The 71,541-nt window shown below is 48.4% G+C and overlaps 1 protein-coding gene across 4 annotated transcripts; it reads left to right on the top strand.

Annotated features, from left to right (window-relative positions):
• Nucleotides 1-26,242: 26,242 nt before the first annotated feature.
• Nucleotides 26,243-62,598, top strand: LOC144168907 (uncharacterized). Of its 4 annotated transcripts, XM_077697901.1 has the most exons (10): nt 26,243-26,501; nt 26,599-26,646; nt 26,711-26,887; nt 34,215-34,339; nt 35,677-35,769; nt 38,883-38,983; nt 45,933-46,039; nt 49,251-49,367; nt 55,708-55,780; nt 62,380-62,598. In XM_077697901.1, exons 3-10 carry the CDS (start codon nt 26,866-26,868, stop codon nt 62,501-62,503), a joined length of 762 nt encoding a protein of 253 aa, XP_077554027.1. In that variant the 5' UTR covers nt 26,243-26,501; nt 26,599-26,646; nt 26,711-26,865; the 3' UTR covers nt 62,504-62,598. The 4 variants fall into 4 exon arrangements, with proteins under 4 accessions (XP_077554027.1, XP_077554028.1, XP_077554029.1 ...); XM_077697902.1 differs by lacking the exon at nt 26,599-26,646; XM_077697903.1 differs by lacking the exon at nt 26,599-26,646 and having other exon boundaries at nt 26,243-26,551.
• Nucleotides 62,599-71,541: the final 8,943 nt, after the last annotated feature.

Here is a 71,541-nt window from a genome sequence, read left to right as displayed (position 1 = left end):
AGGCAGCATATTAGGCCCATTTTTATTTAATATTTTTGTTCACGATATCCCACAGATGATAACCAAGCGAATTTTGTCATTTATGCAGATGACACCACTCTATTTTCCGCTTCATCGGCAAATGAACTAGAATTGAAAGCAAATAAAATCCTTGTAGAATTAGGAAAATGGGCAGATTTCAATGAACTGAAAATAAATACTAATAAAACTAGAGCTATTGTGTTTCGCACTAAGAATACACAACTTAACCGCGTTATGAATTTTGAGCTATGTGGCGCGAACATAGAAATAGTCAGATCATTTAAAACACTGGGTGTAATTTTCTCAGAGAGCATGAAATGGAACGAGCATGTAGAGTGTGTCGAATCGAAGTTATCTCGCATTACTGGCCTTACTTTCGTTAACAAACAGATCCCCCTACTCGAGTAAAGCCTATTATTTATAACTTCCTGTTTGCTTCGCACCTAAATTACTGCTGCTTAATTTGGGGACATACGGGGGCTGTCAATCTACGCAAATTACATGTCTTACAGAAAAAAATGCTAAGAAACGTAGCAAACGTCTCGTATGATTATCCTTCGCATTTGTTATTTCGAAAATACGAAATAATGACTGTCTATAATATTTATGCCTACCCTATGTGCATGAGCTATAAAATGGCAATAAAAAGCCCAAGTAATTTCTTTCACAGTTTAGCCGCTTTACAGAAACGACCCGCGATACACGCAACACGCAGCCGTGGTGTTTGAAACATTCCCGCGTTTAGAACAAACTACGGACAAGAAATGTTGAGACATAAAATTCCGGAGATGTTAAACTTCTGCATAAATTCAAATATAAATTTGAATACTGTGAAGAAAAGGGATTTACGAGTGTTTATTTGCAGCAGTAACGAAAGCTAATCGTGGCTGTTCTTTTTTTCTGTTTTTGTATTGAGTGCAATCGATGGTTTGTTCCTTTTCGCTATCTCACTGTCAAAAGTAGTTTTCTGTGTAAAAAGCGTTTAAAAACGCTTTTTACACAGAAAACTACTTTTGCTGCAAATGTTGTTTGTATATTTCTCAACCGCGCGCTGGTCTACTATCAACGCTGCGTTGCCAAGCAAAAAGTGTTTTCTTATTTATGTTTAGTTCTAGTTTTGAACTGTTCGTGTCAGCCCTACGTTGCGGTGTGAAATGGAGAAGTTTCTTTCTGAAGGTGTTTTTTGTTGTTTGTTTCTTTTTATATTTTGATTTGCTGTTTTACTAGCCTGCTAGTTCTTCCAGTGTTAAAGAAAGCGTTTGTGAAATTTGCGGCCGATTCCCATTTTCCTTTTCTTTTCTGTTTCTTTTTTTTCTGAACGCCTGTAAGTGCACCGCCATTGCTTTTTTTTTGTTACTTCCTTTTTTGGCGCTTTGCGCTGTGCTGCGTGCCTCTTGAATTATCTATGTATTATTCGAGGAGGAGGGAGCGCCGTCAAGCTAACCAGATTAGCTTTTTTCCCCTCTCTTCCTACATCATTGTGGATGGAAAATAAAGGCGTTATTATTAGTTTCATCCAGAACTCAGTACTTTGACTCGTACTTTGAGCGCTTCGAACTTTTCATAATTGCTAATAAAAAAACAGGAAAAAGTTTTCCTGTGTTTCTGACTTCAATTGGCGCAGAAATGTAGGAAGTGCTCAAAAGTTTGGTTGTGCCGGACGCGCCTGTGAACAAAACATTCGCCGAGGTGAAACAGAATTGCGTCAGGGGCATTGCAGCCCTTCGAGTTCAGTGGTAGCTGAACGGTGCAAATTCAATAGGTGTGTTCAACACGAACAAGAAAATGTCGCAGATTTTATTGTAGAACTGATGCACCTCGCCAGGAAATGCGACTTTGGCGAGTTTTTGAATGATGCTTTGCAGGACAGGCTCGTGGCAGGGGTAAGAAATGAGGACACCCAGCGTGCGCCATTCGCAGAGGAAAACTTGAAGTTCGATAATGCACGCAAAATTGCTTTGGGCGGAGAGCTAGCAGTCTGAGATTCGGCATTAATGAAGGCTACGAATGGCAACATACATTCTCTTAAAAGTCGGTAAAGGGAGAAACGGGAGGGCTGCGACACGTCTAGTCAGTCTCGTTCGAACATTCAATGCGAGTGATGTGGCAAGAGCCACTCTGCAAGTAAGTGCTGGTACAGAGAGTTTAGGTGCCGCCGGTGCGACAGGCTAGGGCATTTGCAGAAAATGTGTCGAAATGAGCCTAGACGAAGCAACCGAACTAACGCGGTAGAATTTTCGGAGGAAAAAAGTGAGCAGGAAGTATATAATTTTGTCAACATGACACATTCCTCTTACGAGGTCAGCGTGGTGGTAGAAGGAAGACCGCTGCAGATGCAGATTGACACAGCCGCAGCTGTGACGATAGTCCCAGAGAGCGTGTACACAGCACCAGGCGACTTTCCCGCACGTCAGGTGCACGCCGTCTCAAGTATCGTTGCTCACGTGTACGGGGGAGCAGCTGCAGCTGAAGGGACAGTGCGAAGTAGTCGTCCACCACACTTCGGCGATGACAAAGGTCAAGGCACGGAGTGTATATAGGATTATTAAATACATATTACAACATCCAGAGAGTGACATTGCCAGTTGTTGCAGTTAAAGACGAAGGCCGACGACTTCCCGTGTTGCTGGGCCGCAATTGGCTAGAAAGTATCAAGCTGGACTGGCGAGGAATCGGAAAAATGCTGATGATAAACTCTTTTATTGGGAAGTGGAGGACCGAAGGTTGCCGGAGGGGGAAGAGGGGTTGTAGGGAGGGACGTAGACGCCCACTAAATCGCGCTCTCCAGGCCATTGGCAACGCCAAACTGGGCTAAGGTCACCAGGTGTTAAGGATGTTCGAGAATGTCCCTATGTAATGCTTCCATATCTGAATTCTGAAAAACATTATGGTTCAGTCTATGAATATGAAAAGCGGATCAGTGCAGAACAAGATGATACCTGTTTGCATCACACACAGTATGACAAACGGTACATGTGCAGGGCAGCGGTGCCAATGCCCTCCTTCCGGTCAGCAAGTGTCTGCCATTTATGGATGATATGAGTTGTAGTCGCCGTGTTGACAAGTACTTTGCTGATAAATATTTCTTGTGATCGGCTGAGGGGTAAATTCTTAAAGCTTTGTGAAAGGTTGATGCTTTTTAATCTCTCGCGGTGAAGAAAACGGAGGTAGCGTCGTACTGGCGTCATTTCGAAGTGGCCGCCTGGCAGTGAGTCGGCGTAGGGGTGGTCGCGGAGGTCGGGAGATCCGAGCAGGAGAGGCTGGAGATGAACAGGGTTAACTCCAGATGGTGAGATGGCAAGACCATGTGCTATTTCGTTACCAACCCCGCAATCCCCGACGTGTCCAGGTGACCCTAGCGTCAACGTCGTTCCTCTGCTTGTGCTAAAGTATCTGTCGGATGCGTTGAGCAGTGGCGTCGTCTGTTTTTGGGTCCTCAATGCTACGTAGTGCCTCAAATGAGTCTGTATATATGACGGAAGGCCCGGTGTTGTCCCTCAGAGGTGTCCAGGTAGCCAAAAGTTCTGCTTGTGCAGCTGTTGTGTGGTCCAGCGTGTAGACGTAACGTCTGGCTTCTCTGGTCGAGGGTCTGTACCAGGCCAAGGCCAGAAGAAATCCATCGAGAGCGGCGTCCGTAAATATTGCATTGCGTTAACTTGCGAAGACAGGGTCTAGGCACTGAAAAAAAAAACCTCCTTCTTTTTTCTCGAGTGAACTTGGCGAGATACGAGGGTTTGAAGCGAAGGTTCTTCTCCAGAAAGGTTCCACACCTGTGTTTTGCCGCGCAAGGCCTGTTCCTTTTGCAATACGACAGCCCACAGAAAAACAGCTAAGGAGGATGCTAGATAAGGGCACAATAAACCAAGTTCCACGCAGTGATTGGGCAACTCCAATCGTGCATGTTCAGAAAATGATGATTGTTACAGAATATGCGGGGATTACAAAATAACGATCGGCTCGGTGGTAAAAACCGATCATTATCCCCTGCCCAGACCAGAGGGTTTGTACTGGAGCATTGCAAATGGCAAAGTATTCTGCACTCTAGATTTGTCGTCTGCGTATCAACAAGTGCCTCTCAGTCCGGAATCCAGACCACTATTGACAATTAACACAAGCTTGGGTCTGTTCGAGTTCCAGCGCCTGCCGTACGTGATGGCCAGTGCGGCCGCAATTTTTCAGGCCCTAATGAATGGAGTATTGCCTGGCATACCGAATGTCGGATGTTACATAGACTACGTGATAGTGGCGGGTTCGGACTCCGATGATTGCCAAAAGACACTCGAACGTGTCTTGGAAAGGATCCGCGTTTACAATATCACGTTAAATGGAGGCAAGCGGCGATTTTTCCAGGATTCCGTAACGTACTTGGGTCACAACGTAAACGCAGAGGGAATCTACCCTACCGACACAAAGAAAAAGGCAATCTTGCAAGCCCCTGAGCCCAGGGCCGTACCCAGAAATTTTTTTCGGGGGGTGTTATGAATTTTGGGAAGGGGGTAATTTGGCTGAAAGCAACAGTAAGTATTGTTTACGTGCTGCCTGGAAAAGATTTCGGGAGGGGTTCGAACCCCCAAACCCCCACTCTGGGTACGGCCCTGCCTGAGCCTACCACGAAGACGGAACTAAAGGGCACGAATCGCAGAGCCACTCTACAGGCTCCTAAAAAAATGCGGGCCAATCCACCCTGTGAATGTACTTCGAAAGCAAGGCTGCAAGCGGCACGCACAACGATTACCCATGCGACATCACTCAAATTCACTCACGTGGCTCTACAAATAGTGCAACCAGAGACAAGTGAAATGCACTCAATTACCCCCTTTATTACTTCAAAAAGATATTCTTTGCTATGGTTAAATCAATGCATGATTCATGAACGGTGTTTGGTTGAGTTGTATTGGGGGAGCACATGAGTGGAAACTCTTTTTTTATGAAATAAAGGAAGCCCAAACCCAGTGTTAGACGATCTCCTTTCTCCGTCTCTGCCACCGCCGACAGAGGCGACGAAATCGGTGAGATGGAGGAGGAGGAAATACTTTTATTCAAATTTCTGAACGGCCCAGGGGGCGGGGCAGGGGAGTGGTTCCTTCTTTACTGGAACCCATATGCATTCCGCACCCCCTGTGCTCTGTCCACCAGCTGAAGCTGGGTAGGCAGAGAGCTGGACAGCAACATCTCCCATTCCTGTTGTTGGGTACTTGACGGGAAAAGGGGAGAGTGCTCAGGGCTAAAGTCGCACAACCTGATTATGTGGCAGAGTGTTCCTACTTCTGAGCAAAATTTACATTTAGCGTCGTAGCGATTCGGGTGCATTGAGTGAAGACGCGTCCGGTGGTATGAGCCGCAGAGTAGTTGTTCCGTGGAAAGTTCAGGGTGCGTTGAAGGTATACGGTCTGTCTATGAAGGCGATAATGCTGGGTTATGTCCCTGAACGTCACAAGCGGGTGGCTGTCCTTGTGCAGCTCCATAGCACGGGGGGGGGGGGGGGGTATAAGCCCAGGCCTGTTGGTTGGCGTATTCATTGCCCTCTTGGAAGCGTGAGCAGGCGTCTAGATGAGCTGAATAGAACCGGTTGGACAGTGTTTCTTTAGCACACGCAGTGCAGCTTGGGACACCCACCCTGACTGGTACTTCTGCTAGGCTTGTTGGGAATCCGTGACTACCTTCCGAACCCATCCATGGTTGAGCGAGAGCCAAGGCGATGGCTGCCTCTTCTGCTGCCGTCATGTCTTGGGTCTGAGTAAGGCACACGCAAGACGGTTCGTTCTCGTGGTAACCACGATGATGGCGTACTGCTGCCCTCGATGTTTAGAGGCGTCTGTGTAGATAACTACATGATCCACGCCGGGGGTGGTGCTGAGCGTATCGAGCCCGTGCTTGTCGGCGACCGTCGGGGTGTGAGGGGTTCATATTTCTAGGTAGGGGGAGCATCGTAGTTCTTGTCGCCAAGAGACGGGGAGTACATCACGCGGAGTGACAATTTGTGCTGCCCAGCCAATCTTTTGAAGGATGCGGCGACCCAGTACAATTGAGCTCAATCGGAGCTTCTGGTTAGAAAGATGGCCCTCTATCAGCTCTTCCACCGTGTAGTGGAGCCCCATCCTAAACAGCATCTGCGTGGACGCACTCATGGGAAGACCAATGGTCCGCTTACCCACATTTAAATTGATTATATCAAGCATCTTTATGTCCTCCTTGCGAGAAAATAAGGGGTGACGTAAGGGATTCCCTTGATGACAAAAGCTTGAATTAATCGAAGGGTATTGGCTTCCTTGAGGCCTCGCTTCTTGGTGGCAACTCGCCTGATCATGTTTATGATTTGATTGATGCTGTGTTTGAGGCACTGCAAGGATGGTCCCTCTTGGTGTTGGACTGGAGATGTAGGCCCAGGATCTTGATGATGGGGCTTGAGGTGATGGCCTGGCCATCAAGGAGTATTTGGGTGTCTTCGTTCATATGTCGTTTGGCGTGAGGGCGGACGAGAAGGAGCTCTGATTTTTTAGGTGAACACTGCAAGCCACAGGCATTAGCATATTGGCGTACTAGAAGTGAGATTGCATGCGTTGGTGTGAGCTTCCTTTAATTTTTGTAAGTCCTAGCGCATGCTCAAGGTACGGACACGGCCGCTACACGTGCCGTGGGTGGAGCGCACAGCGGCGCGAGAGGTCGCGTGACGCTATCACGTGGCATTCAGCGATGAAGAAGGGGGTAAACCCGCAGATGTGCTTGGTGAGTGCACCGCTGCTCTGACCCGTTTCCAGATGGGGTCGTAGCTCAATCGGTAAGACAGCGGGCTCACGCTCTGTTACTATATTAGTTCCAGGTTCGATTCCTGGCAGTGCCAGTAACTTTAATTCGTTCGCCGGATTTTTCTGTTGACACCAACCGTCGCGAAAAATTCCTTGGTGGGTAGAGGTAAAAAGCTTAGATTTAAAAAGCATGAAAACTGGTCTCGGACGAAGGAATGCAGAGAGGCTTTCGCAGCGACGAAGAGGCTGCTCACAAGTTCCCGCGTCTTAACTTTCTACTCTGTAGGAAAACCGATAGGCATGTTGTGTGACGCGTCAGCACATGGGCTCGGGGCAGTTATCTTTCACGAGACGGCGGAAGGCGAACGGCCGATCTCGTATGCTTCGCGAACGCTAAGGCAGAGAAGAACTATGCGCAGTGTGAACGCGAGGCGCTTGCCTTGATTTTCGGTCTGAAAAAAATTTCACCGATACATATACGGAAGGTCGTTCCCTCTGTACATATACCACCAGCTACTATTGGGCATTCTAGGGCGAGATGAACCAGTGCCTAGCATAGCAGCAGCCCGCCTGCAACGATGGGATATGATGCTTGCGGCTTGCAAGTATGTGCTGAAGTATCGACGCGGAAAAAATGTCGAAGTGGCGGACACTCTGTCGAGGTTCCCACGAGCAGATGACAGCAGAGAAGAGCCATCCTAATGTTTGGCAGTTTTTGAGCGCCTTCCCTTAACCGCGGAAGCAAAGGCCTCAAAGAGGAACCTAAGCTTGTCTCACGCGACCGAGTTCACCTTGAATGGCTGGCCCAGCGAATACGCAGACGATCTGAAGCCTTAAGGCTTCAGATCGTCTGCGTATTCGCTGGGCCTTGCTACGTCAGGTGGTGGGAACTGTCGCTTGAACAAGGCTGTGTAACATGGGGTTCGAGAGTTATTATTCCCGACGCCCTGCGCGATCGTCTGCTAGACTTGTTACACGAAAAGCACCCGGGAGCCAGCCGCGTGAAAATGCTCGCAAGAAGTTTTGCTTGGTGGCCGGGAATGGACCAGGCCATCGAAAAGTATGTCCAGCGATGTAAGATTTGTCAGGCAATTCAGCCCTCCGCGCAACCGGTATCGTTGCACCCGTGGTTGTACCCAGCAAAATGTTGGTCGCGAGTGCATGTGGATTTTGCGGCAAAGGATGCGAACGTGTTTTTGGTAGTCGACGCGTGCTCAGAATGGGTGGAAGTGTGGCCTACGACTTCCACGACTGCCTCTAAGACCATTAAAAAATTCGAGGTGCATTCGCCGCATACGGACTCCAAGAAACGTTAGTAAGCGATAACGGACCGCAGTTCACATCCACTGAATTTGCGGACTTCTTGGCAGCTAATGGTGTGAAAGACGTTCGCATTCTTCCTTATCATGCTGCATCGAATGGGGCAGCCGAAGGCATGGTGCAGACTATCAAGCGAGCCTTGCTTAAACAAGTGCTGGAAGAGGACGCTTTGGATAGCCGTAGTTAATTCCAAGAACGCGTTGACAAATTTCTTTGTGCTTATCGCAACACTCGTAGCAGTGTCACAGGACAGTCGCCGGCTCGGTTGTTTTTGAAAAGGCAACCGCGCGCAAAAGTTCCTCTGTTGAAACCTGATTTTGGTCATGCAGGATAAGCAAGTCGAGAATGTCGAGAGCAGCTGTTGTCCAAGATGCTGTAGTTACGAGCATGGTGGGGTCATTGATGGTCGGTCCGGCCAGGCAGCTAAGGAGCTGCGTGAAAGATAAGAAGAACCTGAGCATGCTGCTGTTTCTGCTGCCGCAATGCCCACTCGCGGAGTGGGCGGAGGGGTGCAGCCCCAAAACCAATCGCGCCTTCGGGTAAGCTCAGGGCGCGGGGCGCCAAAGGCGTGCGTTGTGTCTCTTTGTGCGCGACATGTCGCCACACGGCCGGCTGAGTCGTTCTCAGCTGAGGAGGTTAACTCGTCATGGTATTCGACGAGGAAGTAAGGAGTGGTCCGCACTAACTCGCGACGGAAAAAAAGAGGGACCGCCGGCTATGGACGGGTCAAGACTGGCACGATGAAGACAATCATTGTATGTTAAGCAGAATAACATCCATGCGGTAATGGCAGGCCCCGGCCGATCCATTCCTTAAAAAGGGGGAGATCGAGCGGCCGTGGGCAGACATTCAAGACTCCTGCAAGGTAATGGAGGAATGCGATGCAGGGGCTGCGTATTGGGCGAAATGTGGGGTTTACCTGAATGAATGTCGTGCGTGGTCAGAGGGTCTTTGTGAGTGAGGGCGCACAGCAAAGTATGCCCCTCATCCGCGCGTCACCCCTTCATTCTTCCTTTTTCACGTTTCTGTCGAGCCCGCGAGGGTGTTGTTGGTGTGGTCTGAGATTGAGCGCACTGCGTGTCCCCTTCTGAAAGCTGTGTTGCGACAGTCATTTTCAGCCCCTTGATTAGGCAGATTTCTTCGGCGGTATTTTTCCTTAACCTAGGAAATTGGAGAACAGCGGTTCAACAAAAAGGGCGCGGTGCGGCTCGCCGAGCCAGTTCCAGATTTTATCCTAAACGTGAGGGCACGGCGGCCACTAGCCCTGCCACAGGCAGACGGCAGTCGGGGCAGTAACAAAGAACCGACTGCCATCTTCAACCTCGCTCACAACTAAAGCCCCTTCCATTGCATCCACGGCCGCTTTTTACGTGGGCGGCGGCTGCCCGGAGCAGTGTATACTCAGGGGCTTAATTTAGCCACAACAACAGCTATATGCTGCAAGGACAGAAGCGCCCATGCCTTTGAGAAGCTCATGTTCCAAGTGCCAACACACAATCGTCATCATCATCATCATAATCACAGCCTATCTACGCCCACTGCAGGGTAAAGGCCATCTTTCATTATTATCCAACATTATTGTGCCAACACACAAAAGAGGCCTCAAATTGATTTTTGATTCCACACGAGCACCCCGCCCCCATGGTCTCTGTCTAGACAGAGGAAAGGGGAGGGCAGAGTTCCCTTTTTTGAAAATCTGAAGGAGACGTAGTTAAACTATGATCCATTGATTTTTCCTTCCATGATCACTGATGTCTTTTGACGATGGAGGTTGCTGCGCCTTAAGCTGTGCGGTGTAGATCAGTTGATCCCTTCCTAAATTTACACTATGTTACAGTCCCTTTCTGTCTGTGAGATAAAAAATGTGTATCTCGTTTTATTCCGAATGCAGTAGACCTCGTTCAAAAGTGCCGCCATCTACGGGAAGAAAAACGAAACGAGCACGCGACGACATGTTGGGGGCCGGTGGTCGCGGGATTGGTTGGTACGGAGCGTGTGAGGGGCTTTCTCGACTTAGCGATCTTTTGATATTCAGATTTAAGCACATCTGTAGACCTTTCTCTGTTGCCCACATTTGTGGGCGACTTCGTAAATACACATTATGCATCGAAAAAGAAGTCGGGGAGGCACCGGCAGGGAAGCAATTGGAGGCTGTCGCGTTTCTCCTCCTTTGTTTTTTTTTTTTTTTTTTTTTTTTTTTTTTGCTTTGAGAACGCAAACATTGAAAGTACACCCGTGTTGGTTCGCATCCTTCGGGTTTCTCAGGAGGTATTATATAATTCCTGAAACGCTTCGAAACTTGCGTTGCGGGCTGTCCTGAGGTTGAAATGAGGGAGGCGTAATGTGTAGCGCATAACGTGTGTGGCGTGTAAACGTTAAACATTCCCAATAAATTATCAATAAATTGCCAAGGAATAATTAAATTATTAATAAATTGCCGAGCGCTGGTGAGCGCGTGCCTCGCGGTGACCGCCGAGCGTCCCCAGCACACGCAAAGGATTTATCAAAAAAAAACTGCGAGAACCTTAAAGAGCGAGAAAATGCCGAGCGCTCGTGAACGCGTGCCTCGCGGCGACCGCTGAGCGTCCTTTGCTCGCGCCGATGACAACAAAACTGGGCGCACACTACCGCTTAAAAAATTCCGCTCGAAAAATTTGATCTTGGGAAAATAGGTTACGGTCGAACAGGAGGCGACGAGCGGTAAATGACCGATACACAGAATTACTACATACTTGCACTACTCGAGCCGCTACTTGAAAGTTGCAACTCTCGCGGATCCCTTATTTCCTGGAACGTTTGGCAAACGAAAGAATGCGTAGTACTTCTATAAAAGCCTACCGAACGTCCAAAATAAAAAGAAAACGCGGGCGCGCAAATCACGAACGGAAGGCTCAAGACTCTACCCGCACGATAAAGTACGAGCTCACCGATGCAGTGCGCCTAAACTACCAGCAGGGAGGAGTGCTCCGCGACAAATACAGGGATAGAAAATAGCTCACTTTAGGACCTTTTTAGTCCTGCACATATTATTCGTTTCATGACTATGCATGCAATCTAGCTATAATATTACTGCGCGAAAGGAAGTCGACACCCGCAAGCGACTTCACGCAGCGCTCGAGTCATGTTTCCGTTGAGAAGTAAAAAAAGAGATGTGTACGCTATTTCCGTGGTCGTCCTCGTATCATCTTTGTGCACAGCAAGCTACACGGCAGTATTTGGGCATCTTGGACAACGATAAATGCCGATGTGCGCGTCGCTATAGCGACGCGCACATCGGTTATAACGCACATCGGTTATAACGCAACACGCACATCGGCGCCCAAGGTTATAACCCCGGGCTGCATGTGCACAGCTCGGTATCCGGAGATCCGGGAACCCCCCAACATGGCTGAAGCGCACGCGGTTCCCGCAAGAGGGCGCCAGTTTTTGCATAAGGTCTATATTTGCGTTTGAATTGGTCGTTGAAAGAAGTGCCCACGGTGAAGCGGATAGGTTACTTTTGCTGAATGAATACGTAAATTCAACTCGTATAAAGGGCTAATTTTTTGTTATGCGCAATCTTGGAGAGAGATACAGTCAAACGCCGCTACAACGAACGCTTCTACTACGAAATGGCCTGTACAACGAAGCATGCCATATGGCCTGGCCAGATTCCGGTGTTTACTATGTATTGTGAACGCCACTACAGCTAATACCACTACAGCGAATTTGCCTGCTTAACGAAGAAAATCATGCGTTCCCAATCGCTGAATTGTTGTTTGATAACGAATACGGCTAGCCGCACACATGGGAACGCGCAGCAGCGAATCGAATCCGAGCAACCGGGCTGCTCGGTATAGGCTCGGGGCTGCGTCACCGCGGCCCGCTCCTGCTGCCGATGGCACTCGCTAATGCAAACGGCCAGACCAAGGTCACCCCGGGCTATCTTTTAAAGAACTACAAAAATAAAAAAGGGCGATAATGCCGCTGCACTGCTGCTCAGGGATGTAGCCAGCGGGAGGAGGGAGTTCGACCCTCCGCCTTTCCCCCTCCTTCCGAAATATTTTCCAGGCAGCGCGCGTAAGCGAGGGCTAGTGTTTCCTCCCACAAAACTCCTCCCCGGGAAGCCCACATGTTTCCTTTTACGCAGTCAGAGAGGGGACGGTTCGCCTAATTGCGCCTTTGGCCCTCGGGGCGAAGAACGCAATCACTGCGGGGGCGCAAACACCTGCACAGAAAGGCGGCGTGGCCTGACTGCGGTTACTCGCGCTTTTTAAGGCGTTGTCCTGAAGCTGAACCAGCTGTACCTTAGGCCTTTCTTGTGTCGACAGACGCCGAATAGACAAAATAGGAGCGCGGAAGGCATCGACAAACAATTTACATGTCGCCTCTTAACTTCCAGGCTTGGTGGCCTTCCTTTTCTTCCGCTCCCTTCACTGTTTTCCTGCCGGCGGAAAAGCAGTATGGACCGAGTTTCGTCGTCGCAGCAGGGTCTACAGTGAAATAAATACAATGAGAAATGGCACAAAACAGGCACGGTACGTCGGCGTGGTCCCAAGTCCTGACTGGCTGTTCTGCTGTTCCCGGAGCACATGCACTTTTTGAGCGAGAAAAAAGAAAGAAAAGGGCGATCGGTGTGCAAATTTGGGATGAAACGTGTATTTGAGAAGTTTCTTAGAATGACAGTGCGGTTGCGAGAAGGAAGGCACAAAGGGCAATAACGATTTGGAGGAGACTTTTCGGGCTAGTCTTGGGGAGGCGGCAACAGAAAAACGGCGTAAGAAGAGTCAGCTAAGTGTCCGCATGCGCGCACTGCCTGACTGCGGAGAGCAGCGAGTCTGTTCCTGATCTGGTCTGTAGCGTGGTTGTTCGACTGCGCCGTGTTCATGTTGCAACGTCTTGGAATCGCGATGAGTGCAGGTGAAGGTGCAGGGACTAAAAAGCGGCGGCAATTCAGCCTCGATGAGAAGATGAAGATCATCAGTGCCGTGCAGAGCGGCAGGAAGAAAAAGGACGTAGCCGAGGAGCGCGGTATCACCGCATCGACCTTGTCGACGTTCCTTAAGGACAAAGAAAAGATACAGGAGCAAGTGGCACAACATAAAACGGACCCGTCAAGGAAGCTAATCCGTGCAGCCACCTTTCAGGATGTTGACGCCGCCGTCTACACGTAGTTTGCCGATGTACGTGTAAGGAAGATTCCTGTCAGAGGGCCGTTGCTGTGTCAGAAGGCCAAACAGTTTGCCTTCGCCCTCGGCGTGGATGAAGCGGACTTCAAAGCGACGAGCGGCTGGCTGAGAAGCTTTAAACAACGACATGGCATTGTTTTCAAGACTGTGGCTGGCGAAGAGGCCGACGCACCGCACGATCTCGCCGACAATTGGCGTGAGTCCGAACAGCTGAGAGTGCTGCACGAGTACAGGCCGGAAGACACATTTAATGCCGACGAAACTGCTCTTTTTTATGAGTTGCTACCTCAGGACTGAAAAGCTGAAGCCGCTAGTGATTGGGAGGTCGGCAAAGCCACGATGCTTTAATTAAGGGCGTGGGTAGCCTTCCAGCAGATTACGTTGCGAACAAAAAGGCCTGGATGACGGCGGACTTTTTCCAAACGTGGCTTTTGCAACTGGAGAAAACAAAGCGCCTTCAGAATCGCAAGATTGCTCTTCTCATCGACAACTGCGCCGCACACAACAAGATCCCGGTGCTAAATCATGTGGAAGTAATTTTTCTGCCGCCGAGTTGCACGTCGGTGCTGCAGCGATTGGACCAAGGGATCATACGGTCCGTTAAAGCTCGCTACCGGATTATGATGCTGCAGCGAATTCTGCTCAACCTCCAACACACCATTGAAGGGCCAACTATAACGTCCGCCAGGCCATTGAAATGGTTACCGGCGCATGGTGGAAGATACCCGCCGACGTTGTGCGCAATTGCTGGCGCAGTGCTGGCTTCACTGAAGCTGACGACACAGTCGATAGATGTGCCGACGATCGTGAGTCACCCATTTCGGCCACGGAGCTGCAGGAGTCCATAAACACGTACAGTGCGTGTGGCGACGCCGCATTGGTTGTGACGGCCGACGACTACGTCTCGGTGGACGACCAGGTCCTAATTTGCTCTCACCTTACAACTGACAACATCGTGGAGGCCATCATAGAGAAAAGGGACGCCACAAATGACCAGGCTAATAGCGATGAAGAGCTTGCAGAGGAGCCAAGCGTTATGACTACACGCGAAGCGATAGCGGCATTTGACGCGCTACAGATATATATCTCCTCACTCCCTGACCTCGCTCCGCAGCATGCCGTGAACCTCGATAGCATCAGGTGGGTGGTGGTTGCGCATTCAGTACGTCGTACTACTGTGCAGAAGAAAATTGTTGACTTTTTTTCGCCCATCGGAGTTTAAATCTGATGTAAACAAACATACAGGTTCGCCGCTAATTCTAATTATTTGCTTACTCTATTCCACTAACTACGGTAAAATGCATTCTCATTTTTCAGTTATTGCAAACTACAACAGCTTGCCCGATGAAATTGAAGCTCTATCATCTTTATCATCATTTAAAAGGCTTCTTAAAAAGTTTCTTCTAGAATGCTGAATGGTACATAACAGTAATAGTGAAATTATTTGTGTATTTTTGAGTATTATTCGTTGCACTTTTGCGTATTGTTTTTTCTCGCTGAATGTATGTTTGTAGTGCTGCAGAGCGTTTTTATTAATTTATGTTACATTTCACTTTAATTCCTTCTTTTCCTTTTCGCTTCATCGTGTTTTCTCACACTGAGTGATTGTAAATATGCCTGCTTTTGTTTCTTGTGGCATAGCGTGTTTAGAAATTTCACCTAGATGCGCGGTTTAGTGTTTTCTATCTCGTGAAAATTCCTTAGTGTTCTTTTGAATATTCCTATAGTTTTACATGTATAATATTGCGTTTCCTGTTATTCTAGTTGTCCTTTTTTTTTCTCCCCCTTCGAGTCCGCACTAAATATTCTACTTATTTTGTATTGCTATATTGTCAATATTTTTTTATAATTTATATTACTACTCTGCAATGCATATAGCTCTTTAATATGCCACTGTATAATATGATTCTAGCTGTGTGTTCTCCCTCGTCCTTCGTTTTTTCGCGCTGTTTTGCTTCAGTTCATGATTCTAGCGGCTGTCACTGTGTTTTATTCTTCTATGTAATATTTAACCGAGGGTCTTGGTGCAGTCTCGACTATGGGACCCTCGTCTGTATAATTTTGCTTTGTAACCTGCATCTTCTTGTAAGATTGAATAAACTTCTGCTTCTTAAAAATGCTTATCTGCTTTATAGGGTGTCAATTTAGTGCGCGACGCATATAGCGAAGTGACGTGTATAACGAACAATTATCACGGTCCCGCACGCTTCGTTATACGAGCTGACGTGTATAACGAACAATTATCACGGTCCCGCACGCTTCGTTATACAAGCGTTTGACTGTACTCAGAGTGCACCGGGACAGCGTTAGTATCGGTACGCGAAGAGTTAAAAATATTTTACTTCTCGCTGCAGTTTTAGTTGTGTGCTTTTACAGGGACACATGTGAAGTAGGCGCTGTCGCACTGATCCCCGTTATCGAGGCTTTTGTCTCCGCGTTTCACACCAACGCGTGCATCCACTGCTGCACCCAACTTTAAAATCATCATGCAGCGTGCGCAAGTGAAGTACATTCGCAATCGTGGCTCAGAAACGAACGGGCCGTTGCGGTAGAATTTTTCGTTAGCGCTTCCTGGCCTTTAAAGTTCTGTGTGCGTAGACGTATCGTTATTTCTATGCTCAATCGGACTGCCATGATAACAGAATTTCGAAATTAAACAAACAGGCTACAGACCACAGGCCCTATCAAGAGCACCAGCACACCTCCGCCACGTGGCAACACATCCGTAACCTCGACGAGCCTCAGCTAGAACAACTTCTTGGCCTTATAAATCATTCCTGGAACACAGGAGAAATTCCTGACACCTTGAAGCTTTCCCTGGTTAACCTCATTCCAAAGCCTGGAAAAGACCCTTCTGTCATCTCCAACCTTAGACCCATATCTCTTACACCCACGTTATGCAAACTGATCGAACGCCTGATTAACAACCGGCTACAATATCATTTGGAATATGTGAACCCATGGTTTCACCCGTCCCAAACTGGCTTTCGTCCGTACCTAGGGACACACGATTGCCTCTGGCTCTTACGACGGGTAATCAACAGATCCCCGTACGACCGCGGACTTCCCGACTACGTCCTTACTGTAGACCTTCGGAAAGCATTCGACAGAGTAGATCAAACGACGATTTTGACTGAACTCGCCCAAGCCTTCCCCAGCAAAAAAGCACAAGTTTGGGTTCGTAACTTTCTCCATAACCGGCCCATTCAACTCAGCAGCACGCACCCTGGATGGACACCCAATACCTACTACAACGACAAAGGTGTTCCACAGGGATCTATACTCGGACCCGTGCTCTTCAACATCGTCATGGCCAAGTTAGCCAAAACTCTAGAACAGGAAACGTCAGCCCGTTTCGCAATATACGCTGACGATATTACGATATGGACGGAAGGTAGAGACTACTCGTCAACATCCGACATGCTGGTCGAACTGCAGGCGGCGGTGAACAGCCTCGAAGCATGCATACCGAAACTTGGCCTAGAACTCGCCCCAGAAAAGACAGAACTTCTAACGGTATCAAGCGATACCAAAACGCACCCCGTGGACCCTGCTCTGCTGTACATTGGAGACACAACTATCCAAGCGACACGTGGCCACGTACGCCTCCTTGGTCTCCCACTTGGCAGTAACAATAGTGCTAAGATATGGTTAAAACAACTACGACAGAAATGGAAACCCATGCTCAAATTAATCGCGAGGCTGTCTAACAAATATGGTGGCGCAAGTCAACAGGCATGCCTCTCCATGGCCCGGACAGTTGCAATCGGCACTCTCGCATATGGAGCGCCAGTATACAACCTGAACAAAACGAACACAAAACACCTTCGGGTGCTCCATAGAGCCACATTGCGTACCATCACAGGCCTCCCAAAACATACAAAAACAGAAGCTCTTGAGCGAGCGGTTGCGCTCCCTCCTATAGACGTAATCATGAAAGAAACTCGTGAACAGGCAGACACCAAACGTGGGCTCACCCGACAAGGGCTCCTTCTCACAGCATGGGACGAGCAGAAGCCTATACCGGTCATCGACCTTCCCATCCCTTTAGCACCCTGGACAATCTCGGAAAACATCACCGGCAATCTCACCAAACCTATTCCCCGCTCTAGAACGGCAACAAGATCTAAACGTAGCCTTCACTTGGAGAAGTCCAAACTTCCCAATGAGATCGACATCTATACCGACGCCAGTGTGGCAACTTCACATATTGGCGTAGCATGGACCTGTCCTGAAAACCCATCCCTTGGAGGTCAACTCTCCCTCAGACACGATGGTGCAACTGCACTGGAAGGTGAACTCCATGCCATCAATGGTGCCCTTAATCATATCTGCTATGACCTCAATACCCGACCACCAGCCAAAATACGGATTCTAACGGACTCGTTCGAAGCAATTCAAGAACTTCGCAAGCCACTCTCCCTCAACCCGCTCGGCAACTCTATAATCTTACTCAAAGAACTCCTCAAAAGCCACAACGTGCACATCAGAATTAACTGGACTCCAGGCCACGAGGAAACCAGCCCAGGGAACCAGTCCGCCCACGAGGCGGCACAGGAGTGTTTGAACTTTACGCCTCCACTGGTTCCCCTTTCAGCATCCACACCCACTCCTCCAGCCCTCCTACTTCTCCGGCTAAAGAAACGTAAAAGACAACGTTACCAACAGGTTACACCCCCTGGGTATCTTGCCAACATTGTCTCCTGCAGTAGATCCGAGGAAGTATTCATTAACAAGTTATGCGCGGATGCCGCCTACACTCCTCACATTACCCAGAAATGGACAAGATGCCCCAACACACACCCACGATGCCCCTACTGCAACACTGATGTCAAATCAAATCTCCACCACCTAGTGTGGACATGCCCACACTTTGCCAAACATCGCCCAGAAAGTTTAACAAACATTAATCCCGATACCCTACCATATGCAGCACATACTGGATTAGACGCATCTTTATTACGAACAATTGCCGCTTTTGCAGTTAAGAGTGGTCTGGCGCGAGTAGTCTAACTGGGGCCGACCCCGGTGAAGACTTCCAGGCCCCCATAACACGAATCCCCTCTTCGAATACGGACCTTGATTAGTAATCCCCTTCCTTCCATCCCTCTCCCCACTCTACGGCAAACGCCCTCCTTGCTCCAATAAAAAGACTCAATCAATCAATCAACCCCCCCTCCCCCTCCATCACCCACATACGGGTGCGCTCTAATGTGATTCTTTCTGCCCGGAACCGTAACTGTTACGTATACATTCTAAAATGTCGAATGAAGGTAATTTTTAGCAATCGTCAGCATTGCTTAATAACCAATATGACCGAGAAAATATCACTAAAAAACTTCGCAATTTTTAGCAAATCTGTCCATGTCGTAGCCTGAAAGGTGAACATCACGGTCCCTGTCAACCAAGACAATACTGTAACTATGGCATTACTGTCTGTTTCGCGCTGAAAAACGGCAGTCTGTAGCATTTATGTACGCGGGGCCAGGCCATTACGCATGTTTTCTTGGTGGACTCCGGGAAACAAAAGCATCGCACCACGCGCGAAGGTGATGCTGGCTCCCTACAACTGCCCAATGGTCCTCTGGTGGACCAAGGAGCTACCCCACATAATTTGCGTTTCCCGCGTCTCTAACGAAAACTACAAAATTCCTGTACGCCCTATACATTCCAGAGCCGACCATGCTCACACTGCAAAGACTGTTTTATCGTTTAGCTTTAAAACCAGCACTGTGTACTTGGCTGAACAATGGCAGCGCACGAGTCAGCCAAAAAGTATGTCCTTCCATTGAAGTTTGAAATCAAAATGGTAGGACCTCATTATAACTCCTTCCTCAGATGTCAAAAAAATTCCGAGCAGAGCAATATTTTGCTCACCTTGCACAGAACATGTTTAACCACAGAGCATGGCCAGACACCGCCTCTTTGCGTTATTATTTTGTGTTGCTAAATTTAAAGTTCGGTACAGCATTGAATGGTCAACTTTGCAGTGACTTACCCTACCTTATCCAGGAGTGGTACCTACACCTAAAGGGAATGGCCTCCCCAGAAAAGTTACTGGATAGTGCACGTCTTCAGACAGACTTTAGGACATTTATGCCGAAGCATTGAATACTCGACGGAGAATAATGCAACTATTTTAGAACAAAATATGGGAGCTCATTACAGCAGACTGGACATTTGGGCTGTGCCGATTTTGAAATGTCAATGTCAACCAGATTCACCATGTTACAAAGCACCAGCTTATCATGTATGCCCGGAGTCCTGATAGAAGCGATTAGATGGATTGCGTTGAGATCAAAAACATAAGCGGAAATTTTAACTGGCATGGCTTAACAAATACCGATGGCGGAATTATTCCGCTTTACGTGAGGGCTAATCCTGCTATGTTCGTGCAATTTCCGCCGTAAACAGCGCTGTTCTTGAGCGAGATGTCTGTGTGTGTATATAGGGTTAGTATTAGCTGAAATTTTTGTTAGTGATATAACGCTTATTGTAGGCATAATTAATAGCCTGTCGTTTTTCTTAAAGATAATATCTGCGCTACACATAACCCAAGGGCATGAATTCGATGTAGACTGCACAGAATGAGCTTCAGTGGCCTTGCACTGATAGCTGCTGTGCGAGCGCGGAATGCGTGTTTGCAAAAAAAAAAATTCTTCTGCATTTGGACAAGAAGAACTAAATAAAAAAACCTCATTCTTACGGCCCACGTCTTTTTATTGCGGATCTCACACTCATCAATAGGCCTCCTGCGCTGGAGTTTTGGCGACATGCAGCGCCCCTAGCGGCCGAAGCCTCTGGGTAGTACAAAAGCAGACGACCCTCGCCGCCCTCCATGTGTTTTCAATTACAAGCCAGAGTGAAAGTTGGTTGTGGCGCTTTGTGGCGTGTTTAAATGACTGCATACTGATGAAATAGCCCTTAAAGCAGCTGCAGAGGATAAACAAAATAATATCCGCTAAAAGAAGCTGATTTGTCTGCTTTCTTTTGAGCGAGCTGTTGCGGTGGTCGCGGCGTGGGACAGTATCGCCAAGTCGGGTGGTTTAACTGTTTGACGACAGTTACAGTTTTTTCTCCTTGCGTGCGGTCGACAAAGGAAAGTTCACGAGTAGCATAAACACGGAACGCTGCTCATCTAACATCCTGAGGTAACTGCAAAAGGTTGCTTCATCGGGAGCATGCAAGCGAACGCAAGAACTGCGCAGCCGACTCAGCTGACACTGCTGGCCTGGCACCGCCTTTGAAACGAGTGGAAATTTTGTTTCGTATTTTCGCGAACTAAATGATTCTTGCGTAACGTTTTACGCCGCCCGATTTACGAACGGCAGGGTACTTGTATACTAGCGAGTAGGTGGGGCAATGGCGCCAATTAAATAAACAAAAATTAAACGCTATTAAAGGACACAAAACACGCACCAAATCACACGCCCGCTGTCTGCAAAGATGTGTACTTCTATAACATCACATAACACAGCCGCATACATGGCGCGGGGCCCCGAATATTTATATACGATCATCACTGACTGTGTTGGTTTTCTAGGGCAGGGGTCGTCGAATCTGAACGCCGACACGCCAGTTTTGACTTCAAATGGAGTTAGACAGCGAGACAAGAACAGAGAATTGGCGTCCTCCAGTTGAATTGCCCCCCCCCCACCCCCCTTATCTTCACACTTCGCCAGATTATTGTCAAATATTATTAGAAACTCGCTGAATTTTTTCTCTGTGCATACAAAGCCCCCCCCCCCCCCTCCTCCTCCCCCCCCCTTCCCGATTTGCCGTCCAGCCCTCCGCCGTGTCGGCTGCATGGAACTCGGCCGTTGCTCACCCTCATTCTAGGCTATTAAGTGCGAACTGGGAATGTATGCTGCAAGAGCGTAATTAAGTAAAGTGAGAGCAAACAAGGAAGGTGAGCGGCCTCTTAGTTCGCCCGACCAATTGTTTTACGGCCACTAATTTCGGAATCGCCAAACAGATTTCACGCTTCTGACGGTCGCGCATTTTGTCACTGAGACACGCAACAAAACGGCAAGCTAACACTGCACCATGTATTCGTAACGGTGACGCAAACGAGAACTGTTTAATGAAAGTGCACGCATATATGTGCAGGTACGCAAAAGAGCAGCGCACCGCAGCAGGCGAGCCTGCGGTCCGCCGGACTCGCTGGCTTTTTAAAGCGCGATCATCGCCGATTGCGTCATGCTTCTTTTTTGATGGGCTGTTTTTGAGAAGTCTTTGTCACCTAGAGTATTAGTTTAAAACTAGAAATTTTACTTAAACTCTAACTTCGAACGACCGTCGATCGGTGAACCTGCGAGTAGCAGACGCCGTCACGGTCCCGGCACTTTCGTCGGCGCTGTAAACGTGTTTAGCGCTGCAAAGCTTTTCCCCTAATGCCAAGTTGATCGCCAGAAGATATCGGACTCGTCGGGGATGGGCTGGTGTCTATGTCGCAAAACAATCGGGAGCATCGAGCTCATTTTGCTTCTGTTAACACGGGATCCTATAGGGACCGGGCAGCTGGACGTGTGGCGCCACCACTCGGCGCTCCCCTCGTCAGTGGAATGAGCCGGTGCATTGGACTACACAGCCTCCCGTTGTTTTTGTCGTGTTTGCTTCGGTGCTTTGTATGTTTTGGTGGCGTTGTGAGCAGACATGTGAGATGAAACGAAGTCTAAACAGATGTGTTGGGTTCTTAGATGCAGTAATGACTACGTAAACTTGTCGGACGCGTCTAAAGTTGGGTATCGGCTGCAATGGCATGAGCGCTTTTTGCAGCGATCTGCGCTTGGTTCCACCCGTTATGAGTACGAATAAAACTACTATTATTAGTATTATTTTCTTCTTAAATGCACTCACGGATACGCAAACTTATTGGATGCTTGTAAGGTTGGGGAAGGGCTACATTGATACGAGCGCTTTTTGCAGCGCTCTGCGCCTGGCTGCGCGCGATATGAGTAGGAATAAAAATATTAGCAATATTAGAATTCTTTTCTACCACTTTAATTTATCTTCACTGGGTTCAATGACTACGGTTTCCACGCCAGCCTCAGCGCTGGGATACCTCAATACGTGTGCTTTAAATAGAAAGGCACCTGCATATGAGATGGATTTCCGTGTAGCCGTAGAAATGTTGCAGTAGTTTACACTTTCTGTAACCGTGATCTTTGTACCTTCGGTTTTGGTGGGCGACACTGTGACAGCATGGGAGCCTGAAAGCCGAAGTGGAAATCCCACGTTTGTGGTGGTCATTTTATCAAGAGCCAAAGTTATTCACCAACTCAACAGCCCAAGCTACAAACCATCCCTCCTCCCCTTCCCGTTTTACCCCCTGCGTAGAATAAAGGCTGGCACCGATAGTTAAAAAATGTGGCAGTGTTAACGTCAGTCGGTGTTTTTTAATGCTTAAGTATTCTTTACAGAGTACCTATAAAAACCGTGTAATGCCTGGTGAAGACACCAAAAACGCGCGATTAGTTGCCTAAAATATAGGTGCATGAGCCCCCGAGTCCTCCACCACAGACAAATTTCCGACACGCTGGAAAAAGTTTAGATTTGGAGAGGGGGCATGGAAGTTCAAAATTTAACAGCAAACTCATCTAGCCCTCGGTCTAATGATTATGGTGGTTGAACACAAAGCTTTCTTCGTGCGAAATCGAATGGGAAATGGTCAAAGTCAAAGACGCTGCGATCAAAAGACCAAACTGCGTGCTGGTCAAATTCGACGCTTAACTAGTCAAAGTTTAAATCCAGAAGGCAACCAAGGAAACCCATACGATAGAGCTTTGCCATAAACAATCATCGTCGTTAGACGGAGGTGTGCATGATTTTTCAAGCGTAGGTAGCAGCTTGTAAACCGACCGCAGCATTCAGTTGTGAAGCTGAGTACAGGTTTCGGGCACCCTCCTGTCTTGCGTCCTTCAGCCACGCAGGAATTGGTTTTTGAAAAACCATTTACCAACTAGCCAGCGACCATTGCAATTCTTGTAAAGCAATGCTTCTCCACGACAAGCAATAACATTCTACTATCATGCGGTATTTATTCTATCAATGATTCCCGATGACTGTAGTAAGAGCATTTCTGTGAAATTAAACACGTTTCAGCCGTATGTAAAGAAGATACGGAAGCGTCGTCCGTCACAATTTCTGTTTTGAGGTAAATCTTCGAAGACACCCTCCAACTTTGTCTTTCGCTTGTGCACGACGTCGGCGCCGTTTCGTCATCAACTGTCTAAGGCCAGCGCCGCAGCATTCCTAGATCGGTTGCACACACCGGCTTTGTGGGAGCATTTAGCGGCAATATACTCCTCGATTCGCGAAACTGCATGCAGTCATGAAAAAATTACAGGAAGCAACGAACTAGCTTTCACTTCCAGCTTGACTTTCAGCTTGGCGCATTGAGCGTCGTCTGCTATTTGTAAATACTGAGTATGGGCGTAAATAACACACATGGCATGCCTCGTAAACATCACGTCCACACTCAAGATTTACCGATCTGAAAAATGCACGTGGGGTTACGTTCGCTTTGCAAGCCGCACCGCAAAAAAAACGAAAGAAAGCCATGCACAACTACGCTGCGCTGACCGCCACCGGCATTCCACTGACGAGCGGTTCGCCACGGGCGGCGCTGTTCGCTGAAACGACGGTGGTGCCATACAACGGCCGCCCGGTCCCTATGGGACCCGCGCAGCTTTGTACTACCCGGAAGTACTGTCCGGAAGCCGCTGGCGCAGCGCCCTGACATGAAACTATGGCCATTTAATGCAATGCCTGAACAAGATGCCCGTGCGTGCGGAATACGTCCCGTATCACGGGCACATATTTGCACCACGCGGTCTGCGGATTTTCACCCAGTTTACGACTTCACCTGGCGCAAATACCATCATAACCAACACCAATGTCACGAGAGAGACCCTAACGGGGCCGTGTGAAGACAACATACAACCTCGTTCACTTTGGTAGAACTAGCTTCGGCAACTCGCACGCTCCCTTCCAGTCACAGACATTTTTTAACCGAAGCAATAAATATCAAAAGCTCATATTTAGCGCTGCAGTGACGCCATAGGGACAGAAGTGATGTATATAGGCCAGCACTAAAAAGTAGTTATGAGTGCGTTAACTGCACGGGAGAATTCAAATGATAGCTAGGATGAATGGAGACAATCGCGCGATCATGCGCCAATCGTACAAACAAGATCCTGTGATGTCACAGAGAAATCGCGGAAAAGTGGGCGGGGATTCGCCACGGCTTCATATGTTCTATTTAATATCTCGATCATTCCTTTGAAGTTCGCCATAAAACTGGTATCATTGTTATCAGAGCAATGCCGTCTTTTTAATGAACCAAACATGTAAACTATATACCGCGCTCTGTTTCATTGGGGCGGGGGGTAAGGGGCTTGAGAACAACTTAGCCCCCTCCTGAAAAAAAAAAAAAATCCTGGCTACGCGCCTGTTGAGGAACACCAGTTCGCTACAATAAACGTTCATTTCACTCGCTTTTTTCTTCACGGCGTGGCAGTAGTGTAAGTTAACCTTGTAAATAAGCTCTGCATGATAAACCCTTGCAGTTCTACCGTACGTATCACTGGCCTGGATTGTTTTGCGCTGGGGGCCTGTAGCTACAACGGACCCTTCAGCTTTCAGTGGCTAAGGCGTTGCGCTGCTGAGCACGAGGTCGCGGGTTCGATTACCGGCCGCGGCGGCCGCTTTTCTGATGGCGGCGAAAAGCAAAAACGCCCGTGTGTACGAGATTTCAGCGCACGTTAAAGATCCCCAGGTGGTCAAAATTAATCCGGAGCCCTCCACTACGGCGCGCCTCATCGCCTGCGTTGCGTCGGCGCGTTAAACCCTACGATCAATGAATCGAGACCATTCAGCTTCCCAAGTACCGCCTCTTGCGTATCTGGGAGACCACTGGCCGCCTCCTCGCAGACGTCTCGTCTGAACCCTTCAACCGAGCGGTTCCAAAGGACCACCTTAGTGATGGGGAAGAAACTGCGCGGTCATCTTTACGACCTTTTGTGCCTACTGACGCCTAAGACGTCCGCCCCGCCCCCCTCTCCCATCCCGCGACGATGTCCTAGGGCAAATATGCTAAATAAATAAATAAATAAATAAATAACACGCATTCACTGTGCAGCGTGGCCTTGGTTTTTATCAATACCTTATAAGTTGTAGTGATTTCCCAGTATACTTTTCTGTTCGTTTGATGGAAGTTATTGTCGACATTCGACGGAACCTTTAATATTACCTTCAATCTATACGCCATTTATACCTACCCTGCGGGGACAGAGCGATTACTAGTATACGCCATGAGGTGCGGCCTTCGGAAATACCTTGCTGAGAAAAGGGTATACAGATAGCAAAAAAAAAAAAAAAAAGAGGGAAAGCAATATCGATAACTCAGGGCGCACCTGGCAAGCGCGGCAGTCATGTTCAGTTCAGCGACCCTTTTTGTAAACCGGCGAAGATTTATTTTGCCCATCATGTTCGCAGTTACTTACATCAAAGAGCTCTGCATCACGTTAGCAGTAAGTTGCGTGGAACGAACACAGGATGGAAAGTCTCTGTTCTTTTTTCTTGAGTTTTTTTATTTAAACGTACGGAAGTATTAAAGCGCACCTCCCAGAAGCAGGATATCGCAGGTACTTGTAAGCAGAAGTCTCGTGAACGAGTGAAACGCAATGCAAGGCATCGCCTTCTCACAACGGCTTCTTGTCAAGTAGGTGTTTCGAACGCTCGTCGTCTGCTTCGCCGCAGCTCTCGAGCAGACGACACACGCGCGACTTGCAGCGCCCCTGAGCGATTTCATAGCAGATGGTCGAGATTGTTCGAAAAAAAAAATCTTTCTATGAGCTAACGTTATTATACAAAAAAACGTCGCTATTGATTGTAGCGCTATGGGTGTTCTGTGAGTTAATATTTTTTCTAGAAACATTTAGTAGAAGTATTTTAGCGCTGGTTAGAACCCTTCTTCGGCGTCCGCGGACTGTCAGATGGTAAAATGTAGAGATGGCTACTTTATTGTTTGTGTGGAATAAAGTGTCCCATTTCTCCCTTTATTTTTGGTTTAAACGTGCGATTGCACACGCATAGCCGACCACAAAGTTTATTTAATTATCATCATCAATCACCTGTCCATGTGTTGTGTTTTCTTCAGTTATGTGTGTTGGCGCGTTTTCGGATGTTCTGCATGGTACAGCAGTACAACGTTGATGTTGTCGTCCCTAGAACACCACTCTAGGTAATGTGCTGTCTCCGGTTTGGTCGGCTGGTATGAGCCCCTTGCACGAGGTGGGTGAGGTGGGCATGTTCAAGTCTTCGCATTGTTCGTTCGTAAGGACGCACGCGCGGACCACCGTGCGCTCGGTTAGCGCGGCAGCCCAAAGGTGAGCGCGAGTGCGACGATGCGCTCGCACGCGCTGAGGTGCTTAGCTTTTCTCTTGTTTGCAGGGCGGTTCACGGGATCGAGGACGCCGCCACCCCTGCCGCCTCGGTGCCTCCCCGCTAGCCGGCCGCGAAGCAGGGCCAGCTGCTCCGAGCAGCCGACGACGAGCGAGAGAAGGCCGAGGCCCGCCGTCTGAAGCTGCGCGACAAGTACCGCGCCGATGACGACAACAAATACGACAAGTGAGGCACAGTGCTCTTAGGGATCGCCGAGGCCCAGGTGCGCTCACTCGAAAAATTGGTTTCAAAAGGGGTGTAATCAAATGCCAGGGCCTTCTACTGGCCTTATGCTCCTGTCCATGGCAGTTTCGAGCAGTTCCTGGCCAGTCCAAAACTCCTCTCGCGATAGAAATTGCACGGCGAAGTAAAATATGAAACGGCTTTCGGGCAGTTTTGAGCATTCCGAAAGGACTAATAAAAGAGGCCTCACGAATCCTATATCAGATGTTGCAGAGTTGTCGAAAGGGTAAAAAAAAAAAAAAAAACAATCTTAACCTCATTTCTGGGAACTGACTAACAGCCACCGTTTCCAGCATCGTTAGATCAAGGGGACAAACGCTAAGCACCGTCAACAGTAGAGTCGAAGCCAATAAAGTGTTTTCGGGAAAAGCACAAGCCACGTAAAATGTTGCTGTGGGTGTCGGCCACATACTGCAGGGTTTTGACATGCTGTGCTGATGTTTCCAGGCCATCTCTAATATACTTAAAAATTATGAACGCACAAAAAATGAGCCAGCTCGCTTCTCTTCCCCCTCTTGGCCTAGCGCCAGGGTCCTTTTCAAGGGTTTCTATTAACACGGGCTCCTCAGGCCCCTCCTGTATCCCTGGATGCCTTTGTCAATGCACCCCGCTCTCCGGTTGCACTGTTCTTGAGCAGGTATCTCATTAAGTTAGAAGAGAGTGCTGTGCTTCTAACAGGGAGAACTCGTTAACAACTTGGAAGCAGTAACAGATGTGACAGTGGCCTGACGCAAAGCAAGGCCAGTCGTGGGCAGTGATAATTACTAGTAATGTGTTACCAGTAACTAGTTACATTTTTTAGCAGCATGTAATTTTAACTGGGTACTTTTAAGTTAGAGGTACTTGCAACTGTAACACTGTCACTTTTTCACAGAGTAACTGCTACAGGAAGTACCGTTACACTTACTTCCTTTTTTATAGAAAACTACCTGATAGCAACACTCGTAAAGGCCTGCGTGCAGTTTGCACTTCCTACTTTTCCAGACATCTTTCTATACACCATTCACCTTTCCACAGCACGGCTCCCCTCACAGTTTAGGCGAGGAGGTCGCTTAGAGGACGGATTATCTTCATGCAGAAGACCCAGGTTGCTCGTCTTTCTTAGAGGTGGCGTCTTAAAGTATTCTGTCATCTTGAGCGGACAGATGACAGTGGCCTGAACCCCCCCCCCCAAAAAAAATGCCTTCTCGACATGAGTGGCTTTTCTGAGAAAACTCAGTTTTTGTGAACAGTTTACGGACAAGTCTAAAGTTTTGCGAATGGACAGCACTGCTTGGCAATTTATTTCAATAAGAAATGGCTGGGAACAGAAGACAAATATCAGTGCTGGCTCAAAAACAACTTTGCTATAATTTGCATAGGGCTTTCGAACTAACTGAGTAAAACTTGTGTTAGCTGAGAGTTTGGCAGCACAGTACTGTAGCTTGATGGTGTTCTGCAAGCTTATGGTACCAAAGCTTACGTAAAACTCAATACGTGTTTATTTTGGGTAAATATTGTACACTTGGTTTTGGACGCTTTGAGTGCCGCGCCCCTTTGAGTGCCGCGTGGTATTGTACATAAATAACTAATGGAATTGCAGGTCTCATTTTAGATTTACAACACAGTCATCTTCTAAAGGCCTCATCTGAAATGGGGATTGGGTTCAGCATGGAGTATTGCTAATATAAATCAGAAAGGTGACCCGTGGGGCACTCCTGCTTATGCCTCCGAATGATCAGGATTGTACGTACTATCACAGCATAACACTGTCATGCAAACAATTGAATCCGTGACTGCTAAGTGCATGCTGTGTGGCGTAGTGATGGGAGGCGCGTGAGGATCTCTGTGCAACCCCGAGTAGTAGGCCTTGACACTCGTTCAAAAAGACACTGGCCGGCCTAGCTTATCAAAGTGGCCATCTTAAGCAAAGAGTAACAATTCGGTTGGGGTGACGCCAATGTTCTCCCCAGCCATTGTGCGGACGGCCTGGGAAGTTGTGCCGATCAGTGTGTTGTGTGCCCTGACATTGTTGCGTCCGTGTTGTTGCAGGTTGGCCGTGGTGGTGACACCGCTATGGAAGTACCCCTGCAATGAGCAGCTTTTGGTGAGTGGCCCTGTTTTGGGGGTTATATGTTGCGGTTGTAAGATCCCGGGGACATTCTTTTTTTCTAGGTGTAAACGCCTTTGGCAGTGCCCTGATTATGGGCACATGTGGATAGCTATTAAGACAGAATCGAAAAATAAATGACATTCTCAAGCTGTCAGTACTGGGCGTTGAATTTGGCCATACTGATTTCACCAAAGTGGAAATTGTAATCAATTGACTGAAAACCTTCGCCGATTAAAGAAGAGCTCCGCTTTTAAAATATGGTTCAGAAAAAGAAGCTTGTGACAAAATTGCAAATCACGGGAATAAAGAACTGTACGGACGTTGTCGTCAAAAAGGTGAGCACTTGCTGAGCCTTGAGGCAACTGGTGTCATGTTGCAAGCGTAGTGAACAGACACTTAGTTGTGGCATTTTACTCATGCTACAAATTGAAATTAAACTTTCTTTCTGCTACAAATTACATGTTACGTCCCTTGGGTAATGCACCCCAGAGTTTAGCACGTGTGTGGTCTGCGCGAGGCTCACATTGGGTAGGCTTTCCTGCACAGCTGTGGCGTCGTGTGGTGCAGGAAAGCCTACCACACGACGCCACAGGAAAGGTTGTGGTGCGTACGGCAACGCTTGAGGAGACACTGACGGCTCTGCAACTGTAAGGTGAAGTTCCATAGCCCTTTCAGCTTTTCTTTAACAACCAACGATGCCTCGTTTGCTGAGAAAGAAATAGTTAGAGCTGACATTTCTTTCTGCCGTTGCCCTTCCATTTTTTTCGTGATGTTTCCGAGCCCATTACAAAGCGGGCGGAGTCGGCCGAGTCTGGCATTACTCGACCTGTGCCATTTTCCTGAAAGCCTGTCCTCATTGGTTCTTGCTTTCGTCGTGGCCAATCAGGAAGGGTCTGTTTATTGCCATCTTGGTGTAGTGGCATACAGCAAAATTGGCCAACAAGTTCCCACTCTTCATTGGCGGGAGTGGGGATGTCGGCAACGATTTCACAGGAACGTCTAAGGTCCCTAAAATTACTAAGGTAGCGCCATCTTTAGATCTCGCCGCCTTTCGCCCTCGCCCGCGCTCCTCTCTTGCTTCGTTTTTTGCCATTTTCTTTTTCGCCGGCGAACGCCGCGCGCCATTGGCCCAGGGAAAAGTCACGTGGTTTTGTTTTTTTTGCTCCGCCGCCGGGTCGCCTCGCCGATGCCTCGCCGGCTGGGACATTGCGCAACGCCGCCGCTGCGACGCCATTGCTGGCTTCCGAGCCACCGTCGCCACCGTGCTTCAGTACCGGAATTAGCTGCTCGCTTCGAAAAAATGTCGCACCGGTGTCGTTTTAGGTTGCTTCTCGGTGTCGGTGTGTTGTGCCTTAGGCAGCGCGAATATCGTCAGCCAGGCCACAAGACTTCGTTATTCCGTCCGGGAAACGCGACGCAGAAAGGAGAAAAGTTTGGTTGCATAGATTTGAACGGGCATACTTCAGGCCGACGCTACCATCACTCTTTTGCGGGGTAAGTTTCTGAATGCTTGTTCTTACTCTGTTAAATTCTGCGCGAGCTTGAGCGGTCACTTACGAAGAAATGCGTATTCCCTTCGCGACCGTCGTCCACGCTTTGTTCTGAGTAGGCATTGCGCGCAGCGCCGAGTTCGTCCCGTCGTAAGCTTTGGTTTGGATAAGAGGCCGTGTATTTGTCATGTGCGCGCTTAACTTCCAGCATCAATATCAGCGGCGTAGCATGTTCAGTCAGTTGTCGTAAGGGTTTCGTGACGCGAGAATTGTTCACCTGAATTCATGCTTGTTTTGGCCGACGGCAGCTTGCGTCTGACCATGTATCGTGTGCGTTCCGAGTGCGTGTACGCTCTTTTTGGCGTGAAGTCATGTTTTGTGTGTTAGCTACCCGGGTGGTATTATAATCCCGATGTTATGACATCGGAGTGATTTGCTGCGTAATATGGGCTTGGTCGGTGCGGCGCAAATTGAGGCTGTTGCGAGAAAAAAAAAATTGCGGCTAGGTAAAACAATTTAAGGTCATCTAATATAGTGACCGCGCCGTTGATGTACGTTTGATGCGCAATTTCTGTTATCGCTTTATTAAATTCGCGCACGTTTGAATGAGCACTTCAAATGCATATTCGCACCGTAACGGCTGTACGCCCTTTCTTCCGTGTATGCACAGAGGAACGTTAATTACGACTTACGTTTGCATTACACGTGATGCCGTACATTTGTGGTGTGCGCGCTTACTTCATCTTAGTAGTCAATGGCGCAGCGTATCCAGTCATTGTGATTTGAACCAAAACACACTGGGCGACTATATTATTTTCAGCAGACGTATTTTTGTCCAGCAAAGCGCTTGCTAAACGGGTTTAGTGTAGCGAGTTGAGCGGACGCGGCACTGAGCAGATGCGCGAACACGAATTTGACCATGCTACGGTAGAACAGTCACTAACTCCCTTCTGCAATGCATTATTGCCTATATTTGCGGAGTGTTTGTGGCGCATCTCAAACTCGGTGGCGACATTTCTTTTCCCTTCTCAATAGGATTATTTCACGGATCAATTTGAGCAACGGATATTGGAGAAGCTTGGCGTTAAAAAAACTAAACCCAAATGCCACTCCCAACATTTTTTCTCACGGGAAGCCACGTCAGCAGCACAAGCCACCTGCACGACGTCATTACGGACGTTTGTTCCAATAAAATATCTATTTGCTGGCACCAATTCATTTTTGTGATTTATTGTTTTCTCTTGATAATCATCGTGACATTGGTCCTCTTTCGAATTTCTTTCGGGTGTATCCCTGTGTTAGTGCAATGTACAAATCTGCCAGAATATATCCCAGCACAAAACAATTCTGTCCAGGCGCCTCCATTAATAACGGCTGTAAACGACCGCGCCCGGTGAAAAAACGTATTGCATGATTAATTAACTGCAGTAACTAGTTACATAATTTGTACCTAGAGGGACTGTAATTTCAGTTTACCCGATCGATTGATCGCAGTCTTCTCTGGCGCGTATTCCCAGAATTACAAGTCTGCGTTTTTCACTAGGTTCGCACATGAACGTACGGCCACGAGTGTAGTTAAGTGTATCCGGCTGCGAAGTCGGGGAAGCAGGGGCTTTTCACGTCGCTGTACGTGCACACACGCGCAACAGCATGTGTATGTTTTTAGTCTACTCACAGCAGCCTATAACGACATGAAGGTGAAGGAAACATTTCTACAAAAACGGCAAAGCACTCTAAACTGCGCGTAATTAAGCTAGGCTGTAGGTCGTTAGTAAAAGCGGGCGCAGAGTGAACGCCGCTGAGGATACACAATTATCGCAAGAAAGGCGAGTGCAAGGACGCCAGCGCAGCGCTCGAACTACGGCATTTGCGAATGAAGCGCACTGTATACTGCCGCGAACCGTGCGCAAGACCTCTGTGCAGTGATTGCACGACCACAGTCACGCGAATGCAAGAACGGAACTACCGTAACAGAGCAGTTTGAAATGTCCACGCTCGATCCTTTCGCATTCACGAGCTATCCTGAGGTGTTACAGAATGCCGCACACGTAAACAAAAACCGCGCTGTGCGTATGTGCCAGCGGCATCCGCCCCGCATATATCCCCTTGTAGACAAAAATATAAAACAAAACACTATCACTCAGTGCCTGTTGGTAAAACGGGGCTCTAGAAATCCTATAAATGCTACCAAAGAGCGATTTCGGCGCGAAAACAAGAGCAAACTGCAGCGAGCGCCCTGAAGCGTAGCGAGGGCGTCTGCTCTCAAGTGGCCAACAAATATGGCGGCCCCGCCGCGGAGTTAAAGGGACGGCGGCGCCGCGGGTGAGGGGAGAGAAAAAAGAGGAGGGCAGCGGAGAAGGAGGGAGCAGTTGGCGCTACCTTAGTTCTTTCAGGGACCTTAGGAACGTCCAGGATGTGGGGCCACCTGGGAGCAGTTGCTGAAACTGCGTTTGCTGTTGATTGAACAATTTCACGGCCGTCTCATCTCTGCTCGATCGCTTCATTATAATCTGCTTTTTCTGACACTGGCTGTTTCATGCATACATGCGCTAGTGGATGGTAGGTGCAGTGGACTCTGGCATCCACCCACATGCATGCATCTTGTGACTGCGTTTGCACACAGAGCGAAACCGTTCAATGAAATCCAAACTGAGACGCAGACTACCGCCTGGGCTGTGGCATCATATTTTACCGTGCGTGCTTGCTGTGGTTCGTGTGTTTTGAAAAGCACGCGACCATCAGATGTCTCCGCATGCATTTTACATTTGCTCATCTGGGCTGCCTCCATGCTTGTTCCACAGAACGCTCAAGCAAGCCCTACTGATCCCGTTTCACCATGCCTTCGCACTGTGGAATGTCACAAGGTGTAGTGTGGGAAAGTCGACACCTGTTTTCAGGCTTTTGGTATTTCCTGTGTTAACTGCGGCAAGGGGTGTATTTGTAATCGAAACAATTTAATCTAGTGATATGAGGCAACTTGATCCCACACTTTAAGGTCCCTTTAAAAATACACTTGTCAAGCAGCAGCAAAATCAACTTCTGTTTGTTTAATACTCGTATATTTTGAGTGATGAAAAAAGAGCAAGCAACAAGTGAAATACTTTAACCTGTGAAACTTTGCTTGAAATTGAGTCAAATAGCATGCACTATTCACGATCTCTCTGAAATTCCCAGTATTTAGTTGGCTGTATTTTCTTCTGCGGTTCGTTTGAGCTTCTGGCATATACCTGGCACCAAAGCAGCCAAAACAACCCCTCCAAGTGTAATGCTGTGACCTGAAGGGTCAAGTGAGGGAAGCCAGTGAACAGGAAGTCCTCCTTGTTCCAGAGGTCAAGGGAAGGTCACCTTCGTGGCATTGTGCCTACAGCTGTGCCTTTTGTTTCAGTGGACGCAGCACGGTTGCTTAGTGTTGGGCTGCCAAGTCCAAGAATGTGGGTTCGATTCCGGCCGCAGCGGCTGCTTTTCTGATGGAGGTGAAAAGTGGAAATGCCCGCTTGTCAAGATTTCGGTCGAAATTAATCCTCAGCCCAGCCCTCCACTACAGCGAACCTTGTAGCCATGTATAGCTTCGGTGCGTTCAACCCCCCACATTTGAATTTCCTGTTCTGCTGGGCCGATTCCGCCACTCAATGCACAGGAAGTACTAGTGCGGGACTTGACCCTTGACCTTTCACCTCAGTGTGTGCAGGTCAAATACGAGGACCTGCAGAGGTGCCTGCAGAGGCTGGGCAAGCGGCTGCGCCAGGCCAACGCGACCTTCACCCCCGACCCCCAGAGGCTGCCCTCGATGAGTGCACCCCACGACCACCCCAGGTGAAAATATTCGAGGGAGCAGCCTACCCTTTGGCCTCAGTTGTTTAGCAGACAGGGTGTCAGGTCTCCAGGATTCCTTTACTCTGGACACGCGTGCGCTTGAGGCCTGTGAAGTCAGTAGAGCACTTGGGGGTGCGGATTCATGCACTTGGGCCGGTAGCTCCACCACTCTGCTCTGGCACGGAAACCTGTTGAGCAGCAGTGCTTAGATGGGGGCTGGCGTGTCAAAATGGAAGAGATCACTGCTGTGCATGCAAGCAATCGCAAGCCCTGGGAGTACTCGTGCAGAGCACTGCAAACAAAGCAAGTCTGTCCTTCGGTTTGGTAATGCATACATGTTGGCAGAGAGTACAGAGAGCACGGAGAGGGAGATTACCAAAGCTTGCTACGTTTGCAGCGAAACTGATGATTGCATCGGTGCACCCGCTACTGTATTGTTCCAGGGGGAGATGAAGCTTATATGTAATGAATCATATGTAAGAATAAAATTTATTTAGATGTTGTCTTTTCACTCCCACACCCACGTTGTAATCATCCATGTTTTGTGGAAATACCATATTTATTCGATATAAGGCTAGGTCTTTTTTTTTTTTTTTCAAAATCTGTTTTGTCAAAGTCATACCCTGCTTTATATTCGAAGCTCAGAAGTATACTTTTTTTTTTGCTTTTTTTTACTCTCCAAACTGCACCCTCGCTATATAATTGTGACCACCTTATAATCGAATAAATACAGTAGATCAGTTGATAGTGTCCGCTTGTCTTGTGGATGTCCGCGTGTTTTCTTTGTTGCATGTAAGCAGTCAATGCACTCTAACATGAGCAGCAGAGAATCCTGGTCGGCAGATGTGTTTGCACTGCATTCAAGTGCATCACATGTGTGAAGCATTCAGTGTTTCAGGACTTGTCCAAAACATCTACATGTTATTCCGCGGGAATCTGTACTGGTCATTTCGGGTGAAGCCAGTGTGCGATAGGGGGAAAGCTAATCTGCCACGTCCTTCTTGGCTGTGGCAGCTTAGGGGCTTGCGGCTGTGTCTTTTGTGCTGCCTTTCTAGACATGGCTTCACCTGACGGGAAAGTGTGGTACTTTTTGGGCCATTTTTCTGAGACGTCCCCTTTCAAGATACTGAGGACAGTCAGTAGTGTCGACCGATAGCTAGGAACTCTGGTGGTTTGCCTCTGTCACCACCTTGAGCTGCACGTGTGCGCATGCCTGAAGGCTTCAAATTGCAAGGCCTGAACACAGTGTGCATTGAGAAGCGTCTGGCATGCTTTTTTGCTGGCTGTAATGTTTGGTGGTCTGCGCTCTCACAAACGACGGTGACCGCTCTGTGCAGCCCGCGGTGAAAGGGTACCGCAACGAGGACGAGTTCTCTGTCTGCCGCATGGGGAGCCCAAGACCGTTGGCTTCTGGGCGGGTAGCCGCGCCGGTAAGTGGTGTCCTCTGCAATGGAGCCACGTCTATATATATGTAGAGGGGCCATGAAAACAAAATGCAAGGTTGGCTCGTTAAAAGGACTGCCTTGTCTCGATGACAGCGGTACCTGTTTTTACTGCAAACTTCAGACAAGTAATTGACGTTTTAAGGAATACATACAAAGCAGTGGCGACTCCCTAGCAGCTTGCGTGTGATTTCTCTATGATGTCACGGAGTCCTGTTTGTGGGACTGGCGACTGCCCACAGCAAAGCCACCGGCAGGAAGCGTGAAGGGGCGATTGCAGTGGGGCTTCCAGTTTGTTTGACCGTATCACTTGGATGCTAGCAGGCAGTGAACACAATGAATGATACATATGGTTTTAGTGTGGGCCCATGTTAAGTCACTCCTGCGTACCGTTGTAGCGTAAACTGCAAAAGTTTTTCAATATTTCTTGTTTTTTTTTCACTTAAGAAACCGTCTTGCGTGGCTGTAGTTGAGCTGAGTGAGTTACCAAAGGCTGGCTCTTGCAGATTGAAGAAAGTTGTGTTTTGTCTTCATGGCCCCCTTAAGGGGGAGACAAAACAAGTTGTTTTAATTTTCAAGTAAACTTTGTGAAACTGGTCAATCTTGCCGCTCCCCTCCCACTGTTTTCAAATATGCCGTTATTTCTTTCAGTTGGTCAATTAGTTCTCAAGGTAATTTGAGTTAATTAACCATTTTTGGTCAAACGAGAGAGAAAACAGGGTTGTTCATAAAACAAATTTTATAGTTTCGAATGCTATGAACCCTGGTGTATGCAGTCATTGAAGCAGTTTTTTGATGGATCGCTTGGAACTAATTTCACAGCTCATTAAACTTTGGTGGCACCAGTGGCAAGGAGCCATTTTGAGCGCCCATTCCAAACACTGAAGTTTAATGAGCTAAAGTAGTTCCAAGCGGTGCATAAAAAAACTGCTTGTCTTGTTGCGTTCACCAGGATTCATCGTAGGGGAAAATATAGAGATTACAGTTACATGGTTTGACCTGTTTTCTCTTGTTCCTGCAAAAATGGGTAATCATCTCTAATTATCTTGGAAACTAATTGACTTATTAAAAAAATATTGGCATATTTGAAGTTAGTGGGGGAAAAGCAGCAAGCCTACTGGCAAGCTTAACAAAGCTTACTTAAAAATTAAACAAAGTTCTTTTGAGACCTACGTCCCCCCCTTAACTCTCGCTACCGCCGGAAAATTGACCAATTTTTAGGGGTCCAAGAAAACATTTTTTTCCTGCTAAAAAATTGGTTAGGCACTAATTACAGGAACACAAAATGCAGAATATTTAACGGCCTTCCCAATAACACCAGTTTTAAATGTTTGCACACATCATAGTTGGAAAAAAATGTCAAAATCAAAATTTTTGTCTAGTTGTCAAAGAAAATAATAATAAGGAGTTGTGCACAACAAACCGCCGACAGTAGAAAAAATTTTGCATATACATTTTGTAGGGAACATTTCAAAAACACGTCCTAGAAAAAATGTTGGCTTGCGTGGAAAAGTTTGCAGAGATAAAAAAAATGTTAGCACGCGTGGTGCCCGTGCCATGTGCTGAAGCCCAACCTGCGTTTCAAAATGTGCAATTTCGGGTGGTTCCCTGGAATAAATGTGGCAATTTGACATTATCACAGGCACCAATTTGCCCCCACATAACGAAAAAACATCTTGTCAATGAGTGACTTTGCATTTACAGCGAGCACAATATTTGGGACAAGCATGCGATGCGGAAAAAACCATGCATGAAGTTGAAAACAGAACGCCGTGGTTGATGCTTGTTGACGTTCACGGTCAGTTATCTCTGAAAACAGAAAGCTGAGCTTTATTATCATCTTTTTACTCGCAATTGTAGCCTTGCTCGTAGAAATGAGGTACGATGCGCTAGAATCGTGCCCTGCGATCTTTGGCCGAGTAGCAGTTGCACGAAAAAAAAGATCAGCACAACGAGCCTCCTCTATTGCAGCGCCACCTAACAGTTTTCGAATGAAACAGTACAAAAACTTATTGGAGATTCCTTCCGAATAGACAGTTCAACTAAGCAGCACCATTAGACACCCGGATATACCCTCGCATGGAAATGAAACTGGAAGGCGAACAGCTGGCAGTGTAAGGCCGATTTGAAGCGCTGTCCTCGGCGGAACAGATATCTGGCGACTGGGTGTGATCTTTTGACTTGCATCTGAAGTTCTTATCGCAGAAATCGGGTTAGGGTGGGGGAAATCAGGAGCGGCGTGCTTTGTTCGAGGATCAGTCGCGGGCGCTCCAGGCGCCATGGCAGGTAGCCTTGAAGTTGGGTAACTGCGTAGTAGCGCTAAATATGAATTTCGCGATGCAGAAACGAAACCAAAACTGTTGTAAACTGTTTGCGAATGGTCCTGCGGTAAGTAGAACTACCACAGAACTTAGAACAATGTGCGCAAAGGCAATAAAACTGCCTAAAATCATAAAATAGCTTTGCAACCAGGCAGTGCTTGACATTTTCAGCCGATTTCTGGGATTATTACTGTCAGAGCGTGAACCTGACGATTGAAAATCGTTTGCTGGTTTACCCTTCACGCCCTGATAGCAAAAAACAAACGCTGGTGCAAAGTAATTACGAGTGGCATGCATTCTTCGTTGGTAGCAGTGACGCGCGATGACCATGCCCCTTTTCCACACCCAGGTGATTCAAAAGTGTGTCAAAAATCACGTTTCCGTTGCAAAAATGAAAACAAAACTGATTTTGAAAGGCCATTTTCTGATCTAACTTCGAACAGCTTTTCTTGTTCGAGCAACGCCTGGAGCGCTATGAAAAGGCGCTCCTAAAGTATCGATCAAATTGATCGGTTTTGATAGGCGCGGTAGCGAAAGAGTTAAAGCGCAGCAGTTGTGATGAAAATGTGAAAAGATTAGTATGTCCTCCTGTTTGTCAAAGGTGTTGCTCTTCGCTCCATGATTTCACATCAACAGCTACTCGGTTTTTGAGGAAGCTCTTCCAACTTTGTCACAGTCAGACACAATCTCTAGAGCATAGTAAAAGTAAAGCCCTCCTTCCCAGTGCAACAGTCTGGTCAGGTTGAATGTGGTCCGTGCACTGCCTACGATGGGATGCAGGAGGAGAGCTGTGGAGGGAGAAGGCGGGCCTGCTGGAGCACTCTAGAGGTCCACGGCCCAGGGAGTGCCTGCAACCTCTCCTCCCTGTTCTTCCAGGCATGGTGAGATCGGGGGGGCATCCTCCCCTTGTCCTTTGTTTGTTCTGTAGAACTGCTTTTCTGTACGTGTCAGTGGCAACTCCTTTTATTTGTAAGGACTGGATGAAAAAAAAAATACAAAAAATAAGGGCGACATTCCAACACTGTTGCTTTGATATTCCACAGTGCTTGCACTAGTGTTGGAAGAAGCTGTCAAGTCGCGGGAGATTCTGGCCAATGCGGAGGGACTGCCAGTATAAAAGATCTGCCAGCTCCAGTAAGATTGACTGGGTGGCAGCCTAACCTCCTTGGCAGGCTATTTCGGGGGGTCTAAACTTCCCTAGGCTACTAGACGCTTTCTAGAAACATACAGGGCAGCGAATGAGACTCCGAATAAGAGTGTGCTAAGACTTCAAACTAGCAGGCTCCGAGCAGTCTGGTTCGCAGACCTACGATCCATGCTTATGATGACTTGATCGGCCATTTCATTGAAAGTCGGGGCCTCTCTCGCCATTTCGTGCGGCATGGGAGAGTTGGCCCTCCACTCCTTTCCAAAAGGGGCGCGTTGTGCTGGAGGGAGTGGGAGTTTGTCTGCTGCATGAGCTGTCGGTGCAGCAGCTACAAAAAGGTGGCACGGAAAGGGCGGAGCAAAAGTTTATCATAAAATCCCGCTCATTACCTCAGAGATAAGAATTACACATTCAGAATGAAGCTCATTGTGATAACGAAAATATACGTTACACCCTAAAGTTAAGCCTGCAATCCCTCTACCTGTGAGCGTTAAAAAAGCCTCATTTTCGATGAGAAAGCAGCTTTCCTGGCTTTCCTTCACTATTCTCGAGGGTGGCGGTTACGTCACTTAGCTGTTGGTGTTTTTGCTGTAGTTGTGCATTTGGCTTGAGCAGGGAGGGTGTTTCGCTCGTACAAGCAGGTGTGATATCAACAGCTGCCAAGCTGGCAGTGGGAATTATATGCTGTTCCACGCTTTATGCACGTCGTGGGTGCAGTGCAGTCGATGGAATTCGTGGCGCAGTACTTCTGCCAGTAGGTTAGCAGGGTGTCTAGCGACCGGGAAAACCGGGAAAACAGGGAAAAGTCAGGGAATTTTGAGCCACCGGGAAAAGTCAGGAAATTATCAGGGAATTTTTCAATCAAGTAGTACCGGTCAGGGAAAACCACTTCGGGGCCTGCCCACACAGTTTTAGAATAGGGTAAACCAGTGTTGGAGTCCCCCGAGAAGTTACCGAACGCAACACGTTCGCGCGCGACGAAAGCGTGAACAGCGTGAAACGTTTTCAGGTTTTTTTGCTAGCGAAAACGCGCTGCGCACGCCTGAGGCGCGCTGACGCCGCCGCGGAAACCACCCGCGGCCGAGCGGCAGGCGCCGGCAACATGGCGGCAGAACCGGCCGCGGAGTAGTGCGATAGCTCCAACGACCGCTTTTAACCGCTTTTTAAAATGCTACTTAAGGGTCACACGCACTTGCTTGTGCAGAAAAGGAGCCACCTCAGGCACGAAATTGTCGAAGCGGCCGTGAAAATACCGCGCACGAATCGCGTGCAGAAACTCGCCGTGCGGTTCACGCAGCTCGCAGGTGGCAGGTTGCTGGGTGCACTTGCGCAGAGGGACGATGTAGTGGTGCCCAAATCGCACGCACAACGCGCTTTTTTTTTTTCAACGAATTTTAAAAGGCAGCGCTTTTTGGGAGCTAATCTTGCAAGAACTTCTTTCTTGTGACATCAGGAGCCAGACTTACATAATCAAAAAGGAACATGACATGGTTTAGCGTGAACCGCATGAGGCGTTTTCTGCTCGCGAAAACGCGCCGCGCACGTCACAGGCGCGCTGACGCTGGCGCAGAACCACCAGCACCACCCGCACCAGTATGCTTTCCTCCATGACCCGCACGCTGCGCGCGGTGCTGCCGGCGGCGGCAACATGGCGGCGGCTTCGACCGCAAAGTGGTGAAGGGAGTTCGAGCGACCGCTTCTAAACGCTCTCTAAAATGCCGCACAAGACACGCACGAAGTTACTTGTGAGGTAAAGGAGCTTATAATGTGGGCGAAAAACGGTACTATAAAACATCATCCGCGCCGCTAGTGAAAGCGCCCTTGCAATACCTGCGGGGGTGTTAAGCCTAAACATCTCTGGCGGAGCCAGCCGGCTGTCTCGAGAGTAGAGTGGACTAGAATTATTCTAGTTCACTCTACTCGAGAGCTTCGAAACTGCCGCCATGAGGCGCGCGGCTCCCCATTGGCGGAAGTCGTCAGGCTCCTCCCACTGCCGCGCGCGACGCGCGTCATTTTCTGAGCGCGGCAGAATTCGCTGCCGCGTGCGCGAATCGTCGACGCGGGCGTGAAAAAATCGCACGCGCAACGCCGACGCGCCCGAATCGCGTGCAAAAACGCACCATGCGGTTCACGTTGCATGTCGAGCCAGGACAATCAAGAAAAAAAGCAAAAAGTGCTCGCTGAAGCGCAACTTGAAGCTTCTATCCCGCAAGATGAAATAAACTCTGAAGCCGTAACTGAAGGCGAGCAAACCTCAAACTGAACAAACAAACTGGAGTTAATCAAAGTGCATTTTGAGAGTTGGGGCACTTGCAAATGTGTTTTTCCCAATGATAGAATGTGTTTTCCTACGCTTTTTATATGCTTCACGGACCATTTCCACAGAATGGCGCCTTTTGTATGGGTCAGGGAATTTCGTTTAAAATTGTCATGGAAAAGTCAGGGAAATTGAATTAGGCAATTTGCTAGACACCCTGGTTAGAAAGAGCAGGTCCTTGCGACCACATTGTAACGTAGCTGGCGGCCAGCGGCTGGAGTGCTCATTGCAATTGAGCCTATGACGATGAACCCGACGCCAATTCACAACTGTCTACTTCACGGCGAGATGAACACAACGATAAGTTTGCGACATTGCGACATCTTGCTCCGACGGCAGAGCATTATTCTGGCCTCCTCGGGAGCAACTGTACACACACCCCAGCTCCTTTTCCTGTCAGTCCAGCGGGCTTCGCAGGCGCACGCCACATAGCAGGCAATCTTTGTTTGTGACTCGCAACAGCGTCTGTCGCAAACGAAACCTTGTGGCTCGGCTGGAGGAGGTGGCCTACAAAGGGTGGTGGGTCATCGTAACGTATTCGTGGCAGGGCCCCAATACGCAGCCATTATGGGCAACGTTCCTTGAACTGTTCCAATCATGCTTCGAAACAAATGCTTGGGGGACGCCGGCGACACCCACAGCCAGTCTTGCCGCACATTCCCTGCTTTTTTCTAGAGGCACCTGCCGTGCACAGCTAGGTACACTGTGTCCCTGTAGTCTTCATTGGGACTGCTCGGAAGCCTAGCCTGTGCACCTTTGGGATAGCGTACTAGTCTGAATCTAACTCGCAGACTTACTGTAGTCCGTAAAGTAAACGGGACTTCCAGTGAGACTACCAGTAAGCTGTTTGTTTGAGCGGGGGGGGCCCAGCTGTTTGACAGTGCCTCTTTGAATCGCTAGCTGTGAGCATAGATGCACCAAGAGGCTCACGTCCGTGGTGCGTGTTGGCGCTGACTGACAATCATCGAGGCTTTGCTTTGGATTGCCAGTCCGTCCTCACCGACTGGCCCCAGCCATTGCGAGCGGAAAAGCATCCCTGGAAGACGTTGTGGATTCTAAAGCATGGTAGCTAGTGCAGGCTAAGCTTACTATCTGGGCCACTCAGTGAGAACGAAGAGTGCTAGAAACACACTTTGCGTCCTCGTAGGGAATCACTGGCGTAAAGCGAGGAGCCTCCTGCTTTGCTGGCCACCAGTGCCACCATGCAAAGTGTACACCATACACTTCGGCATGGACTGAACGAAGCCTTCCTTCAATAAAAAATGCTTCAAGAGTGAACAAACACTGAACCAGTTCGACTAAGTTCCCTCAGCTGGAAAATAAAAAGGAAAATTTAATAGAATGGATCTCTTCGGCAGAATTAACAAGGGTCATCCTGCTTTCAAGTTGTAGGATGCTTTAAAAAAGGATTTATCATTTCTCTTTTTTTTTTTTGGCACATTTGGCACATGGCTGAATTGAGGGGGATGTCAAATTTTCCTTCACAGAAACTTACTCCACCTGGGCTATTTGCCCAAAAATCTGGTCGATATTTGGCTTCTCCGCATAGCTGCGATGTCATGCAAGAAAGCCACCATACTGTTCAAGGAACCTGAGAGGTTGCTGGTGGACTACCTGGTGTGAAATGTTTTATATATACGAGTACTGGAAGCAAATGCCAAATGGGGAAGTACTCAGATACCTGAGATAACTGATTACACAGCTATCAATAATGCATGCCCAACACTGTTCCAAAGCCTTTCACGTAAAATAAAAATTGATGTGCTGGAATAATTAACTGAAATAACCGATTTTATGCAAACCATGATACATGCCCAATGTTTTTCCCCAGCCTAACACTGAACAGCAACACAGTTTTTTCACCCATTGCTTGACCATATTTGTGCATTCTGTCTACATAGTTGGCAACAATGTGTGTTATCACGCTTTGTTTCTTTGAACAATCTTCCTTATGGATAACGACCCTCTTACGCAGCCAGCTGGCCAGTTCCTGCAGGAGCCAGCATGCCGAGGAGTTAGGGATGGCGTGTGCCATCAAAAAAGGGCGGAAAATTTAAACCTCAAGTTTGCCAGCTCTGTTTTGCTCAAAGTGTGAGCTGTGACTACTGGCATGAAATGTAGCAATCGTGCCATTCAGTGCCGATTGGTATGGTACGTAGAACGTACTGGTCAGTTCAGTTCCGGTGCTTAGCCATGCAAACACAAATGTGCGCAAATAAACTGCACCGCTGGTATATCCCTGGCATACTTTATTTTTGAAAATTTCTATTTAGTAAATCTTTTGGAATCTTTCTTGTCTTCGGCTTTATGTGTACAAATTTTCATTTTGCGTGCAACTCCTTCGGTCCACCTGTGAAGTTTGTCAAGAAGTGCCACGGGAAATTTGTTTACAAGGAGCTCCATCCAGGCCGTTTTGTGTGTGGAGCCCCGTAATGTTGCATGAAAATGGAGGTTTTTCATTAGGGAAGGTGGCATTAGAGATGTGAACCTCTTTAATGGCTTTGGCTCTTTCAGGGGCACGTGAGCCACACTTGTAATAGCGTTTCGAGGTGGCCGCAAGATTAACAAGGGGAAAGCGGGGTGTCAGAGCCCCTCCCCCTGTCTATGCCTCAATGAGAGGTGTAGTCATCTTCAAGATGGACCTTTTTCAGCCACTGCCCCCGTACCAAAGTGACGGGTAACTTGTGGAAAGGAAATTCCGTATTGCCATCCACCGGCTTGTCTTGCACAGCGGTGCCCAACCACAAGCCATCGCGTACAGTGACGTGCTCACGGATAGTGTGTTGCAAAAGAATAAACGCTTTTCCAACTTAAGGGGGCCATGAAAACAAGATACAGCTTCATTCAGCTTGAAAGAATGAGCCTCTGGAAACTCACTCAGCTCCACCCGAGTTATGGCAAGAGTTTTTTTTTTTCTTTTTATGGAAGAGACACGAGAAATATCGAAAAACTATCGCATTCTGCGCTACAGGGACGTCATATGGGCCAGCACTGCAAGCACTCGTCAGCATGTTAGTAACTGCACGCTAGCATTCATTGAAGTGACCTGATCAAATGACACCAGAGTCCCCACTACAATCCCCCAGTGGCATTCCTTGGCGGTTGCTTAGGTTGTTGATAACCGCCGGTCGTACAAACCATACCAGATTGGGTGTCGTCACAGGGAAATGGCCGGGAAGGGGCTGAAGAGCTGCCACTTCATCTGGTTCTTCTCGCTTCTCTAACTGTATCTCGATTACTATTTCTTTCAAGTTTGGAACGGAATTGGAGTCATCACGACAAGGCAGTCTTTTTATTTAAACAAACTTGTATTTTGTCCCTGTGTTCCCTTTAAAGCGGCCATGCAGACAAAACACAAGTTTGGTTCATTCAAGAGATTTCCCCGTTAGAATCATACTGACACCACTTTTAACCCACACTTCACTCAGACAAGCTATATAATGAAGAAAAAAAGGGAATGGCCTGGCGACCCACCAGCCCATTTCCCGCGGCAGAACCTATGATGTCATATGCCCAGCTGAGCGCTTGGCTGAGCATGGCAAAAGCAAATGCAAATTAGGCAGCTTGACGAAGAAGCTATTTGCACCCAAATGTTCTGCATATTCATCTTACAGCAGTAAGAATGGTGGGGTAAACAATGAAAGACACGAAAATACACGTGAACGTAGAAGTACCGGTGCACATTGCTGGTGGTACTGGGTGCACTCTGCTTGTTTGAGCTGTACAGCAGACCGCCACTTTGGAGTCTTCTTACACGACACTGGCCGATTGGCATAAGTGACATTGTCAGGGGACAAAACTCTGGTGGCACCAGTGGCAAAGAACCATTTCGAGTGCCCATTTAAAACACCACAGTTTAATGAGCTGTAGGGTTAGTTCCAAGTGAACCAATTCTCTTATTGCACTCACCAGGGTTCCTAGTATCGGAAAATATAAAGATTACAGCCTTATGACTGGCATTGCTTTGTCTGTGGTTCCTCCCAAAGTGACCAATCATCTCCGATTGTCTTGGGAACTAATTGTCTGACTCACAAAATGATGGCATATTTGATATCAGTGGAAAAAAAAGTAGCAAGCTTGCCGGCAAGTTTCGTTTCACAGAGTTTACTTGAAAATTAAAGGAAGCGTTTTGAAGAGCAGTGTCCCCCTTAAAAAGGCATGTCAAGCCCCCTTGGTTTGTGCTCTCAAGTCAGTGGTGATCCGCAGTAGTGCGGAGATGTGGCAGGCTTGGGGGATCCACACAGTGGCGTCCACTTGAGTGCTGGTGGATGCTCGAGAGGAGTGTCCCTCTTACCGCTCCCCCCCCCTCTCCCCTGGTGGTGATCTCTTGCTTCCGTGTGGGTAAAGGAGCCCTGCGTTGTTGCAGGCGCCACTGGGCTGACGCTGGCACGGCAGTTGCATGCGGTGCTGGGCACGGACGTGTCTGCCCAGGCCATCGGGGACGCCACGTACAACGCAGAGCTCAATGGAATGGTGAGTGGTTATTGGCCAGGACTGACCGGCATCGAGGGCTGACACTAGTGCGCAATGTCAGCGACAGCATCCAGTTGCAGGCAGCATTTTTGAGGAGATTTGACTACGCAAACGTAAGTTTAGTTAACACCACTGCAGTTGGCCCTTTGCTCAAAATGAGTGCTGCAATTTAGGGGTGGAGGAGGAGGAGGAATAGCTTTGCTGTCAGAGGGGGTGTGAATGCCCTGGTGGGGAGGGAGGGGGACACGGAGGGAGAGAGGGAGGGGATAATCAACGAGATAGCACTGTTCAAGGTTCAACCACTTGAAATTGTGGGTGGGATTTTAAAGTCAATGGTTCCGTGAAGATATAGTTCGGAGATTTCGTGAATAGATAGGGGCTACGTTTATGGCAGGAGTCAGTTTAGGTTATCACACCAACTTGTAGAGACCACTGGTTAGTGAGTATTCAGTAATGTCCTCTAGAAACAAAATTCAGTTTGTGATAACACTATTTATTCTTCTCTATAAAACAAGTTCTTCTTCTTCTTATTTTTTTTCTCAGGTTAGCGGCCTGCAAAGTCACATGTGAGGCTTTCCATTTTAATGTATGGTGGCTGCAACATCGTACATAGTTTGCTTGCGCTTTCTGCCTACTGCACCTACCTCTTTCTACCCTGCAGTCTGGAGAGCAAGCAGTATTAGCTCGGTGTTTGCTTTCATGATTACAGAGTTCCCTCTTTTTCGGGAGAAGTCGCGCTTTTTTGGGCCGGTTGTGTTCATGGTGTGATGTGAGCCAGTCTTACCCCACTTCTCTGATGCCCCCATTCATGTCCACTTTTCACCTAGCCTTGCACACACTAGCACTTAGTTTCATGGCTGTGCTAGTGTTGGCATGTCTAAATCATAAGGACTTACTACATATACATATATCAGGAGCTCTGCCATGCATTGGAATGTGCTGGAAATTTGCAATGAAGTACATGCACTGTGTGTGGAGTTATCGGCATCGGTCAGATAACAGCCATGTCAACAGAAGCTGGGGAAGAGGTTTTTACAAGGAGCAGTTGTCTTTAGTTACGCAAATGAAATAGGTGTGGTGGAGCTTTTTTTCCCCTTTCTTTTTAATCAAGAGTAAGGGGTGCTCTCATAAAAACACTAGCCTGAACAGGCATTCAACAATTATGTGAGATGGTCCCATAAAGAGTAGAGTCTGTAGCGTGAAACACACTCTGTGTTCACTTGATGCGGGGACTCACTGGGTGGCCTGGGAACTGCCTTCAAACTGACGGTCACTCAAAAAAAGCTGTGCTCTCGAAATGGCACCACGAACTTTGGAATTGTAGCAGAGGCAGTTCTTGTGCAAATGCTCCTCTGCATGAATTTTGTCTGGCTATGGATAACTGTCCTGAAAGGTCGGGTACGAAGTGAACGTTTTGCATGATTTCTCTCGTCTCGCTCTATTCTTTGGATAGCCCCCGTTCCCTGTAATCGAATAAATAAGGCAATCACAATCTCTAAAGTCGTTAGTGAAACTGCTTAAGGGGGACCGTGCTGTTGCGAAGCCCTGAAAATAGACTGGTATGTGGGGTCTGAGAAAGAGAGAGAGAGAGAAATACACGTGTATTGGCTGAAAAGACCAGCTAGGACTTGGTCCTTGCCGGTCCGAGGTGGTAGGTCTCTTCAGTCCAAGAAAATATTTTTTCAGGTGCTGGTGTACGCGTGCCACAGTACTGCTGTTAGATCTAAGGCCAGTTGCACGTAGATGGCATTCTACAGAGGTGTGTTTTGTTCTGCACAAGGGTTGGATGAAGCCAATAACCTTTTCAAACAGTAGCTACACTAAACTCACTCACCTAAGAACTGAAATGTGTAGCATTTAGGATTTCAGCGAAATAAACAATGCAGGTCACTCATGCCCTGAAACTTGCGTCCCAACATGGGTGAGGCCAAAGTTTAAGAAAACAATTTTCTGCACTGTTGTTATATTTGCGCTGCATTTATGTTGTAAGTGGTAAAATTGCCCTAATTTTTTTGAGGGTCATACTTGGAGTTTGTTTTAACTGTCACAATCTGTGCCTGCAAGCATGCGCATGTGCTTTCGCTCCACATGTTGGTGCTCGGCCTCAGTTGCGAGTAAGTCAGACTTGGTACAGCACCTTTTTTTGGTTATTGGGCCCGTAAGCGACTGCCTTTTGCTCCATTGGGTGTACTGAGGTGCACAAGGCCTGTGTGTGTGTGCGTGTGCGTGCGCGTTGTGTTTTTTCTTGGGTAGGCAGAAGGTTGGTCAGCACGTACTACCAGCACACGAGCAGACCAACCCTCAAAGGGTCGTTGTCTGTTCCGTTAGGGTTAACTTTGTCATTAAGCAAGCGCACAAAAGCCCAAGGGGCGAGCCGCATCTACAGCGATGTCCTTATCGCAGTTTATGGGGCCATCATTATGATTCTGACGGGTGGCAGTGAGGATTGAACCGTGGTGCATCAGTGTGGCCCCACTTTGTGCACAACAGAAAGCCATATCGACAGCCAAGTCAGAAGTGTTTGCCCTCTAGAATTAGGTTCACAGGAACCACTCCCCCACTCTGTGACGGGGATCGATGCTTGGGGTGTAAAAGGAATCACAGGCCAATGCAGCCTTGTCCTTACTTGCGTTGTCATTTCAAAACTTTCTGAAAATCATGTCCACATCTTGTCAGGTATCATGTTAACGTGCATGACATCAGAAGCATGATTGAGGGAGGCTACCAAGGTTTCTAAAAAGCGTAGCGTCTCTAGGGAAAAGGGAAGGCAGGCTATTTTGGGAACCTAGAGGAGGAGGTGGGCAGTGCTTGGAGGATTCTGTTTTTTCCTGTTATATACAAGTGATTTATTTTGTTGTGGGCCACTATTGTGCTTGCTTACTGCTGATATATGCAAATCTGCCCAGCCTGCAACCGAATGCGTAATGCACCACTCATTGATGTTTGTGCATTGTAGGACGACGTTTTTGGCCTGGGGTGCACGTCACGCCTAGGGGAAGCAAAGCACCAACAAGCCTCCACACTTCGCCACCTTGGCAACAGTTTGTGCCCTTGTTGAGTAGACATCGCCGTGAGGGAGGTTAGAAATGCTGCCAATCAAGAGCACCACAAATGCATTGTTTTTTTTGTGTGTGTGTGTCTGCGCTTGAAGGAGAACAGTGGTCCCTGCAGTTTTGTGCTGATGTGTGTCATCATCATGTTCATTGCACAGGCATGAGCAGTGCACACTACCAGGTTGGCTGTGCAGAGATGCTACTTCTCGAGTTGCGCGGCCAGTTCTTTGGCGACGACCTCTGTGCCATCGTGAACCCGGGTCAGGCTGGTCTGAGTGAGTGTCTCCTCCCTCGCATGGCTCGTATTTCAGTATCCGACACAGCCTTCTACAAGGCCTTGCGCAAAGCCTTTGGCAAACAGCTGTTACAGATAGTTCATTATAAGCAGGTGCAAGAGTTTGCTCAGAACTCGATGTTAGCTGTTTCGTGGCTGGTCTTGTGAGTGTTAGCGGCAACAGCGTTGCATCATTGCTGCTTTCCAGCGAAGGTGTGCAGTGCAGTGGTACAACAGGTGCATGCCCTTCTTTTCTTGCATGTGCTTGACGGGAATCCACGCGCTCTGACGTTTCCACGCGCGCCATTCGTCAGAGTTGGATGCTATCGAAAAGTTTGTCGCTGCCGCATTGATTAGTGAGTTATATGCTCTTCTGGCTCACCTTGTGGATGAGAGGTGAAAACTGCATTTCATTTATGTTTAGCGTTGGGCAAGGACTACTGGTGGTGCTTTCCTTTATTTGTTTTGTGCTGGGTCTGACGAGTGGTGAGGATGCCTATCCTTGTCTCTGACAAGCAAGGCCTACAATGAATGCATGCTGCCAATGTGTGCTGATGGAGAAAAAAAAGTCTAGGTGCCTTAGAAAGCACTTACGAAGCAAACTTGAATCAGTTCAGAAGGCCACAGAATGAAAGATGTTTAGTGCTACACTGACGGAAAGAAGGCACCTGTCTTGGTCAGTGAGCAAGGACACACTTGGGAGGGGGAGGGGCCATTGGTGTGGGCACATGCGGGTGATCAGAAAGCATTACAAAATAAACCATGTACTAATACTATGCCCCTACGAAGGCTGCCAAAGTAGTGTGTGTGATGCAGATTATTCAGCTCCATCACAATACAGTCAAACCCGGTTATATCGAACGCGCAAAAAAACACGTATCAGTTCGATATAGGGGATAATTCAATATAAGCAAGCTAACAAATTCGATGTCATAAAAGCACATAGCATTTATAAGACACTTTTTTGATGAAACTGCCGTACTTTCGCACGAAATAGTTGTGTGTTTTCTTCTGCTTGACCGACCTCATTGCCCGAGACAGTACGCACGTCTCCCCTCTGTCTAATCGGTCCGAGCAGCTGAGGCCGCAAACTTTCACATTTGCAAAGAAGCATCAGACTAGTGCAGGTGCACTTCGGAGGTTGTAAGCAAAAAATCGTCGCTGCTTTCCTCGTTGCGCCCACTTTCACCTGCGCCCGGCAATGTTGTCTTGCAAACTTTCCCGTGGTCACAACACCATCATCCCCACTCGCAAACTCGCCGACCATTGGTCCGGCAACGGCATCCGGAAATTCCGTCAGCCCGCTCCTCACTTCGGCAGCACCGGAAGCGGCTTCATTGCACTCGGGATTTTCAGTCATCACTGGCATGCACAAGCCGGCACATTTGAAGAAATCTCAGGCAGTTTCTTTAGTAGCACCTGCCCACAACATGCTTCGACAAAGTGCCCTCGGGAATCTTGTGCCTGACGGGGACGTCCGACTGCTCATCAAGTTCATCTCTGATTTACGATTGCCAGCTCCACGGCGAAAGGGAAATGTTGCAGCTTCGCGCTAGCTAGAGCCACTAAATGCAGTTGGTTATCTTTAGTGGCAGTACTGCCAGTCACCACAACTACACTTCTGAAAAAGTCCACAAAGCACGAACGATGAAAACACAACGAACGAAAAGAAAAAGCATGGCAGGCAGACCGGGCTCACTTCTTGCAAAGGGAGGGGGGGGGTGCCGACACCTAGTCCTACACAGCGCGATGGCGCAGTCACGATAGGGAGAGCGAGGTGAGTGAGGGGAAGGAGCTGCCCGCTGCCCGTGACCAGTCGGGCTAGACCACTTTGAGGGGTGTGCTGGCGGTACTTACCCGCCCCAAGGGAAAGCCACTTGAGGGGGCAATTCTGTGGCATTTCTTGTTCGATACATCGGTTGTTGCTGGTATTTTTGTTTGATATAAGCGTGGTTTCTGCTATATATTCTCACTGTAAATGTGTTGTGTGCAGAAATAGTTTGACATAAAGTATAATTTCATGTAAACGGGTTCGATTTAGTCTTCTTTGACTCTAGAGCCACGAGGGTGTACTAGCGTGTTACCGCTTCAAACATACTTCATCACAGCGCGAAAGACGGGACGGACCGAAGAATGACCACAGGACGGCGCCTGTCCTGTGGTTATTCTTCGGTCTGTCCCGTCTTTCACGCTGTGATGAAGTATGAACACCTACCAACTCGCCGAACTTGCAACTGTCCTACACTTCAAACACGTCTGTTGTTTCCGAGTTGCTTGAAAATGCTGAGCTGCTTCTCCTGAAATGTTGTTGCTTCATGATCGTGGATTAGAGAGTGGATAGGGATGACGGCCATTGTGGCTGAAACAAAGAAAGGACCGAGGGAGCTTTGATGGCCCCAAGCGTTGAGTTGTGGTGCTGAGTTTTCACTGTGAACAGGAACCATGTCCCTGACTTGCTGACAGTGGGGGGGGCACGAATGTTCTTGGTGGAGCAGAGTCCGGGAATGTCGAACGTTTTCTGCACAGCCATCACTTTATTGCTGCGTGTTTTATGGCACCTTGGGGTGGCTCCAACCTTGTGAAGTCTATGAGCAGGCATCTCTGACTTGTTGAGCTAGACCAGGGTTTTTGCAGGTCCTTGAAAATATAAAACCCCAATTAGGCAGCTACTACACAGAAAAACACAACAGAACAACGGAAGTATACATGTGCAGATTACGAATAGGCCATACATACGCTACTCACTCGCACCTTCTGCAGGGCAAACCACCGCCACAATGCGACAGGTGCGGACATCGCCTGTCCGTCAGCCATGTCTTAGTTGAGTGTGGGTACTTCCACAAGGCAAGGAAAAAGCACTTCCGGGAACTCTACACTCACATGATTCCTCTTCATCCCTCAATGTTTTTAGCTGATCAACCCTTAATTCCAAGTAAACGCCTTTTTGCTTACCTGGGAGACATTGGCTTTTTAAACCGCATATCATACCACGTGTAACCTCGGGGCGCCTCAGAGTGGGAGGACGCTATGAGTGTCTATTTATTTTTATTTTTTTTACATTCTTACCCTGCCATTCCCATTTCCCCAATTTTATTGTTGTTTTAAATGAGGGGCTGTATACACCCCCACACTAACATCTTTTAAAATCGTCACATTTACAGCACCATTTTATTAAATCATCATTCAAAACGATCAACCATTGCGTTGGCGCTCTTTGGCCATCGTTGCCCTTGCGCCATAAAACAAACAGATACAATACAATACAGGTCCTTGAAAACCTTGAGATTGAAAATTGAGCTTTGAAGGGCCTTGAAAGCCTGGAATTTTTTCCTTCTCCTTGAAAACCCTTCATTTCTTCAGGCAACAAAAAGGGGACCTGACTACGCGACCGGGTTTTCATGGCTTAACCCCCCCCCCCCCAGAAAAAAACACGCTTTTTACAATTTAAAGCCAGCTGGGAGGTGCACTAGTGCTGCTTTATACAGCTTTTGCAACTTAAAGTGAGCTTGGGAGCACAGGCGTGCTGCTTTACATTTTTGCACATTGGTTCGTGCAGAACGAAATCCCTGCATTGGCCGATCGGGAAATTAGCATAGGTCCCCTTCCAATTTTTTATTCTGCTTTCTGCACTGCCTTATTCTGGTATTCATTTTACATGTTATTCATTTTACGAAAACGGATGGTGCTGGCACTCCAGGGTGAAATAAAAATGAGCACAGATAAACAAACACTGTGCATCTGGGTCCTAGGCTTTAGTGAAATATTTTATTTTGACAGGTGTGATGGTGGTCAGAGCCGGTAGAGTCCTCAATCTTCCCCTTTAAAATGAACACAGAAATTTGGGGGATCAGGATGGCAGAGGGTATTAAGTTATGTTCCTTGCTTTCCGAGACTGTGTATTGAGAGCGTTTGCAGAGCTCGAAAAATTTCAAGATGGCATGACTTTTGTAAAGCTCCCTCAGTATTACTGTGGGGAGGGGGGGGGGGGGGGGGGGGGAAGGTGGGGGGGAGTCACGGAATTGCGAAGTAATTTAGGGGCTGATGTCTCGGACGGGACGAGCGACAAACAAGTCCCCCCTACGGGCGAATTCGAGAATGTGGTTCGGACCTGCTAACCGGCGATAGGTCCACGCCTGATTGGCCACTGGCGTGAGGCACGAGACGGGGCACGGGAAAACAGTTTCAAAACAACGGGCATTTACTTCTTCCACACACACAGGAAATACAGACTGACACAGAGGGGAATACAGACAAAGAAAACGAAGCTCGGCTTAAGAAACAGGCGACCGTAACACGAGGGGAGGAGTAAGGCAGACAATTGGCGGGCTGGGGAGCTCCCCCCAACTACTCTAACAGTAGGCCCGCTAGACACACGCGCACACCCGTACACACAACACGGTTCACTTAGAAGGGAGGATAATCAAGTGTGCGGAGTCTATGTGAAGGAGGAAGATACTAGAGAGGGCGATTTTAGAGTCTGCGGAAGAGTGGGGAAGGGGAGGATGTCTTAGCTCGGTTTGGTCGGTGGCCTCGCCGGGGAAGATGCGCCGGTCCGCCGGTCCTCTGCGGTGAGTCCTGTTGGTCGGCGACACAATTTGGGTTCACCTGGGCTGCGCACAGTCCTCTCTCCTCTCCTCGAGGGGAATTCTCGGTGCCCAAAGTCGCCACTGTCGTCGCACTCGGGGCTACACTGCAGCCCACAGAACCGGCCGCCGCGTCACAACCGCACGACCTTCCACCGCCACTTCTCACGTCCTTCTCCCCGTGAGTCGTGAACCCTGCGCTGCACCGAGCACACAGTCTTTCGGACAGCGCGTCTTCCGAGAACCAAGCGGGTGGGGCCTCCGTTGGCCGCGGCACTCTCGCCCCTCTCTCGCCGAGATACATGGCCCACTGACCCGTGGGATGAAATGGCGGCGAAGACATTCCTACTCCGCCGGCATCACCCCGCTGGGTCCGAAATTGGCGAGAGTAAAAAAGACAGCCATGGAGGAACCCGAATTTCACGACAGGGGGTAAACTGTAAACTTGTCCACTTCCAAAAGGTGGAGCTGTTCTAAAGAGACTTTTCATGGGGTCATTTTTTGAGACGTGACGAAGGAAACGTTTAGCGTGTGAAAACAGTGGTGAAGTGCTAGTACACGTGCTTCGCTGCACCTTTGAAAATGCCTGAGCAGGGCCTTGAAAGTCCTTGAATATGCTTGTCCCTGAATCCTGTACGAACCCTGGCTAGATGTGTGAGGCTTTGCAGGCACGTGTAATTCAGCGGTGTCTGTTGATTAAACATCCACTGTAGATGACTGCCTCCAGTCCGCACTGCATGGTGGGCAGCTTCTCAGCTGGCAAAGAGCTGTGCCTATAGCGACGAAATGAAGCTTGTTTAGTGGCTCTAGCTGCAAAATAGTGTCTTTCATTTCAATGTTCAGGCACGCTCCACCACGAAAGCTTCTCAGTGCTACAGTTGCAAGCAATGCTGGGGTCCTCGGCCCTTGACCTCTTTTTCTTTTTTTTAATGGGCCCAGGAGAGTGTGGTTTTGAAAAGGAAGGAAGGTGTGGGGACAATGATTGGCTGCAATTGTGGCCTTGTTCAGTTATTGCACTGCTGCCATAAGAACCAGACCTATCCTGACCTCCAAACACTGTTGAGATCACGGCTAGCAGTTAAGTGCTTTAAATTGGTCTCATACAGGACGACTTAGCCCTGCACAATAGCTTCTGCTGCCTGCATGAGAGCTTCCTTAGCTTTATGGTCCAATGCATTTTGTCGTGTGGAGTGGCAACTCGGCTCCAAATCGCTGTGGTGGCAGCCAGCGTGCAGGTGCCTTTATTGTAGAAATTCTTCTCTCGTGCGGCACAAGTTTTTCGCTGCGAAGTCAAACTTTGGGCGAGGTCAGCTCGGTAAGATCTCCCATGCAAACGGTTGACCTCTTCCTCCTGCATGAAAGACACTCATTGTGGTGGCAGCCACAATTGCCTCGTCAATCGCGTCTCATGGGAACGGACACCTTACTGAGAGAGCGAGAAAGGGAGAGGGAAAACTTTTATTCCCTGTACTTGGAGCCTCGCTCTTTTGCGGTTCGCAATGGATGTTGCCTGCTACATTCATCTGTGTTCACGTACCCCAATAGAGTAGAGCTGAGGCACTTCTCTGCTGCTGCTTGCTGTCCAATGGCAAAACTTGGCTGCCTGTGTTTGTCCCCCGAGTGCGATGCCCTGTTCCTCTTTCGCACCCATCCCAGTTTCCCTGTTCCCTTGACAGGAATGGGAGTGACCTCTGTAGAACTCTGCTTACATCTTTGTTGTTGTGCAAGCTGACGTCCTCTCTCTCCCGTGCCTTGCAGGTGCGAGGGCCATTCGAGTGCTGCGCGAGTACGGCTGCATCCAGCGCCTCGTCTGTGTGTCCTGCCAGCCTGAGTGAGTCGCACAGTTGGGGGCAAGGGCTTCACAGGGATGCAGAGGCTGCTGAGATCTGTAGAACTGGGGATGCTCGGGATGCGAGCTGCTGGGACGGACGTGTGAGCTACTTGAGGTTCACTGGCGACGTTCTCTGACCAAGTGAGTCTCCAAATGGTGTGCAAAAAGAGAAAGGGGCGAGTGCGGGAGTGTAAGTAGCAAGTTGTAAGCTGGGGTGTGTCAGTAAATCATTCTTGGGACAGCACAAAAAAAAAAAAGACTTGGATGAAACGCAGACACGCCACTGCACTGTGTCCCGTCTAAGTCCCGTCCGTGCCTTTTTTTCCATCATTCCAAGAAAGAGCAAATATAGGTAAGCTGGGGACAGTCTTTTGGTGAGTGAATATGCAGACAGCCTGCAAAAGAAAAAAAAAAGAAAGGAGAGTGTCATGGGTCAGGGCACCCCCTGAGAGGGGGACGCATCAAAACCTCCGAAATAACGGAAAGAAAAGAACAAAGGAATGGCCATTTGAAGTGCGCGCCAGGAGCGCGCCAATCAGCAAGCACCAGCACCGACGCACCGAGCATTCATGGGCAAAGGTGGCAGCACACTGGTCGGCCAATCAGAGAAGGCCACGCATGGGACAAGTGGCGAGATGGCCATAGGACGGGGAGGAAGCAAGAAGCCAATGTGAGTACACCACGGGAGAGCCCAGAGGGTATAAAAGCGGGGCGCACAAAGAGAAGGGGGAGGCAAGACAACGGGAGGCAAGAAACCGAAGAAACCAGGAGGCGGCTGGAGCACGTGCGCTTCAACGAAGGAGCCAGGGGGACGCGGCCAGGCCATCGACCACGCCATCCGAGCCTGGGCGGGAGCGGGCCGACTTCGCATCGGCACCGTCATCCTAGGTGCACCACGAACCTGTGTCTTCGTGGCCCCAGCGCATCGGTCGGGCACCAGCGGCCAGCGTCCACGCTCCGTCAACGTTCGTCTCGACGGCCCCGAAAGGCGACGTTCGTGCCAAGCCTACCTGAGACCTCCAGCGGCAGCGGCTACCAGGGGGTATCCACCGAGGAAGCACGCCGCCGAAGGGATGGCTGCGCGCGTCGAACGGCGGCATCAAGGACCTCCAGCGAGAGAGGCTACCAGGGGGTAGCCACAAGGCTACTAGGGGGTAGCCACAGAGGAAAGAAGTGAGGGCGAGACGAGGACGGCTAACACCAGGTCGCGGCCACGCAAGGATGCGACACGTCAGCGCCGACGACAGCGGGGTAGGCCAGTCCATCAGGGACATATTCGTAGGATACAACTAGGGAGTTGTAGTGAGAAAGAGATGAAGTAGGACTTGACGTAATGAGTAGGGATGGGCGAATATAGATTTTGAGGTTCGAAGCGAATTCGAAGCGAATAGTGATTTGGTCGAATAATTTCGAATCGAATAGTTCGAATAGTGCACATTGCAAATCACAAAGACAAATGAGCAACTTGTGACCTGACTAATGTACACATTTTTTTCTAATAATTAGAACTCACGTAGGCACAGCATTGTGTAAAACTATTACCAGTTGAACATTTATTGCAAAATCTTACACACAGCTTTCCTTTGCTGTATTCACAAGTTTTCATGAAGAAATGCCTGTTGCGCCATATGCTCTAGGTGCAGCAGTTTCCGCAGGCTGCTCATTCACAAGTTTAAGTGCCGCCTAGAAGCTCCGTTAAAAAAAGAAGTATTGTAGCCACTAGTATCCTCGGCCGTAGCCAAGCAAAGCGCAAGTGGCTGGCCGCCATTTTGAATAGGCTCGCTTAGTGCGGCGTACTGCCGCGCTGTGCGAGCCTATTCAAAATGGCGGCATGCCTATTCAAAATGGCGGCCTGTACAAGTCTGCAGGCTTGGTGCCGCGATGTTCGGAGCGGTGTCGTTTCAGTGCCGCCTTTTTTTTTTAACCTAAAGTGTGCTGGCGGCCGAGAGCTTCGTCGAACCTCTAGGCAAGGCAGCAACTCGGCAGTGCCAGCACTGATAATAGAAATGTCCGCGTCGGTGGGTCTTGAGCCAAGCCTGGGGTAACTCTCGGAAAGCTTGACCGAAAAGCTTGGCTTTCAGCTGCCTATTCGGGAGCATCGAATAATTCGAAAATATTGAATACCTGCATTCGGATCGAAGCGAATAACGAATAGAGAGCTATTCGATCGAATATTCGACAATACCGAATATTCGCCCATCCCTAGTAATGAGTGAATTTGGACTGAAGGTGTAGAACTTTATTGTAGAGTCTTTTGAGTTTGGATTTGAATTGTATATTGAGCTGTTAAGTTAGGGGTTTGCATGTGAGTTGTATTTTGGGATTGTAGAGGTTTGAGTGTTTATCGTTTGTGTGTAGTTTAAATATTGAGTGCTTTGCCTGAGGGTTTTTTGTGTGTGCATTAAATGTGTGTTATGTCAAACTCGCCAACGGCTCCCCTATGTCCATTGCTCCAAGCTGGTAAAGACCACCGCACCATCCGTTCACGTGACAGAGAGCGGTTCATTTCGCTGCTTCTTGAGGAGAAGGAGGGAGCAGAGGCAAGGCCAATGCACGTGACAGTGGAACAGGGAGCTCCTTGCAATAATGCACCTCGCTATAGTTCACCCCACCTCACTAAGCATGAATAGCAAAATGGGACACCACATCACAATCTCACTTATCTTATGGACTGTGCTGTTTTATCCCCCTCCTCTAGGGATGGAGTTGTATGCATGCAGGAACTCGTGTGCACATTGAAAATTTCCTGCAAATACCCCAGCAGAGTTTATTCATTAAGCATCAGGGGGAAGCTTAGTAGTGCGAACATGATGAAATACTAGTTGGTTATTAAAACAGGAACTCGGAAACCGTTGTTCAGTGTTGGTGATGGAGTTCTAGAGATGAGCGAAAAGGGGCACTAATTTTGGGCAGCTAGTCAGCAGAAGCCACCAGCTATAAATAAGGTGAATAATCAGATTGGAGTAATGAACTTTACGGGAGCACTCTGAGGCGTACCTGCACTTGCGGCCTGCCCCGTAATTCATCCTTTCCAGTTCTACCTCAGCCCTGCACTGGTGCTAACATGTTGCAATACATGGGTAGTGGTCCTCTCCATCAGACCGTTGCAAAGTACCGGGTTGCGTTGGTCCTTTACCTAAAGGGCAGTGATGTTGCTGGCATTGAAGTGTTCACCCAGTCCTGTCCCACCGGAACTGTATGGCTCACAACCGTGGCAGTAGCACTAGATGGACTGGACGGAAGACAGGTAAAATTTGCCTCACTTTCGTTTTCATCTGTAATTATGAGCTATGCCGTAGGCGAAAAGTGAAATCGCCCGTGTGTACGAGATTTCAGCGCACGTTAAAGATCCCCAGGTGGTCAAAATTAATCCGGAGCCCTCCACTACGGCGCGCCTCATCGCCTGCGTTGCGTCGACGCGTTAAACCGTACAATCACTAAATGAGCTATGCCGTTTCAGCAACTTGCCAAGTGTTTCGTTCTTTTTTTTCTCTTTCTGATCTCTTGGTTTCCCCAGGGCATCACTGTCCTCTGAGTCTACGTATGTATAGTATAGGCAAACTCGAGCCAACTCCATTTTTATTTTTTAGTTACAAAGGGCTTTCTTTCTTTTTCGTTTCGTCATAATGAACCAGAATGGTGGCGAAGCTATGACATCCGGTGTTCTGCCCTTTTCGTGGTCTGTGTGTCGAAAAGTAGTTGTACAGACCACATGCAAAAATGAGAAAAAGGATGACTGGTTTCTCAAGGGTCGCGCCCGAAGTGTAAGTCATTCGCGTTCAGTGTTGAGACAGTACTGGCAAGTAAACCTGCGCAATGAGTTATTTGGGCCTTAACTGTGCCCGTTCTGTCATCGTCATCCAGTCTACAAAATGGCCACTGCTCGGAAGAATATATAAACAAGAAACGTGTGGTCTGTTGGGATTTAAACGCGGGTCCCTGCAGTGGCTGCCCGATGTGCTATCGCAGTGTTGTCGCAGATGTGGCCAACGGTGGAACAAAACTCGTTGATCCTGTTTCTTTCTTCGTCCCACTTGGGGCCAGAAATCGAGAGCTTTGGGGAGGTAACGTGCCTGTTTCACAAAACTCTGAGTCAAAAATGCAAAGTTGTAGAATATCATATTTTCGCGAGTATAACCTACACCGAAAATGCGAAAATTTCTGTGGCAGAGTATGGGTGCGGGTAATACGCAGGGTTTTTCCTTTAGTGCACAGGGGTGAGACAGCTGCGCATATTGTGCCTTTCTGATACAATTCCATTTTCCTGCGCCAAGCTGCTCCAAAAGCACGAAAATGGCGAAAATTGCGCCAAACTGCTCCAGAAGAGCCTCAACGGCACGGATTTTGATGCTCATGTCAGTTTCGGCGGGGACGAAAGCCTCCCGCATCCCAGTCACCGCTTTTATCGTGGGTCAATCGCAAACACAGAAATGGCACAAGTAGAAAGACTGAAATGAAGCAAGCGATAGCTTCTAAAACTCGATTCGCTTTCCGTCCGGGTTCGCAGAAACGGCCTCGTCGATTAGGCATCGCTGTGGCAACAAACATGGCCGCCGCCTGATCTGGCTGCTACCAACGCGCTTGCGTATCGCCGATATTTTCCCTGGTTTATTTTACGCTATCAGCTGAGTTCCAGTCTATTCATTCTATCTGTTGTGGCTTTGAACAGTGACGTTAACTCAAGGATATGGTTTGAGATTGGTGCCAGATTACGGGAAGTTGGGCGGCTCGAAAAAAAGTTCATTGAAATGTGGGGCCTACGACTTCGGCGTGGTTTGTTCTTGAGTGCGGAACGCGGTGCGCGCGTCTATAATCGGGTTCGTGAAGTGAATTTTTTGGCTTGTTGTGCTGTTGTAAAATGTTGAGGTGTTGCTGTGCTTCGAAGCGCGATCGCGAGCCTCGGGGATGGAACGGTCGACACGAAAGTTGCGGGCTGTGCTGCGGCGCCGCGACCTGTTCAGGCAGCGCCCAATAGCTGCAGGACTAAACGGTTGCCATAGAACACGACTATAACACTTGATGTATGCAAAGTGAAATTTAATACCAAAATCTAGGTGGCTAAACATTAACGCTACTCAAATGACCATAGGGTGAACCTGCGCCCCGGGGACTGAAACGGGTAGGCTGGTTGGGCTATGCGACCGTTAGCTCGAAGCTGCTCAACTGTTGCCGTGACTACAGTCGTTCGTACAACACAGCCTGGGATTACAAAAACAATAATTTTAGCATTAAAACAGCAAAAAAAAACGCCACAATTGCCCTTAAATTTGATAAGAGTTTTAGCCGTCCGTCTGTTCCGTCGTGTACGTAGTTACATTGCTCACCAGGACTCGTCTGGGCACTTGGGCATGCGTAGCCGTAGGGGGATTACCCTAGTTGCCCGCGCCTCCTCGCCCTTCCGCGCGCGCAGGCGCAGACCGGTCCCGTGAACCCGGCAACAAAGTAACCAGCAGAACAGGCGGACTGCTAAAACTCTCTAATGTTAACTGCAGTTTTGTTGTCAGTGTTGCATGCAGGCGCAACACAATATCACCAGTTAAGAAAAAGGTAGTGCAGTTAGTACTTTGTGATACTCTTAAAAACTCTTTCAGGTAAGGCTGTTTGAGTATTCTGTGTATTCAAAACTGATTGAAATGCCCACTTGACCCTGCAAATTACTGAAATAATGATTTTTTAAGCTCACAAGACGATGTATTAAATGTCCCTAACTGCTCCAAATCAAGATTCTTCTGCTCCAAAATCGAAATTTTGCTGCTCCGAAAACTGTTTGGGCTGTCTCACCCCTGAGTGCAGCTTCACAACCAAGCGCGTTGTGCCGTGAAGCTCCTCCGCAGCTTCAAGAAATGCTGCCTCACAAATAACATGGATGGAACTGAAGGTGACCTTGTGTACAACAGTGAGGACTGCGGCTCGAGTGATAGGTCTAGCGAGAGCAGTTGTGACTTTTGCCTTGCAGTCGGTGTAGTGTACTTGCTAAATATGCGCTTTTTCTGTCTACATAGTAGGTGATGTGTTGCTTGAGCAGTAGCTTTGGTCCAGCCTCTCCTGTGTCAAGTGTGCTGGCAATACGCAAAAATTTGTTTTTTGGAAGTCGGGGTGGGAATCATATGCAGGGGAGCGTTATACGCGTGAATATACAGTAGTGTTTGCCGCATGATACCTGAGTGTGAAGTTTTGTGAGTAGCAGAAAAGAGCCTGGTCAAAGTTGTGATTTTCGCCAAAAGACAAAGAAATGAAAGCAAACGAAGAGACTTACTAGCAGCAAAGAAGTTGTTTATAAGTATCGCCAGGCTTTCACGTTCAAAGTGCATAAGCAGTCTTCAGTGCCCCAGGAATTTTTTGACAGCTTGTTGTACAGAGGGCAACAGCCTTGTCTATAACACAGGTTTTGTACTTATACCCTTATCATGCCTCGGATGAAAAGCATTTGAAGAAAACTATTGTGTCATTCTGAAGTCTTCACTGTATATTTTGACCTCAACGTTTTTGTGAAAAGTTTTGAGTCCGCATTTTTGAGAGGTAACCAGTTGAAGTTGAACTCAGTGTTATAGACAAGGGTGTTGCGCACTGTACAATGCATTCGTGTGTGTTGTGTGCAGGGTGTGGAGCAATGTTCCCCAGGCACGGAAAGTGGGAGCGCCATTCCGCCTCCTTCTGGCCTGTCCAGCGGACATGCTCCCACGGACTTGGCACTGCGAACTCCGGCTGCTGTTTGGGCACTAGACGACACCCGCTCTGTGGACTGTGGAGTCGGCTCAATTGTTGTGGTGTTCTGCGATTTTTAGAGACGTACAATAAATTAACTTGCTGTACTGTAACTGCATTCGCTTCACCCTCTTTCTGTCTTTTCATTCTCTCTTTTTTTAAGTTTTTGCCAGAATTGGTGGTGCAATGAAAGGGCCCCAAGGTCCTAAAGCCATTACTGGGGAGCAACACAGCTATGTGACGGGTTCCACTGTTATTTCAGTGTGTACAGTTGTGGTTGAAAGCTTCCTGGCCATATATAATTAAGATAGAATATTAACTCACGAGCGCTACCGAAACAGTTTTGATATACAGTATAACCCACTTATAGCAAACCCGGTTTTAATGAAATCCTAGCTATAATCAAGAAACCTTTGTTTCCCAAGGCCATCTGTACACACATATTTTATGTTCAGGTAAAGCGAAAAATAGACATAACTCATTTCTGTTTCCTGATGCCGATGTGTTTGTCATAAGCAGGCTGGATTGTATTACGACGACTGATGGTTTTCTCACCTTTACAGTATAATGCATAATTTTATTTCAATGGTTAGGCTTGTGCTTTGAAGAATGCCAGAACTACTAATGATTCGAATTGGCAGTCAGAACTTTCCCTGGAAGCGGTGCAAGAGTGGGGAAAGGGAATGTTAAGGAGAGGTGGTAGCAACTCGAGCAGTTCTTGTGGTAACCAATCGAAATGGAGCTCTCCTACCCTACCAACAACACTGCCCCCGGAGCGACATGCTGATAACACCAGATGCTTCAAAGGGCATGTCTAGGTGTCGTCCAGTGAACCACCACATCGGCCGCTCATTTCGCCTGCTGGCTACATCATCATGCTCTCTACGAGGTACAAAAGAAATGCTGAACGCTTGCCACTAAGCTTATCGGGGACATTGAAGCTGCGTTGCTGGTCTTTTTGTCTCTTTTTTCTTTTTCTCTTCCGAGTGGTCACTTGCTGTTATCTTGCAAGTTCTGCCAGACAAGTACTCTGTCGTTTTGGCAGGCGGAAACTCATGTTCTCATGAGAGGTTCTCATTGAGCTTCTTGTAACGTACGTTGACCTGAGGTGCATCTGTCAGATGCAGAAATGGAAATGGAGTTAAACTGCATGGTAGAGAATGATGGCAAGGCTGTCACTGCATCTGCCGTGTTGAAGTACAATTGCCATGTCATCTACACTGGCAGTAACATCGGCACCTGCTCGACCTTTCTTGGTTCAAAATGCGCAGCGATCTGTTGCCAGACCCGTGACAAATAATAATGCTGATTGATTTCTGATCATAATGTGGCCCAGTGAAGTTGGCGATCATTTGATGGCAGGATCACAGGTATTCATGCAGTAGGCAAATTGTACATTCAGAGACCACCAATTTACACTCCTTGCCAACGTCGTTCCACCTCTCGGAGAAGTGCACTTGCAAGTAAGAGCCAGCAAGGGGTCATCTCGTGAGTGCCGTTCCATCTTTACTCTTCAGGAGAGGATCGCAACCCCTCGGGGGACATTTCTGTGTAACCTGCTCCTTGCTTGCAAATAATAGAAGGCAGTGGTTGGTCATCTTGCAGACGGCACTCCTTCTCTCCTCTTTAAACGAGCGGTCACATTTACCACTCGTAGATGCATTGGCAGGGCTGTTCCACTCAGCTGTTGTGTATTTGCATTAGCTGTGGTGCGCACTTCAAATTTTACATCGCAGCTGCCACGTTATGAGGTCGTCAGTGGCAAAAATGTCACCTCGCAAGGGAAAAGCCGGCAGTGTCCGCATCGGTGCAGATTAGAAAGTGGTTGTCTTCTCCCCCAATTTGCACATCTGGAATACAGCACCTTTGGAAAGGGTGGTGCGAAGCTTTGATGAGGAGGAATGTCGGTGGCCAGCGGGGGTAAGGAAGGAAAGTGCAGTTCGTGTGTGGTCGTCTTGAATGTGCGAACACTTGGCAGAAAGGTCAAATAAGGACGCAGCTTGTGACGTAACCACGGCTCGCATTAGGCCGCTTTTGCGTGGTTATGTTGAATATGGTGGGGCTGCACATGTCTGTGTAAACAGCGGGGGGAGAGGGGAAGAGGGAGAGAGCGAGAAAATTCGGGGCGGTGCCCTATGTTGCCGGTGAGAGGAGCGCACTTCACGTGTAACCGACGGACTTCACACCCCAGGCGGCGCAAAGCTCGCCTTAGCCCTCATGATGCCCTCACCAAGCCGACGCCGATCGGTTTTCAAAGGCGCGGGGCATAGCAGCGGAATGAGTTTGCCGAGGAATACTCCTCAGCAAGCGGCCGTATTTCGGCCCGCGTAGCGTGATCGACGCGCAATGTTTTCTCGCTTGCATGGCCGACTGCGCGTACACGAAATATTCCAGCCGAGATGCTATTAGCAACTTCGCTGCAAAATTTTGCCATTTCGATTATGCGCACAGTGATTATGGTGTAAAACTAGGGGGCCTGCGCCTAGCATCCCACGCAGGCTACGTGAAATTGCAATTTGACTTTACCGCCAGTGCGGCAGTGGCTACGGCTACAGATAGGGCTAGTTATGTGACTGACTTGTTGGCTTCGTTTTTGTAATCCTCGTGGTTTTGTGATGGTTTTGTGGTGCACATGCGGTGCTCAAAACAAAGCGGTGTGCGGGAACTCGTGCATTGCAGTTAAAGTTGCCTCGTTTCTCTACGCGTTTCCACGTTGACAGCGAGTTTTCCACGTTGTGTAACCGCCCTCGACTGCAAGCGCCATGCCGTCTCGATCACAGCGCGCTAGATTTCTATCACCGGCGGGGCATTAAGCATCAAAACGGCAGCACTCCTACTTGGAAGCGAATAACGACAGGGAGACTGACACCCACGTGTTCATACGAGACCGCAAATGCCCCTGCCGCACCGACAGCTACCAGCGATGCTTTTTAGAGAGACTGCATCTCCCTGCTCTGCGAACATATCGCTCACAGCCCTGCCGTTTTCAACGTCGTTTTCTCCCAGGCGAGTCCGTCGCCGCTTTTGTAACAGCTTTGATGATGCTGGTGAGTGAATGAAACTTCATTACGCTAGTTCCTGTGCCGCAAGAAGGGCTGACGGCCTTGCCAAAGCAGCTCCTTCGCTCGCCGTTATGCTCTGCGACCGTTTCGCCCGTGCACTCCACGACGCGAACCTCCAGCAACGCTGTGCTTGTGAAAGAACTATTAAAAAACTGTTGTGCGTTGAGCTTCGTTCGGAGCACGAACACCAAGAAGCATCAGCAGTTGCACCCAAGGACGTGGTCGGAACAGTCTCACAGCTCACTCAAATGCTTTCACAGATCGTACGTGAACCACAAACTGCTGCACCTTGCTCATGCCGGCAACGGTCTAATTAGTGTCGCATGATGGCCGCCATGGGAGCAGTCATAGTTGATCTTACCCAAAGGGACCAACCGTTTCCGCTCACTGAGTACCCAGAGTCACTGTTAATTATTTATAGTGACGCTGGCTAGTTAGTGAGCGGAAGCGGTTTGGCCGGTTGCGTCGAATCAAGACATACTGCTCCAATCCAGTGCAGCAATCCTCGCAGGTGTAGTTTCGCAACTACAAGTGACCAGTCTGCATTGATTAGAGCAGTATGTCTTGATTCGACGCAACCGGCCAAACCGCTTCCGCTCACTAACTAGCCAGCGTCACTATAAATAATTAACAGTGACTCTGGGTACTCAGTGAGCGGAAACGGTTGGTCCGGTTGGGTAAAATCAACTATGACTGCTCCCATGGCGGCCATCATGCGACACTAATTAGACCATTGCCGCTCATGCCAGGGTCGTCCCAGCAGGCTCTGCGCTACAGACATGAGTGACCTGGAGCCTCTTGGCCTTCAATGAATACCGCAGACGGCAGCGTTTATGGGGGCAGGTGTTTTCCACCGTAGTGCGGGTAATGGGGGTCGCACTATGCGCTCGTGGTACCTGTGTTGCCCCATTATCGTCAATAGCAGTGCCCCGCAATTCTACCCCACGCTAAGCCCTACGACAAGAACGCCGGCTGGGATTTGTGAGCACATGGTGAAGCTCTAGGCCAGAGCTGACAGGCTTCTATCATGCTAGCCATGGCGTTGAACTGTGTCTCAGCGATAGCCGAGCCAGAAGGCCTCGATTTCATGGAGAACCTTGTAGGGGAAGGCCGAGCTCTAGACATGGAGTTTGAACACCCCGTTGTGCCCGTGGAACACTGCGTCGTTAATTTGCCAGGACACTTGAAGGACACGTTCTTGATAATCAGTACTGCATTTCCAGTTGGCTGGATGTGCACATCATGGTGACAGCGACATCAGGATTAGTTACGAAGGAGCTCCAATTTTTCTTTGGGAGTTTCATGAACAGGTTGTGTGTGACAACACAAGTGTCTTTGTGCCCTCAAAACTCCGACTTCCATCAGTGTAGTGGCATTTGTGCTGTTTTTAGTGCACTGTACCGTCCTGCTAGTAATGGTTAGATAGGACAGAGGGTTGGTTTTATATTGTAGGGGTGAGGAAGATGTTAAAGTATGTTTTGCCCCATATCTGTGCAAACAGCAGTCAGCCGAGCACGTAGATCGATAAGACACCTGCTGAGCTCGTGCAATGTTCAAGTACAGTGAAGCGAGCATTCCTGCTGGGTCAGCATTCCATTCCTCTTGAACTTCTGTGTTCCAAATCACATGTGTCGTGTTCTGCATTGTGGACGCTTGATTCGTCTGCACAAGGTCCTCTTCAAGAGCAGCCTGCTACGTCTGCCTGTGCTTCAGTCTGCATTTCATCTACAGAAGTTCCACCTTCTGGGAAGGACACAGCCACGTCACACAAGTCAGCGTAGCCACGTCGCAAGCTGTTGACGTGGTGTCAGCAGGAAGTGTGACTGTGACGTGATCGCGGCTGTAGCAGATGGTGACAGCCTGTGACGTTGGGATTCTGTTGATGCCACATGTAAGGTTAGTGCACTTTCTTTTTCCTGCGGTGTCTGCTTTGGGGTCTGTTGGGAGGGGGAGTGAACGGTCTTCAGGGACCAATGTGCAAAACTATTTATTCGTGGGATTGTTTGTTGTAGTCTTCACCGTTGATTAGTGGCTCTGTTGAGCTGCAAAGGCTGTTAAAGTATTTTTTTTTAAATGTTTAGGCAGGTGTGTACAGTTGTGAGATGCATACCGCCGTGAAGAATGGTGACCCACTCATAACCAGTTTAGAGAAACAACTCGTGTTGTAATCACAAGCGAATGCTGAGGTTCTACTATCATAGATGCTGTCTGGCTGCCTGGACACTCGAAATCGGCCACAAACCTGGGGTGGTGTTCCTGCTCACGACCTGAAAAAACAAACAAAAAAACGAACCCTGAGCAGGCCTTGATGTAATACTGAAAGAACTCAGAGGCATGACTTCTAAATCATTGAATTCATCAGTCAATCAGCAAATCGTCAAACGCATTTCCTTCTATTAAGTCAAACAGCCTTAGTCCTTTGAGGAAGTCCACGGCCATTTCTTCAGGCAGCTCTGAAAGTATTACGTTGCTTAGCATTGTCAGATATGATGAATTGCTAACTCTCAGTCCTTTAAGTGTACCAATGTAGGTCTGCACATGATAGTACAAGTGGCATTGCCCACATACATCTTCCTACGAAGGTATGCTGGGAGCAGCTCTCAATTTGGCCATATGCTCTTGTTGAATTCTTTCGTTATTGCTAAATCGTTGCGGCAGCATTTCGACAGCATCTTTGGGGCATTCCTTCATCGTCTGCGCTAGAGCTCCTTTATTGCTGTCGTAGCTGGTCCCGTAAGCAGTGATGTTAAGTAATGGAACGTTTCTGCCTTGGAGAGCCCTTTGTTGCCTTGACCTGCTTTTCGGTAGCATTCCCGAAAGGTTGCCATACCTAAAGCTCACCGTTGCAGCAGTCCAGGTTCGGCCTGGGTAGCTTCACTCTGTTTCCAAGGCTGGGCAGGTCACTGAGGATGGGATGATGTAACCCTGACTGAAGTAATGGCACTTGCCTGAACTGCCACTGTCTTCTTGAAAAGGCCGACGGCTTGGCTAGACCTGTCGTCGTACTGGATGGCTTCGTCGTACTCTTGCTCGAAGGCGTCTTCTGGCTGGACATCTTCGATCTGTTCATTGATTTTTCACAGGTTGGTGTTGTTGACTTCCATTTGCTGTAAAACAGCACTCAACTGTTCTAGACCACCATTTTGAAAAGATTTCATTTCATTTCATTTATTCATCCTTAAGGGCCTGGAGGCATTACATAATGGGGGCATACATCAAGGTTGCAACATCTTCAGAAGAAGGTAACAAGGAACAACAACAAAATAAGGAAATAAAAAAAGACAGGAATGAACACTCAAGTGACAGGGCGTACATCAAGGTTTCAACAACTTCATAAAAGAGCAACAATGACCACAACTTTTAACAAGGAACAACAAAAAAGGAAATAGGAAGGGAATTAACACTCGAGTGACAGGGCGCACGTCGAGGTTGTAACATCTAAAAAAAGTGACAATGAACACATATTTTAACAAGGAACAAGAGGAATAAGGAAATAAAAAGAAGGAATGAACACTCCAGTGACAACAGCAAGACTAAGAATACATTTTACAGCAGTGTAATAACAACAAGACAAACAGATAAGACTAAAAAAAGACGAAGAACGCAAGTGTGGCATCGTTTTGGTTGCTGATATAGGTTAGTTTCTCACGAAATTTTGTGCATCGGCTGCAAGGAGCAAATATTGTCGGGGATCACGTTCAAATTTATTTTTGACATTTTGAGGGAAGTGCGAAGGTGTTCACAAAAAAGCAGATTAATGTCTGGTGGTCGATAACAAATGCCGAACACTGATGTAGCCGAGGAATTATGCACACACACCCATATTAGCTCAAGGTTGTCATCGCGGCGGACGAGTGAGGATGATAGGCTACTTTTAACTCCTACGGGAACGTCACCTCCTCTCGTCTTTTCTGTCACGGCGGTATAGTGTATAATTCAGGTTCAAGGGCAAACTCCGCAATCTTCAATGTTGTCATTCAGCCATGTCTCGGTGAGAAGAATTACGTCGGCGTCAATGTCGGTGACAAAATTGTGTAAATGATCTCGTTTTGGAACTACACTTCTGGTGTTAGTGAAAGCAATAATGATATCTACAGAAGAGGATGGACGGTTGTTTGAATGACGTTGGTTATTAGCTCTGCGTAAGTTGGCACATGCTTCGGCTCTGAAATGCAGCCGAGGCGTCGGGGTCGGCACAAGTGCAGGGAAGTTTTCGCACTCTAAAACGGTATCGGTTGCCGCATCATAAAAATGGGATTTGCTTCCTACGTGCAGTTTGTCTACGGAGAGTTTAAAGGCACACTATTGAGGTCGTATGAGCTGTATTTATTTGGAGCGTGCGTGTCGAGTAGCGGGAGCGAAATGTTCTCGGATGGCGGAATTTGGTACCGCTGACGGCACTTTTTGTCCGCTGTCTTGTGTCCTTTGCCGCACAAGGCGCACTTTAGCTTGCACAAGTGATGATCGTGCCGTTCCCTGGCACCGCATTCCCCGCACACTTTCTTTGCCGACACGTAGCCATCATTACTGGGCACACGTCGAATCTGTGATCGAGGCGTCCGCACCTGTTGCACACTTAGTTTTTCTTCCTATGAAGGTAACAGCGGTATTTCGCCCCTCAATAGTAAACAAGTAAGGGACTTGTCCCCCCTCGAAGGCGATGATGGCCATATTCGATTTCACCAGGCGTCTCGCTTGGAGCACCGTCGGGTTTCGGCGATTGACTAGGCTTTTCGAGATGTCCTCCTCGCTGTCCGTGGCCGGAATGTTGTAGATGAGGCCCTTTGCGCAGTCCTCCGGCCGCGTAACATATGCTACCACTCCGTAGCTTTTGTCCCCTATCGTGAGTGATTCGGTCTTGCTGTACGTGGCGGCTCGCTTCAAGCTGGGCGTGCTCACTACCACGATGTTTCAGAGGGTATTAACGTGAGGCGTATCTTCGTCCACCTCTTCGGCTTTGAAATTCGCGGCGCGGAGAACGCCAATACCGCGACATAACAGATTTGGGAGCGTGGGTCACGCAGCTGCACGGTGACGTTAAAGCGTCGACTAAGAGAGTCCTGGAGGAAGCGGGACTTGAGCAGACCGACGCCAGGCTCCTGCATATGTGGGAAGCCAAAGAGGGTCTGCAAAGACGACTGGCCAAGCAAAAATACAATCGCAACCTCCACAGGCGGCTAGCCAGACTGTACAGAGAAATTGAATTGACGAGAAGGACAGGCAAATGGGGCTAGCAAAGACCTGGAACACACTCAGGTATTTGATAGACCCCCGAAAGAGCAAAACAATTCAGAAGCAGAATCTAAGCAAAATCATTCACGAATTCGAAGGCTCAGGCGAGGAGCCCGGAAAAGAGATCCGAAACGGATACGTGGACAACGACCCCCGGGTGGAACTCAGAGATTACGAGGGACCTTCGAACCCTAAGTTAGATAAACCCATAACGCTGACCGAGGTGCGTGGAGCCATTCAGGCGCTGGGTACAAATACGGCTCCGGTTCCCGACGGCGTGACAAACAAGATGCTCCAGAACCTGGCAACGACTCGATAGAAGCACTGACTCAGTACTTGAACTGGTGTTGGGAACACGGCGAGATACCCACACTGTGGTAAGACGCAAAGATTGTAATGATTCCGAAGCCTGGAAAAAAAGTTCACCTAGAGAACCTAAGACCCATTTCACTAACGTCGTGTATGGGCAAATTGTTAGAACACGTAGTCCTAAACAGACTTCACGCGCTCATGGACGAAAGAGGTCTTTTCCCCCATACGATGATCGCCTTTAGACCGGGCTTGTCCACTCAAGACTTGATGTTGAGACTCAAGCGTAAAATCCTTGACAGAGAAGGGTGCTCGCCGTTAGACACCAGAGCCATTCTTGGCCTGGACCTGGTGAAGGCATTTGATAGCGTCAAGCACGAGGCAATTAAGGAGAGTCTTAGAGCCTGGGGGTCGGCGCCAGGACTTACAACTACGTTAGGGACTCTCCTTCCA

This window comes from Haemaphysalis longicornis, unplaced genomic scaffold, assembly GCF_048455015.1.
Source record: "Haemaphysalis longicornis isolate Haplotype H1 unplaced genomic scaffold, Haemaphysalis longicornis Haplotype H1 scaffold_2, whole genome shotgun sequence".
In the NCBI taxonomy this organism is placed as follows: domain Eukaryota; kingdom Metazoa; phylum Arthropoda; class Arachnida; order Ixodida; family Ixodidae; genus Haemaphysalis; species Haemaphysalis longicornis.
Note: the sequence above shows the minus strand (reverse complement) of the source record. Positions and strands in the feature narration are given on the sequence as shown.

Bases quoted from the DNA above. Each gene is read 5' to 3' on its own strand.
- LOC144168907 (XM_077697902.1), top strand. From the start codon at position 26,866: ATGACGACAACAAATACGACAA. The intron at 38,984-45,932 runs GTGAGATCGGGG...GCGTTGTTGCAG, and splicing joins TCCCTGTTCTTCCAGGCATG to GCGCCACTGGGCTGACGCTG. The intron at 55,781-62,379 runs GTGAGTCGCACA...TGTTGTGTGCAG, and splicing joins TGTGTGTCCTGCCAGCCTGA to GGTGTGGAGCAATGTTCCCC.